Source organism: Chelonia mydas, chromosome 9 (assembly GCF_015237465.2).
Source record: "Chelonia mydas isolate rCheMyd1 chromosome 9, rCheMyd1.pri.v2, whole genome shotgun sequence".
NCBI lineage: Eukaryota > Metazoa > Chordata > Testudines > Cheloniidae > Chelonia > Chelonia mydas.
Genome location: NC_057855.1, coordinates 37,372,205 through 37,444,293, shown reverse-complemented (window position 1 = coordinate 37,444,293; position 72,089 = coordinate 37,372,205). Strand labels below are relative to the sequence as shown.

Here is a 72,089-nt window from a genome sequence, read left to right as displayed (position 1 = left end):
GCATTCTGGGGTGTTTTGGACCTTCCATTTCTGGTTCCAGATGGAATTAGGAAATACCTTGCTCTCAGAGGCAATAAATACATAAATAAATAAATAGAAACCAACCAACAATCCAAAAAAACCACAAAAATCAACAAACCAAATGAAAAACAAATACCCCACAACCTCTGTTTCAAAGTTACTTGAATGTGAAACACCATAAAAGATTTGCTTTGAGTTTTCAGGTCAATTTTCATTTTATCCAGATGGATTTGCTTAGCTGTAGCGTTTGTAAAACCTGGCTTTTCCTACCAAGAATTTCAGAGGAAGTATTTGGGTGACAATTCTTTTCATAGTCACTTTTTCCATTGCTCACATTATCCACTGTTTGCTTCATCTACCTTGTCCATTTTCTAATTTGACATGGAATACATAGCAATTTAAACAAGCACAGGGCAACACGGTGAGGTGTTACAGGTTAAACGCTGCAGGCAATAGTAATTTTCAGGTTCAGTAATTCAATCATTTTCAAGATATCTTCAGAAGTTACTTTCTTAGAATGGTCACCCAAAGGCAATCTTAAATAGCTTCATCTGCATCTGTGACTAACACAAGCTCTACTGGCATTGCTGAAATAGTATGATTTGTGAATACCTACATTCACCCTGTAGGACAAACAGCTAAATGTGGCAATATCCCATGACAGCATCCAGATATGAGGTCAATATTTCTGATAGACTATCTGCAGCCCTGTTTACAGCTTTAAAAGATTTGGCCAACATATTCAAACTTACGTGTCTCAAGTTAGGCTATGAAACCCATATTTGGGCATCCACATAAAAGTGGTCTGTGTTTCAGGGAAGAAGAGCACTCTAAAAATTCTATCAGCACCAATAGGAGCTGCAGCTGATCAGCATCTCTAAAGACCAGACCCCTTTCATTCATGTGTCCAGGTATGGACTGAAAATGCCCAAGTTCAAAAGTGGCTGCAGGGAATTCCAAAGGGATGACCACAAAGGGTGCGTGAAGGATTTCATGCTGACAGGGCAGGAAACAAAATTTATTCTGTTTTGAGCTAAGAGGAGCAATTGTGTGCTGCACCTGTTGGAGGTGGAAGTGGGGCTATAGTTGCTTTAAGCCATCTTCATACCTTTCTGATACTGGCTGTTCTGGGCACCAGTGTGGCCCCAGAACAACTCAGTCCATTTATGGATGTCTATGGGCAGCAGCACTACCCAGAATCTCAGCAATGCTATGCGCTGTGGCCTGCCCCACTCAACTCCAACAAGCACTTTCTACCCCAACCCTATCTCCTAGCATGCCCTCTCTACCTAGGGTTGAGAAACATCCTGTGCAAGACCTCTACAATATCCTTCCACGGTGCCTTCATTGGGGGAATTGCTAAGGGTATTTCCCAGTCCCTTTACACTGCCACAGCACTGTACAGGGGATGGGCTGTGGGGAGAGAATCCTTGCCAATATCTCCATGTGTTGTGTAACATTGTCCAATGCATAACCACTAGATCAGATAAGCAATGAATAATGCATACTGCCAGCTTTCATAATGGAGCAGCATGATGTTATTCAGCACAGGTAGGGCTCTGATTGATGCTCACTTTGTTTGCTTTTGTGACAACCTGGAAATATTTATGAGAGAAAATCTTCAGTGTAGTGAGTGGGGCTTCTGCTGTGCAACTTCCATTAACAGTTACCAGTCACCTGGCTAAATTCCTTCATCATACATTGAAGAGGCACACCCTGGTGTTCAATGGCACTCAACCCCAAACTGTCATCTGGGTGATGTGTTAGTATTGGGCTAGCACATCTTGCTGTGTACTATAGACCATATCTAGTAATAGAGAATGAGATCTGCACATATTTGCTTAGGTGTATTTCTTTGTACATTTATTATATCAGGAGTGGATATGACAAGGGCTGCGCTGTGTGCTCACATCATAATCAAACAAGGTTTACAAGTAAGGGAAAGATTGTGGACCTGCCTTTATGACACAGAGCAGAGTGCAAGACTAATGGAGTTAAATTGAAGCAGAGGGAGAAATAATCTGCTACCGGATACATCAACAACAGATTATTTCTCCACTTAGAGCAAGAGCAAGGAATTCTATGGGTTAAATCCTAGCTCCATTGACATCAACGGCATAAGAATATAAGAACGGCCGTACTGGGTCAGACCAATGGTCCATCTAGCCCACTATTCTGACTTCTGTCAGTGGCCAGTGTCAGATGCTTCAGTGGGAAAGAACAGGACAGGCCAATTTCAAATGATCCATCCCTCATCGTCCAGTTCCAATGTCTGGGCGTTGGAGCTTTAGGGACATCCAGCGCATGGGGTTTCATCCTTGACCATCTTCGCTCCTTGTCATTGATGACCCTATGACCCATCAATGACAAAACTCCCACTGATTTCACCCTATAAATCTTAATTCCCTCTCTGGTCTGCTCATGGGACAGCTCAGCTATATGTTGCCCCTTACTAAAAGGGGGCTGGAAAATACAATCAAGCCCTACATTTTGATCTTTCTTAAAGGGTAGGAGTACTCACTTTCTCTCCCTTTCTATGTTTGCACAGGTATTAGATTTGTGTACACTTTAGCAGCTAATTAAGATGTCAGATCACCCACTAAACATGGAGGTTTTATTTCAGCAAGTAGTATTTTCATACATTTCTAGATGAACGTTTGCATTTTTCATAATAACCAAAATATATTTTATTACATTTAAAGCTCTTTCATTGTCTTTACTTCCTGAATGCCGTCTCCTTAATTGAGATGCAGAAAGATTGCATGAAATCGTTACTAAACCTTCTAAGGAGAATACTACATATGTATTAAATGCATCTCTTTGTTACAAGAGGATAATAATAAAAAAAATCATCATAATACAAGTCACAACATGGTGATCTCCACTTACTGTAATTTCTTTGTAAAACTAAACAAAGTTAAATAAGTTGGATTCTAGTAAGACAAATGAAGCACCGAGCTCTAAACTGGGATGCACTGCATCACCTAAACCCACCTGAGATCTGATATACTATTTCTTTTCATAGATGAGTTGTGAAGTATCACTGAGTGATGTCGTGCACAATACTCCCTAATGATTCAAACAGACTTTGGTAGGTTTCATCCTAATTATGTTAATCAATTATACTGTTTACCTGATCAGATGACTCTGGGCATGATTTATACTGGCATGAAAATCAGAACTTTGGAAAGGTACAGCAATGAGCAAAAAGATGTAATCACAGGAAAACAAACTTTTCAGAACAGATTTTCTTTCTTCGTCTTGATATTTGTTCCCCAAAATAAAGGCTGTTTCTACTTGGAAGAGATGGGAATATGGATATGACCCTAAAGAACAAGGATGCCTCAGTGGGATAGTCCCCGAAAATAAAGATTTATGGTCAGATCCTCAGCTGGTGTAAATCAGCAGAATTTCAGTGAGGTCTGACTGATTTCTCTTCGACTATGCTCATTCTATTTGGGGGGGTGGAATATTTTCATAATTATGAACTCGGATCATTTTTTCCCCTTTATATATCTTATCTAGGCATGAAACCAATGAATGCTTCCTCTGAAGTTTCTGAGAATACAATGTGACTAAGGTGAGCATGAGTGGACCATGATAGACAACTTGTCCATGGTTATTATGTCATCCATATCTTTGTGCATGCTATCTGTATGTTGACCCTTATTTTTAAAAAGCACCTCGATGCAGCCTCTGTTTTTGCACCTTCATTTTTGCACCCACAAGTAGTAGTGAGAGAACTATAAAATAAGCCCACAAAATTGCCAAGACATCATATTATCCAATTTGTGAGAAGAATTACCCCAGAGAGTGGTAGGTAGGTAGATATCTAAGTGTTGTGAGACATGCCGGCAATTATTTCTGGGCACAAAATCATATGCACTAATTTGGAGACAACTTTTCCAAATCAAGCCCTTTATATTTCATATTACTAATATTGTACTAAATTATTTTTTTGGATGCATATAGCTGTCACCCAATAGCATAAATAATTCAATTGTGGATACCACCTGACGCTGCTTTAAAAACTGATTCATTCGATTCCAATATTGATTGCCCAGGGACTCTCACTAATGAGGAGGAATGGGGGAAACTTAAGCCCTTGCTAGTAAACCCAAAAGCTTTAAAGATTGTTTTAGTATGTTACCAACTTCTTAGTGTAATTTAATTCAAGTACATGTAACTCTTAAAAATCTGATTTTCTTAATAACCAGAGCTGGTTTATATACTTGACATTGCTTGATACTGTTGATATTGTGCATAAGGGCACCTATTAGTACCATCCTCTTAATATATATGAGACATTTCACTCACTCACTCGCTCAGTAAAAGCTTTTTGTTCTTTTATAAAGGCAATTTAATGTAAATTGTAGATATCAATGACTGGGGACATCTTTCTTCAGTCTGACCCACATCCTAAGCTGTTGCCAAGGAGCTCAGGATGGAGAAGATTGTAAAGGGTGGGTAAGCAGGCCGCTCTAATTTGCACTGGTAACTATCACAGTTCAGGGCAACTATGCCTGTATTCCCTCTCCATGGTCCAGCAAGGACATCCACTCTCAGGTTTCTGGTTCTCCAGTCATTACCTCTCTTGGGAAGACACACACACACACACACACACACACATCTGTCTCTCCTGACTGGGATATTTCCAGGCACCACAGTTCCCTGCCTACCTATGAATTCCCCAGCAAAGTCAGACTGCCTCAACAGGCCTGCTCTACTTTTCACTTCAGAGGCTATAAACAGCACAATTGCCTATAGGTATAAGTTACCACAGAGCCCTTGCTAAGCAAGCACGTTTATTTTTAAGGTAAAAGCATTGCAGAGAAAACACATTAAAAGCACTAAAAGAACCCTTCCCTAAGGACTGGGAATTCCCCTGGGAGGGACAGAAGGTCCTGTCCATTTGCTGGGTCAGAAAGCAGGCTCTGAGTCAGTTTAAACTCAGGACTTTTGGATAAATAACCTTTCTTTGTTTGCTGGTCTCTAGAAAGTCCAGTTTGAATCAGTTTATGCAAGTCTCACAAGGTGATAGCACCTCTTGGATTCATTTGCCTAATGAGTTTAACCTGAGTTCATTTGCCTAATTATCCCCCACCCCCACTGCTCTTAGTTCCTGGAGGGCTGTGGTCCCCCTCCCTTATGGAATTACATATAATCCCTGGTTTGTCAGGCATTAGCAACTCTTAGAGAGAGGACCAGAAAGATCATTAATCTTTTCTTATATGAAGATTTCTATGCTGAATGGAACATTGAAAAAAACATCCATTTGTGGAGGGCTGCTACTAGGCCTCTGTGCCACTTATGCCTTCAAAATCAGCGTTCAACAGAAGTTAAGTGATGCTTAGGGCTCGTGCTGGCAGCTCTAAACAAGGATGTATATGTTCCATGCCTATCTCCAATGCACTATTTTGAATATGGGCACCATGAAGTATGGAAGAGTCAAAATATTTGGACCAGACTGTGATCCAGACCAAACTATTGCATTGTCAGAAATAAATCTACATAATAAGTCTTGTGAATTAACTGGGGTGATGTTTTCTACTAGTCAGGTACTGAATGAACTTGATAACTTTGGCCCCAGTTCAGCGAGATACATAAGGACATGTAGAACTAAGCATGAGTGGTCTCAGTGATTTCAATGGGACTGCTCACATGCTTAAAAGTTAAGTACATGCTTAAGTGTTTTATAGAATCAGGTCCTTAATGCATGAGACTTTTCATCTGTTCTAACTTGATCTACCTCTTCAGCTCTTCTTTAATTGGGTGACTATTCTTTGGTTTTTTAATCAATTTTTAATGTAACTCGATATGTGCCATTTAATGATCTCATATTTCCTTATGTGAAACAAACCACGCTCCTTCTCTTGTAGTTTCTTTTAGTAGATTTCTCTCTTATTTGCTTAAGGTAATAGATGTGGTTAGTTCAGTATGTGTGGTATTATCTTGCATTTACTACAGGAAAGAGCTAACATATTGCATAGTGGGCCTGATCCAATACCCACTGAAGTCAGTGGAAGACTTTGCATTGATTTGAATGGGTGCTGGATCCAGCCAATACTGAGCTTAGCTAAAGCAAATCTTAATTATTTAATGCAGCTAGTAAGCTCTAAAGCACCATTGTTGTATCTTTTGTTATACATATCACAGAAGTGATGACAGCAGCCCTCATTGATTCATACATCAACTTGTGATATTTGGCTCAGTCCACAAAGCTGCAGAAAAGGTATGGGAAGCCACAGAATTATGAAGTATGGCACGATTCATGATGGTGTGCACTTTATATACTACTATTCACTTCAGTGTTATTCTCACACTGATGTCAAGGTTAGGTTTTGGGGAGTTGTTTTGCATGCATGTGAAAGGAAAATCCTGGGTTGTGTCCAGCAGGGTATTTGTCTAGTCTGGATTCAATCTGAAACCAAAACCACCTCCTTATTGTGTCTTTTTTTCATTTTGACATACTACCTTTTCTTTTAGAGGCAGAATTACGATTTCTACCCCATCTCCTCTACCCCTCCAAACTCAGCATGGGAGGAATTCAGCCTGGGCAGAAGGCCAATGCAAAATGATCATTTATGAGAACTATGGGCAATGGACCAGATCCTCAGCTGGTGTAAAGCAGCATAGCTCCACTGAAGTAATTGATTTACACCCAGTGAGCCTCTAGCTCCATAACGTTAGAGCGAACTGATCTTAAATTCCCAATAATCATGCAAAACATTTAAGAGTAAAACAAATTGACTCGTACTTCAGTATTTTATCTGTAGCCATGTTTTATTTTCTGTATGTTCTTAGATTGTTTAAATAGCTATGGAACCATATTAACATATCGAACTGCAATTTTGTTTTATTCATGTCAGTGTACTTTATCAGTTGAAGCTGACAGCTGTGGCTTTTGAGCATGATGGTAATGCAGTAATTAAATGTATATGAGAGCAAACGCAAAGTCTAAAAATGTATAACTATCTTCAGAGGTAATGTATATATTTCCAGAATAAATCAATTAGTGTTTATTTATGAATGATATGTCTTGAAGCTACAAGTTTATAATATTCCTGACTGGTTGCAATGAAAGTTATTTAGTATTAGCCAGACAAGAACAAGCTACTTTGTCTGCCCAAGTGTTTATCACATAAAACCTAATCTGAAATAGCACCTGAATATAAAGAATATAAATCTACCAGATAGATATAAACAGTGTGTCCCAAAAGGCAAAACAACTTGTGCAATTGTCAGTCCAGACAAGAAAAGCTGTTCCAAGATTTGTTTTTCAGCACCATATTATATAGCATGTCCAAACAGAACAAATGAAAGTATGCTGCATCTAAATTAGACCTCTTCCAATGGCAAGATTACTTTACATCAACAGAAACATTGATCGGCGTTAACAGCATCAACTAAATGTGACAGCAGAACCTGCTGGAGAATTTAGAAAGCCATTCATATAGCTAACCCCGTCCCCCACAAATCCTTGAGGTAAAAACATGTGACTGATGGGTATTGAGTTAGAAGGACAATGACAAATCTCACTGCTCCTGTAAGGTTAATCTGTTAAGAAATTCATAATGATATCTGGTAACTATGTTCAGATGTTATGAAAAGTAGCCTATTACAGTCTACAGCTCAGTTCATCTGTTCTTGACAAGCCATTACTGTAGCTACTATTTTTATTATAGCATTTATTTACTGTATACTTCAACAGAACCTTATGATCTAAAAACATCCATAAACTTTCAGTTTAGTAAATCCTAACATACAAAGGTTGATTCACTGCTTATTGATTTATTGTCCATTAAAAGTGATCAACAAAGGGAAATATTAAAAAAGGGATGTGTTCAATTGTGCTTATTTTACTATGTACAAAGAAGGCCCAAAAGGTTTAAGTATGCCTGTTTTTTTAATCATAGAATACATTGTCTTGTCTTTGGTTTACCTGGAGGTCTCCTTGTAGGAGCAAAGAAACACAATGAGCGCTTTTCAGCCTTTAGCTGAAGGGTGCAGAGTGGGTGATTTGAATCTTTACAAATGAGATCTTTGTTTTTCAGGCACTTGAGTTAAAGGCATTAAATTAAAAACCTCTACCTCTCTCAATTGCTCAGATTTATGTTCCTTGTTAGATGCAATTTCATAAAGTTCCTAGTTCTCCAGTCGTCCATTGAGACTCCAAGGGAGACATGGGTAGGCAATTCCTGAACTTCTAAGGGAAAGGAACAAGCAGGAAAAAATGAAGAAGAAGAAGAAAATACTTAATAATGAGCTCCCCATGCTTCATCTTTTCAAGACTTCTTTATAATTCATAAAGAGAAGCAGGAGAGGGCAAGGTTTCATCCCTCCAGGATATTGCAGGTCACTTTTAAGGATGTGCTCCTGAGGGATGTTATGCATTTGCAACTTTGATTTTACTGGGAGTTTGAGTTGGTGAGCACCAGGATCAGGCTGTGACACTATACCCCATATTCATCCTAGTAATATTATTATGTGATATGATTATGGCATAATTATGATGCATTTTGTATAGGATGGGTCATGTAAGGTGTCTGTGGAAAAGTTATGATTTACTGAATGTGATTATCCTATTTGTATGCATGTATCATTTTTGTATCTCAAGTTATGAATATTGACTATGTATCTGTATTTCAAATGTAGTTGCATCTGGGCGACACCCACTAGGCAAGATGCTTCTAGTCTAGATATTCAAGGGCCTATTCAAGGTAATGGGCCATTAGGAAAAACAATAGGCCTTAGGAGAAGCTTGTCCCCCACCTGGTGAGCCTTCCTGAGAATGCCCAGACAGCCTGTAAGTAATGGCTGCTATGATTCAGCAGAGCATGCAAGGGCATATGACCAGACCACGTGACAATGATCTCCATTTTGGGTACCTGTATTCTTCCAAAACTGGGCTGGGAACTGATTTTGAAACAAAGGGTTTCCGCTCTATGTTAAAGTTATATAAGGTGAGGCGTAACTGTGACATCATCAAGGGCCTCAGTTTCCATACAAGAGATCTCCTGGACTGGGGGAAGTGCTGGTCCCAGGCTAAAAGGGTTTCTAGCCTGTGTATGGAAACCTTGTGAACTGCTTATATCAGCAGCCAGAGTAAGAGACTGCTAATTCATATCCAATCTATCTAGCATTTCAGGCTTAATGTGTGGTTTTGTTTATTTGCTAGGTAATCTGCTTTGGTCTGTTTGCTATCATTTGTAATCACTTAAAATCTATCTTTTTGTAGTTAATAAACTTGTTTTACATTTTAAGCTAAACCAGTGTGCCTTTGACTGAAGTGTCTGGGGAAAATCTCACCTTGGTTTAACACACGCTTATTGTGCATATTCCTCCCCACATTAAGGGGAGGTGAACTGGGTAATAAATTCATACTGGTCTGGGTTTTGATCAGGGCAGGACAGTACAGCTCTGGGGTCCCGGGCTGGGAGTTATTTTGGCTGTAGCCTCTCTATTGTTGGTTCATGTAGTGCCCGGTCAGCCTGCATGTAAGTGCAGCTGGGTGTCTCCCTGCCTGTGTGAATGCCGGTGGAAGTGTAGGACCAGGAGCAGTCCATAGCTTGTCACAGCAGCCCAGTGCTGAGAGGGAGCCCAGACTGGTGAGTCAGAGGGCTCAGTGATACCCCAGTTCCAGGTGCCACCCCGGGGGGACCCCATCACACAGACCTTCGATGCATCCTGTAGGAAAAGTGTAGTACATTTTTGGGGCCTACTGTGAAACTGTCTTTTAATCTTGCAAATGTCAGAATGTCAGGGTTTCTTAAATGCACATTGAAATCCAGACTCTTGGTACTTTCCCCCAGTTTAATTATGTTTCAGTTCTGATCAATAACTTTGCAATCAATACCATTAAAAATGAAATAAGATAGGGGCGGGGGGAGATTTTAAACAATCATGGCCAATCCCTCAGCTGGTGTAAATCAACATCGTTCAGTTGAAGACAATGTTGCTATGCCAATTTACACCAGGTGGCCCGAGGTAGCTAATGAACAAATTTGAATCCATGGTAAATTTGCATATGCTTTTGATTTTAAGTGATATTTGCCCTTCATTTCACCCCCCCACACACACTTTTCCAGATATATCAATTAATTAAAAATAGACAAAAAACTAAATGTAAAAACGGCCTATGTGCTATGTTCTAGGTAAACAACAGTTGATCACCTTACTATAGCTGTCCAGTCAGAAATAACATCACGCTGGTACTAGCAAAACCAGGCCCTCATTCTCCACATTGTCAAATCTGAGTCAATCTTTAAGCAGAAGGGAACATTTGAAATTTGCAGAAAGACTTGACACAGGTCATGAGACTGCTCCAAGTGCACACAGTGATATGGGACTGGAAATACGTTTGAAATCCTCTATATTCTGGAGTAAAATCAGGATAGTCTTCCTAGTAGCCAAAGAATCTCAGAACCATTTTCAGAGGCTCACGCCTCTTCTGCTCTCAATCAGATGAAAAGGGGAGGGTGGTGGGAGGAAAGTAGTGATAAGACCCAAGACAGTAAATCACTGCTTTTAATGAAAAAAGTAGATAGGTCCCATTTGGGTGACTGACACGGAGCCCACAGAGATACCAGTTCTCGATGCTTATTTTATTTGGGTATTGTAACCTTGTTGAAAAAACTCTCCTGTACTTGATTGTGTTCCTGAATGACTAATCACTCTGAAATCACTACAGTGAGCCTCAGAGACATTAGATACTGCAGTTGGAAAGATTAATCTTGAACTGTCTTCCCTCTGCATTGAGACGTTCTTCAGGAAAGTACAAAATCTACACAGAGCATACAATCCAAGGCTATTCTATGCCTTAAATTAGTAAGCATGCCAGCAATCATTGAAAATACATTCTTCTTTGGGTAATGGACACACCACATATAGGAAGTTTTTGTTCGCTTTTTTGGAACAGTGCCAGGGGTGCATTGTATTAAATGGAATTATGTCCCATCAGGCACGATATGAGAGTAAGTGACACAATATAACCCAATATAAAAAGAGGAAATGTGTAGATGTTTTCTTTTAAATAGATGTAATTTTTGTTACATAGTTCCTATTCTACCTACCAGTCTTCTATAAGTGTCATAGATAAGAGGATGTGAAATGCACAAAAAGAACTGCTAATTATTATTAAATATTTATATTTCAGTAATGCCTAGAAGACTTTGATCTGGTCAGGGCCCCATTGTACTAGGTGTTGTACAAACATGTAGTAAAAGCTCATCCCTGCCCCATTTTTAAAGTAAAAATGCAAAAATGGGAGAAAAACAAATGGACAAGGGGAAAGGAGGACAGGGTAACATTAGAAAGTATTTTTGCATAGATTAGCTACGTGTACATTTACAGCTCACTCAGTGCTGTAAAATAGATCCTAGAGAGAAAATACTAAAGCAGGTTGAAAAATGAAAACAAAAATAACTCAAAAATGTGTGAAAAATTTCAACGGTGCTCCAATTTCTCAGGGTTTGAAATTGAACCATTTGTCTTTTTTTGTGTGTGTGAGAGATTTTTTTTTTTATTTATTGAAAGAGTTAAAATTTTCATTGTTTACTGAAAACTCATTTTCAATCAGTTTACCAAAAAAGCTGGGTTTTGGTAAATGAAAAATGTACACCATTTCAGGACCAGGTTTGATATTGTTTTTAATAAAAACTTAGATAAACCTCACAACAAATCTTAGGAAAAACAACACATTTTCTAAAAGCCAATAGGATTTTTTTTAATTTTCTGTTTTAAAAAAAGGCCATTTCTTAACTAACCCATACCCCCTCTTTTTGGTCAAAGTATTTCAACCTATTCTAGAGAAATATGTGGTCTAGGAGCAGCAGCATCTGACAGAAGGTAATAGGCCCAGCAGAAAATCTAAATAGAACTAATCTGTCTAGCTATAAATGCATATTTCCTTCTAATCATCAATTTAGCTGTTTAACTGGGACCACCACAGTATCAGTTCATAAAAAATGAAGAGCAGTATTGTGTGAAAAGAGAAAAGACAGCCATGATATTGGCAGAAGAACTCAACCAGTCTTATGATTTAAGCTTTCTGGAGCAGGGACTGTCTTTTTGTTCTGTATTCGTATAGCACCTAGCTCACTGGGGTCCTGGTCTATGACTAGGGCTCCTATGATAATGCGAATCAACAACAGTAACAATGATTTATCATTATCTAGAACCCCTGTCACGAGAAAAGATCTGTAAAATTCCTACTAACACCTACAAGCAAGAAAAGAAAGATAATTCTTCACTAAGATACATTGAAATGGACAACAAAGGATGTTGTAAAGTTTTGGGCCCAATTAATCAAAGTCTGAAATGGTTGGTACAAAAAAGAAAATCAGGTGAAAAGATAGGCCTGGTAAAAACACTGAAGAATTAAGATGGTTCATTGGGGGTTGTATTTCTGTAAATGTTCTTGGAAAAAGCAAGAGCAAATTAAAGTATACTGAATCAGAAGGTGCAACCTTGTGTATTATGGGGAGTGGGGGGCTGCTTCTGGAAAATAGGTGCTGCATCATAGGTTGATTTATCAAGAGGAGAATGACACCAAACATTCTTCTGCACTGTCTACAAGGATATTTAACAAAAAAGAGTAATCTGAAGAACTCATTAGGATAAAGTGTGGCCCCTTCAGAGTCCTGACCTCTACCCCACTGAGAAAAGAAGGGGTAAAGACAAGTCTTATACAACCACTAAAGGTAGTCTGTGGTATGAAGCATTGTATGCCACCTGTCAGTCATGGAAACCCACCCTAAGGAGTTTCTGCATACATGTATGGCCTTTTTGATGTCATTCCCAAAGAGGCAAAGTCAGATCAACTGGCAGGAAGGCAGTATCAAGCAGCTATGTAGCTTACCTTCTGGATTCCAGATGTGCTCCTTGGCCATGAAACCAGATTGGTCCACAGAGCTTCAGCTGGCTTTCTGCATTGTGGGGCTAGGATGTGTCCCATATAACTGCCACATGGGGAATGATTTGAATGGGTAGGTTTGGTAAGTACTAATGTTGTTAACTAATCAATGTATCCATTTTAGGGGGCTCTACAGGGCTCACCACCCTAATATCCAATGATGCTTAAAGATAAAATCAACTATGTAGTAGTAACCGGAAGAAAAATACAAATTATTTTGTAAAGTGTGAATGTACCTTAATTTCTTAAACTCTACAGACAGACAGCTGCTCTAAACTAATGGATGTTATTTATAATGTAAGATTGGTTGAAAATATAACAGATCATATAACAGCAAATGAACTAATACATTTTCATCAACTTTTGAAATGAGTCATTTATCTTCTGGGCTATGTACCGAATCATGACACCAAACGATAAGTTTTCTCTCTTTTACTGTCAAACTAAATCTCAGTCAAGCCCCACTTTACTGGGAATCCAAGTGAGGAGTGTGTTTTACTCCTGAGTGAAAATGTAAGGGAGGCTGGCTTGCTGGCTTTGCCCTAATTGGTTTTAATCTTTTGGAGGCACGGCTTAAATGAAAACGTATGGCAGTGTCATCTTAGAACAGTAAAGCACAGACCCGTAAACAATTGACTCAGATACCATTGACTCAGAGTGTTACCAGTAAACTGGGAGTGTTCTGCTTGTGATGACTTTATTTACCCACTTTACCTCTCCACATAAAACATTAACATTCTCTGGGCATCTTTAGCCCTCTGGGCCATTTTAGTTAAGTGTATGCATTTCTTTTTATTATCCTCTTCTAAGTACAATCAACCTTCCCTCACAACACACAATGAAAACCCAGGCCTGTGTTAACCCTTAGTAAACCATATCTAACCTCCAGGTGCAAGCTGGCCTGACTAATAGATGAGACCTATTGGGGAATGGGAGGCAGTGCCTTGGAATGTGGGGCTTTCTGGCTTCTATAAGGGAGATTCTTGCCTGGAAAGAGTTCCTCCCATCCATCCTTTCCGTAGACGTGCACTCTTCATGTTATACTCACACTGTGTCCTATGTTCCCGTCATCTGTTTTTGACCCCTCCCACCAGGGACCCGACTACCATTCCCACCTTATTCTCTATGACCTGTCAGGACAAACAAACAGAGTACCAATCCATCTTTTCAGTTCCAGCCAGCCTAGCAGCTGTTGTGGAATGTGGGCCAGACTGGGCTTGCTGATAGCCTGCCCTTCTAATGCATCTGTGTTAAAATCCATGGTTGTATTTATATGTGAGGCTTCTGATTGATTTTTCAAAACAAAGACATCCATGTTTATATCAAGAGTGAAAGAATATCATCTACCGAACACATGGTGAGCAACCTTACAACAACAAACTGGTTTGTGCTTATTTTGAGGGGGGGAAATGAACTTAATGAAACAGATTTAAATTCCCATTTCAAGCATCCAAGGGCTGTTAGGTTATAGATATTCACGCCTGTCTGTAAAGGCCTATACTCTAAGAATTTAGGTGTATTCTTATCACTGAGCTAGTTATAGAGGTATAAAAGAAAGAATCAAAATCACTGTCTGCCGGTGTAAGGTCCTTCTCTTACCGTGACAGTCTGAGGCCCTGTGCTTAGGCTAAGATCTTTGGCTAAGCAGCAGAGGCAGCCATAAGCTGGGAAGCGAAGGGTCACATCCTCACATTCCAAACTAGTCACATTGAAAGAAGGTGCTATTGGGCTGTTAGGAATACAATCCTGTCCTGATAATGCCTATCGCCTCCAGAGAAAGGGAAGTGCCTAGAAGATGTAAAAGAAAACTTAGTTTGATAGCATCCTGTCTGGCAAGAACTCACTTATCAATAGCTGGGATGTGAAATCCTCATTTCTGTGTTTGTTCTATCACTGTAGTCCCCATTTCCCTATTGTTTGTCTGCATAATCTCTGTCTGGTTCTGTGATTGTTTCTGTCTGCTGTATAATTAATTTTGCTGGGTGTAAACTAATTAAGGTGGTGGGATATAATTGGTTACATAATCATGTTACAATATGTTAGGATTGGTTAGTTAAATTTCAGTAAAATGATTGGTTAAGGTATAGCTAAGCAGAACTCAAGTTTTACTATATAGTCTGCAGTCAATCAGGAAGTGTGTGTGGGGGAAATGGGAACCGGGAATGGGGGTGAGGAAATTGGAATCATGTTTAGCTAAGGGCAGGAATGGGAACAGGGACACAGGTAAGGCTCTGTGGTGTCCGAGCTGGGAAGGGGGACACTAAGGAAGGAAACTGGAATCATGCTTGCTGGAAGTTCACCCCAATAAACATTGAATTGTTTGCACCTTTGGACTTCGGGTATTGTTGCTCTCTGTTCACGCGAAAAGGACCAGGGAAGTAAGTGGGTGAAGGAATAAGCCCCCTAACAAAGGGCTTATACAGTTAGGTAAGACTCAATGACTTTTAAAGAGATGAAAAATATCATTAAGTTTATGGTCCTTGACCAATGTTTAGCAGCAAGGCAATACGTATCAAAGTAATATTTCTATAATTAAACTATTGTTCCAACCATTTGTGTAGCTGGTACATGACCAGATCTGGCAAATATTTGTACACACATACCAGGAAAGTACTAAAGTGCTCCTTACGGTCTGTAAAATAATCTAAGTATTCTAATGCAGGGACAGATTTTCCAAAGAGCTCAGAGCCAGACTGTGGGGGACTCAGTCCTTATGAAAATCTGGCCTGCCATAATATTCATTACTGTGTTAAGTGAGCACCATCATATATTGCCACTGGTCAAGCTGTTCACTCATCCTTCACGCAAGTGGCTTAGAAGTACATTATTTGGCCTCTGTTGATTCTTAAATGGCTAAATTACGTTAGGCTTGGTGTCACTTTTTTCCCCTACTGTATCACATTCCATTTTTAAATATTTTCTTGCTTTATTTTTTCTTAGCATAATAGTATTTACAAGTAATCATTTCAAGAGAGATTTTCTTACCATGGTGTAGTGTCCTTGTATGTACTAATCACTGTAAATTTGACTCCTTATTTTACGGTAATTTCTACCATCCTTACCCACACTAAGTAGTACCATTTCTTTGCAAGTAACCTCATTGAAACTGATGGGACTACTCATGGAGTAAGATACTCCACCCCATGAGAAGCAGTGGCAGAAACTGGCCATGAATATTTTATTTTGACATCCCTAATTTAAAAGCATGCAGATTACATTTGTTTATTCATCTAATTGCTATAGAGGTGTATGGGCATGTGTGACAGGGTCTAGAGACCAAAATACTTTATGGTGATAGTTTTAATTTGTGTACATAGTACTTATTTCTAAAGTGATAACAAGTAAACCACCTACTTGATCCTTCTTCTGCCAGTGACAGCAGATGTGAAGCGCATTCTCTTGTTAATTTATTTCTTTTTCATCTCCTCTAGCTTCAGCAGAAACCAATGTCACCTGTGATCTATCTCTGTTATAAGCTCTTATGGCAGCCTGTTTTGCATTATCCTTACATATAAGATGAATCAATCATGAATGATAGCAGTGTCGCTGTCCCTGCATTTCACAATGTCCAATTCAACATCAAGAACATTAGTTTTTTTTTAAAAAAAATCTATACACTTAAAAGAGTGGCAAAGCAATTTCAAGCTTCTTAGCTAACTCTACCTTTGATTACTGTGTAAGCATTTGGGGCAAGATCCTGCTCTCATAGAAGTCATAGGCATCTGTCCTGGATGATTTAGACACAGCAAATCCTGCACCTTGGCAGGGGATTAGACTAGATGACCCTTGTGGTCCCTTCTAACCTTATGATTCTAAATCAATGTCAAAGTTCCTGTTGACTAAAATGGAAGCAGGATTGGGTCCTTTGTTATTTACAAGAAACAAGAATTCATATCTAAGGCATATCTATGGATTACAGTGATTGATTATACAAACTATTTGATCAAGGCTTTGCAATGAAATAACTGAGACCCAGCTTGGTATAGAAAGCAAGAACACCTCACAGACTACTAGCAAGCCAACACCTTGACAGTTATGCATTTAGTCTGAGATTATGTAAAGTAGCTTTAAGTAGTGACCTCAGTATAAAAGAGGCCAAATACCCTGTAATTTTCAATTTTACCTGCAACTCTGCAAGTGCTGCTTCATACAGAGCAGGCGGAAAAAAAGCTATTTCAAGCCTTACTGTGGTGGTGGGGGGGGGGGCGGGGGGGAGCATATCTGAAATAAATTGGCTAGATAGCTGCCTCTGCTGCTTGGCTAGATTCTGTCTGGTGTAGAACAACAATAGGTCAGATTCCGTACTCAGTGCAATTCTGTTGGCTCTGTGGGCCTGATTCTGGTAATACTTATATCCGTTCTATAGTCATGCAATATCACAGGATGGACTCTCCCAGGCTCATGAGTAGAGCGCTGTGCAGATACACAATTTGTATCCGCATTCAATCCGCAAACATGGTCCACGGATATCTGCATCCACTGATGTGGATATCCACAGGTTTGCAGGGCTCTCCTCATGAGTTCTCCTTCCTAGCCTCAAAAGAAAAGATCATCTCATTCTGATCACCTCCCAAGGTGAGAAGAACAGCCTCTTCCCCACTCAAGTTCAGGGTTGCCTCCTCCTCCTACCTGCTATATAATGTACTTTTCTAATGAGCTCCAGCTGACTAGACTCCTAGGCCCTTAAGCCTTTCCTGCCTGATCCCTAAATCCTGCAATAAGGAAAGAGGAGAGAGAGATTCTGCACCCTTCTCATGTGGCATCAGGCCCACTGTCCAGAGGTCTCGAGACCTAGGTGGGAACATACCCTGTTACAGATGGATTTTCTAATCAGTATTCACACAATTGTGAGCTTAATTTCAGCATGCAGTTACCTTACTGCACATTCTAACCCGGTGAGGGAGCACCAAAAAAGCCATCTAACACCCATTGGATGCTGAAATTAGGCACAGTTACAGTAATGACATATGCACATTAGATCCACAACTGTGTGTGCATTTCCGTATGGGAAATTTAGAAAAATCAGGCCCTGAGTGTTTTCCGTAAGGTCATGGCTGTTGTAAAGTGGGCTCAGAATAATAAAGCTTCAAAGGTTCTCATAACAAGTCAAAAGGATAAACAGTGGAACTTGTCCTGCCCTAAGAAAAATGAAAGAATAATGATTAATATATTGTAATGGACCCTTTCATCCTTATCTCTTCCAAACTGTGGAATGTTATTTCTGGCATAGATATTCTTGGTCAAGTATGAAGAATCATTGATTGGGTAAAGTGCTTGATTTAGCCCATTTTTATACTATTATAGAATGACAGAGAGAGGTTTTAGACAAGAATAAAATCAATATGGGGAAAAAGTAGAACTTGGCAGAGTGGCTATAACTCTGAATGAAAATGATATATTGGTGGGGTTGAATTTTGAGGTGAGAATTAATAAAAAAGGGAAGACAGACTACAAGGAGCTTATAAAGCTTTTGGGATTCACAGCCTGAAATCTTCATAATTAAATAATTATAAATAATGATATCTTAGATTTAAAAAGCACCCTTCAACCGGAAGAATCCCTGGGTTTCTTTACATGCACTAACAGAGAGAATTCGATATAGCCCCACAGGTATGCTTTGTGACATGAGGTAAACCTGAGTATGTGAGTCCTTGCGTGGAGGTGCAAAAATGGGGAGAGCCATCTCTGCTGTGTGCTCCCCTCTACAAGAGCTCAGACTCCTTGAGATATGAGGGGTGCGAAGCCTGGCAGGTCTCCATTAGATCCCTCCCCTCCAAAATCAGTGGGCTGTTTCCCCCCATCCCCATGCTTTGGAAGAGTCATGGGCTTGGGGAATCCCAACAGCAGAGCTGCTACAGAAGTGGTGGGGAAGAGGAAATTATAGCACATTAGGAGCTTGCCTTTATCCACACAAAGCTAATAGAGTCTGTTAGATGCCATAAATCGTAAGGAAAGGTTTATAGCAGATGCATCTGACTGGCTCAGGCCAGACTCCTGGCCACAAACCTAGGGTGAAAATGATCCCTCCTACTTCTATAGCTATTATTTATTTATGTTGTACAGTATCCAAAAACTCCAGTCACGATCAGGGCTCCATTATGCTATTCTCTGTACATACCCAGAGGTAGACATGTTCCCTGCCCCACACACTGTTTACCGTCTAATTTGCAATGAAATGATCCTAACAAATAGTAGTATCAGAGTGGGAATGGAGAGTGAGGGAAGCAACAACAACACAGCCAATTGCTTAGGCTACTGATTGGGTCATCAGTCATTGGAGAGTTTTTGTTGAATAAACAATGTCGGCTACCCTGACTGCCGATCAACCTAAACATGGTGAGTTGATGGATTTCTCTTAGGCATCAGCCTGCATGTTTCTTGAGGCAGGATTTGGAGGAGGAGAGGACAATGACCTTACAGATCAGCTAAGACAGGGCATTCTGTATGGAAGGATCAGAGTGCCAGAAAGCAGCTTAACGCCATGCCCCTTCCACTGAGGTTTAATGGGAAGATTAGAAGTTAAATACGACATTTAGCATTTAGCTCCTGGTTTTCTGGAAAGCAATTTGTCTACATGGGGAAAAGGAATATTTGTTTCTCATGTTTCTGTTGATGAAAATTATCACAGAGTTATGCTGTGCAAGTGCGTGCTGTGGTTGGGATGGAGCACATTGGTACTCATGGTGTGCCGGGTGGGGGTGTGGGTCATACTGCATCCTCCTATCTAATTTGCACCCCACTGGGGCGGGAAGCAGAATCACACCATTCACATGCTCCAGATCACAGGGAATATGATTCTCAGCAGCCCTTGTTCTGCAGCATAGATAGGGGGAGGTTTCTTGCACTCACCCTCCCCTCTCCTTTGTGCAGCCAAGCAAGGCAATCACAACTTGGCCCAGAACTTTGCCAAATGTCAAGTTCATCAGAAAGAGTCAACAATGACTTATTCTTCCTGTGATCAAAACTTCCAGAGGAAGATGGATAAGGAAAGCTGAGTGTTATTGTTAACTATAGCAGATTAATCTCCTGTTTATTCCAGGATAACTGATAGCCTGAGTCAAGTTAGAGATAGATAAATGAGTTTTCTATCTTTGCTTAATATTGCATTAAGTTTCTTCTTCATCAAAACAGGACTGCAGCTCAAAGGGGAACGAAACCTAAATCTTAACTCAGAGAAGGGAAAAAATAACAAGTAGTAATATTACAGGAAAGGGTGGGGAACCCAAATTTCCCATGCAAGTTGAAGAGTCAGGGAATGTTTTGGGTAAACACCCAGATATGCAGAAAATCCCTCCATACTAGTGTTAAAATAGATTCATGGAGCCAGAGATTTTTAAGTCCAGAGAGACCATTATATCATCTAGTCTGATTTCCTGTGTAATACGGTACATAGAATTTCACATCTAGTCACTCCTGCACGAGCCCAATAACTTGTGTTTGACTAAAGCATATCTTCCAGAAGAGCATCCAATTTTGTTACTGGTTGTTAACTAAAGCAGAGATAGGTGGAGATTCTGACACTTGCTCTAGCTCCTGTATCTTTCTCCTGTAATGGACAGAGACCATAAACAGCCTTCTAGAAGATGGAGAATTTCCCAGGGGCAGGCACTGCTTTGGATAATCATGGGTAGACCTACACTGGCCACCCTGCAAGTCCAATTTAAGATACATGCTTTTAGCTCATGCTGCTTTGGTCTTTCTGGCTTGCACTGCAGGCCTCTCAGGCAGCTGCAGCAAGGCTGCAATAACTTAGGCAACCCTGGAGGCTGCTCTAAGTTATGTCAGAAGCTGAAATGGTCCATAACCAGCAGGACACAAAGGTGGCTTTGCTCCTTCCTTCTGGGCTGCACCTCGTGTACTGCACCTCAAAGAGGTGAACATGCCCCATTTCATTTGCACTCATTCTTCCATCTGAAACCTTCATAGACTGAAAGACATTGTTTTCATCACTAAAAATCAGTCTACATTGTGTCATGTAGGCACAGCCTTGCACCGTGGGAGGGATAGAAATGCAGTAGTTCAGCTGGAGCCTGTATCTCAAGATAGGTCTATGCTGTAATTAGAAACCTGTAGCTGGGCCATGCCAGCTGATTCAGGCTAACGGGCTCAGGCTAAGGAGCCGACATTCACTCTCCTGCCTTGCAAGGTCCTAGAGCCTGGGGTCCAGCCAAAGCCTGAAATTCTACACCACAAACAGCCCATAAGCTCGAGCCCCAAGAGCCCAAGTCAGCACTGTAGACATACCCTCAACCCCTTCACTCTCCTCTGTTAGCAGTCCCTGACACAACCACGCTGCTCCACAAACAGTTTACAGCGAGATGTCACAGCTCAACCATCTATCCAAATGATTTGGATGGGATCATCCCACCTTCTCCCTTCCCCTATCAGCCCTATTTGGATTGGTCTCCCCACTTTGGGATGACAAGAGAGCATTCATTGCCCTTCCCCAGGAGGAGGGACCACAAATGTCCCTCCCCCCGACCTTTTTTTTTTTTTTTTTTTTTTTTTTTTAAATCAGGGCAGGCAGGGGTCAGTTGCATGTGCCCTGCCCACTGCGCACCCATACAAAGGCTAAGGATGATCCGCCTCTTTGTGACAGAGACAAACGGGGCAAGTCGAGCTCCCATTGAAGTCAGTGAGCAGGATCAAGCCACTAATCTGGGTAAACAAAATGCAAAAAAATGACATTGATTGTGGATTGGCTTTAACAATGAATAATTACTCTGATGTGCACATAAATGTGATAAAAATCAAGGCAATACATTCAAAACAAAATAAAAGAGAAAATTCAAAGGCTCCATTACCATCTATTCTAAGCAGATTAAACAGTAATTGCTGTGTCAAGAAAAAAATGTCTTGGGCTTTGCAGAATGAAAGATCACTGTAGGCTCCCATTTTATTACATGGCCTGATACTGGCTGGATAGCAGTGATGGGATTTTTCCACCACGACACATTCAATTATTTTTCAGTATCAAAAACTTTTTCCTGGAAATATTCTTCTGAATGATGATATCAGGCTCTCTCTCTACATTTTCTGAAGTTAGCTTTAGTTAGTCTTTCCATGTTTTTTTTCATTTTCATTTTAAAATATAAATATCTTGAAATAAGGATTGATTCTCTGCAAACTTCCGACCTCTATATTCTCTCAGGTTTTAATGTCTGAGTGTATGTAGTTTTCTAATATGCTTTAACATACAATACTTTCTATTATCCATGAACATTGGGCTCTGGTATAGCATAATATAGAGTAAGTTCCTCAAGTTGTTAGAAATTATATTGCCTATACGTTTATTTTGCCTAGGATTTCTAGAGGCCTAAAGGAGTTAGGCACACAAATCCCACTGGAATTCAATGGAAGGTGAGAAATTAAATTCTTTAGGCACCTTTGGCAATCACTGCCTTAATACTTTACTTGACTGATATACTGAATACAAGACTGATAAAGGACAACAGCTGAGTTTAGTGACCAGCACTTGATACATTTTCTATAAGAAAAAGATGTTGGATGCAGTTATTATAGCATTACATTTTATGGAAATAATAAAAAGAATTTCTATAATCTACAATTAAACTGTATACCATGTGAAAAGGACTGACTTATTTCCTTTCTTGATCTTTGTTGCTGCAAGAGAAAAAAACCTCAAAATCTCACAACCTTCTAAGACACCTATCTTGAGAACTGCCCTCCAAATAAATGCCTGCTGCTAAGAAGTAGTGAGATGACTCACCTGAGTAAAGTAAACAGAGTATGGAAGTGATGGAGTAAACCCTCTGCCACAGAGTGGCAGACACTAGAACCCTGCATAAGGATGCAAGGCTCATCTTTGGAGTCACTCTGATACTAGGTGTACTTGACCCCGGATGAAGATACGGTGTAAATACTGTAAAGTCGTTTTTCTGGGCAGATGGAAGTAGGGTCTGGAACAGAGAGGTCCTGCGGATAAACCTTAGGAAGAGCCAAGCTTGGAGAGAGAAGTTAAACTTGTATTTATGTTTGGTCCTTATTATTTGAATTACCAGTAAAATCAAACCTCAGGAACTATAATGACCCAGATCCTCAGCTGGCATAGATCAGTATAGCTCCATTGACTTCAATGGATCTGTGCTGATTTACAGTAGCTCAGGATCTGACCCAGTATATGTATATTCTGTTCAGAGCAAGATGAAAACTATGCACGCTTAAAACCGTCCTCTTCCACATACCTTTAAAAAAGCATGAATTATAACAAATGTAGAGATATGCTTTGTACTTGTCTACTAGGGGTTATTTTGCAGGGATTGAAAAGGAGCAGCAGAGGTCAGGCTAAAGATTCAAGTTTATTGAGGTATTACAAATAGCAATATAAAAGTCTAGCAAAGAAAAATGCATTGCTGCAAATCAATTTTGAGATAGCTATTTCATGAACAAAAAGTCGTGGGTAAACGTTAAAGAAGAGAGAGCACTGAAAGCAATATACCTGATGTTGGGACTGTTTGTACATAAAGGGTGGTTAAATATACAGCAAACTGCCACCATCAAGAATAAGGGAGCTCAGGAGGGTTGTTTTTTTGGGGGGGTGGGGGGAATCTGGGGAACGGGGAGAGATGAATAGAATAAGAGGCAAAAGATGGTTAGGATGATTGTGTGCCACAGATGAAGTGTAGTTCCTTGGTCATGCTGAACATTCTTGGTTGCTAATATGTTCTTCCCTAAGACATTTATGTGTTCTTTTATTTTTGTGTGCTTGTAACTACAGTTAGATATCTATTTTAGTATATACATATTAAAGTGCAGTGGAATACAGTTACAGGCTCCTAGGCACTATAGTAACCCAAACAACAGCAAACGATTTTCATATATTTATATTCGTTTGTTTATTTTATGATATCATTTCTACCAACAGAAGTAGAGATGGATCCAAACATTTAACCCAGATCCAAACTTCCTCAAACTTTGGGAAAACTAAGTCTGGATACAAAATTCACAGACTAAATCCATTCCTAAATATTAGATTTTGTAAGCCTTTACCCATCCCTCCCCAGCTGAGTCTACATTTCTTGTTTAAACACTGAAGTGCAATGATCACTACTTAAAATGTTGCATGTTAGAAGTTATATATAAGCACAGTTATGGAGAGGGTACAGTTTGTCCATAATAAATTGTCAGTTTATTAGTAAGTAGCAGCACTAAACCAAGCAAAAAAAAAAAAAAAAGGGGAGGGGGAATTCACATACTCAGGGGAGAGGGGGTGAATTTCCCTGTGCACTAACCATGGAGACACCAGGGAACTACTTATAGTGGGCTTCATGCTGAGAGATGATGAGCACTTACAACTCCGTGGAACTTGATGATGCCTGGCAAGTCTCAGGACCAAGTCTATTGTCTCTCTCTAGTCCAGTTATTGACTCCAATTCAGCAAAGTGCCTAACCACATGTATAGTTTTAACCAGATGGGTTCAATGAGACCATTCATCTGCTCTAAATTAAGCATGTGCTTAGGTGGTGTGTTGAATTGAAGTTTGTGTGTCTGGGCAGAGATATTCCAAACTACCTGGAGGCCCAATATGTATTCATTCTGAAAATCTCAGCCACTGACTTGACTGTTTAAAATCCTTCCCTCCTTGTGGAGCTGCTACCTTTAGAAAAAAATATTTTAAAATTTCTCTCTTGGGTTGTTTAAATCCGTTTTCCTAATGAGGCTGCTCTGACTGTTCTGGAGTCAATCACTGTAACACCTCTATACTTGATTAATTAATTACCCCAGTAAATGGTAATCAGGAAAGCATGCAACTCCCCCTTCCCTGTTTGAAAATTGCAGTTCAGTGCTGGATGACTGCAGAGCCAGGTTGAACAATGACACTTTAAAGTCTATATCTCTCTGTGTTCTGTTCAGGGAGAGAAGCAAAAAATAATAATGCCGTTCCTAAAAGCTCTATTTTATCTTAAAGGCACTTGAAAGCACATAGCACTGCGAGAAAAGAAAGTGTTACTGCTCTATCCTTGCCAGTAGCTGCCATTCAGTGTCCTGTTAAAATTAAGTTCCTGTTACAAAGGAGATGTTTATGATAGGATTCACTGGCAACCACAATAGTTTTATATAATAGGTAACTGACTTCATAAGCCTTTCCTATAAAATTTAGCATAACTGGAAGTGATATGAACAATAGTAAATCTTGGGTTCCAGGAGTTTGTGGTATCTCAGTAAGAGGATGAATAATATTTTTCCCCTCTGAAAAACAACTAAAGGCTGATCAGAGACGGACTATAAAACACAAACCCATTTTATTTCCATCATTTAAAAAATCACTTTTTTTAGGTTATATTAACCACTAGCTAAAGTAATAATGATTGCTAATGAAATTCAAAAGATACAGATTATTCAGTGCTCAGACAGATCTCTTGTGAGAAGTGTAAATGAATTACCTTGAGTTTGATGGCAGCAAAAGAAGAGACCCCAAGACACTAGAAGGTGGTGACAGGGCTGTCAAAGAGGAGTAGATCACAGAGTGACAGACAGCCGCAGATGAAAAAAGGAATTTTGGAGTTAGTGAATAACTCAGAGGAATTTTATAGAAATCAGAACCCATTTTAGAAAACTACTGCAAAGGTGCCTCTTTTGTTCTAGTTTGTGAACACTGAGAAAGCTAGTCAGAGAATTTTATGTGGCATGGAGATCCACATCTAGTCCGGCGAGGATTTATTCCCTGTGTCTTATATAAAGTGAATCAGACAGTGATGTTAACACTTCGTCCCCTTCTCCCCACTTTTTTTTTTTAGTGTTATGATACCTATGGTCTGGTCATCTGAGAAGACAGAGTCTGGCACCTCAGATCTAAAAGCATGATCCTCTGCTGCTTGAGCTAAAATACCAGGGCCCAGATCCTCAAGGTATTTAGGTTACCCAAAAATTTCAGGGGGAGTTAGGAGCCCAACTACCTTTAAGGATCTGGGCCCAGGTCCATTACCCTGGAGACAGTGGAAGGTTCATCGACCTCCTACATGGTCCAGCCACTGGGTGAGGAGGAAAAAAGACACACTGGATTTATATGGGTTACATTAACAATGGTGATCTATTGTCTGATGTTATAAAGATTAGTATTCTGGAGTGCCTAAGGATTTTGTTTTTTTAAATGTCAGGGCATATTTTCCAAAACTGCTGGGAAAAGTGGTCTAGTTTGTAATGGTTCTGTGGCAAAAACTAATAAATATGTCTAGTAGTATCACAATGGGTGAGGTAATATCTTTTCTTGGACCAACTTCTGTTGATGAGAGACAAGCTTTTGAGCCACACATAGCTCTTCTTCAGGTCTGGGAAAGGTATTCCCAATCACAGCAAAATGCAAGGTGGAACAGATTGTTTAGAATAAGTAGTTAGCACATATTCCAAGGGACCATTCAAGGTAGAGTGGCCCATTAACACCTCTGCAGTGAAAGGACAAAAAGATGGGGTTAGACCCACAGGGCTACAACTACATTATTGCAGGATCACTTCACTCTTAGAGCATGTCTACGCTACAAAATTATGTCAACATAATAGTTACCTAAGCATCGAGCAGCCACAGGCATGAAATAGTTTTTACATGCCCACACTATGCTACTTGTGTCAGCGGTACAATTCCTCACCACGAGCGCTTTCACCAACAGTACCGTCAGTGCGGGGCACTGCAGGATGGCTTCTGAAAGCCAGTCACACACTGTCTACATTGACACTGCGGTGACCTAACTACATCGACATTGACTCTTGTTGAGGTGGAGTTAAGGGCAGTTATGTTGGCGAGAGTAAAATTTTCATGTGGACACTTAAATAGGTCAATGTAAGCTGCATTGCATCGACCTAACTCTGTAGTGCAGCAGACCAGGCCTCCTCAGACAAACTATCCCAAGTATGACAATGGCAAACCCATAGATAAGAAAAGGTATCGGAATCAGTATAAATCCACGGTATAGCAAAAGTAGTTGAGATAGGGAACAGCCAAGCATTTCTGTCCTAATAGGTCCTTTCTGGAAGGAGATAGGGTGCAAGGCGACACATGTATATGTGAAGCAAAGGGGGAGTTTAATTAACTAAATTTCAGGTTAGCATTAGTTAGGCAGATGTCACATTTTGACAGGGTCAGTTCAGCATTTCATCTTTCCATGGAAAATAAATTGAGTACCATGCAGTTTATTGAATGTGGATCTTTTAGATTAGACCTTTAGAAACCAGGAAGAATCCTGTAGGCTCTGCATAAAATTCAACATCTCATGGTACTTTTGATTAGAAAAGAAATTTACATTAATATTCTGGGCCAATAACTTCTCCTCCTCCAAAAATTGTGTGTATTTACCTCTTTGCTCCACCCCAAAGGCCAGTGCTTTTGAGCAATATGTACTGTGTATAGTTGTTAAATGCTTTATGAAGAGTAGGGATGAACAATTATATTGATATAAGATTTTATTACATATGTGCCTCAGTCCAAGCTTATTTTTGAGTCATAGAATTCCCTCTGAGCAGCTGTGACCATTAGGTGACCATTAAGTGGAGCTCATTAGCTCTGTACCAATGTTCAAAGAGCAAGTGAAAAAGCTTCAAATAGATGTAACCTTTCTTAAAAGTTATTGCTCCCCATTCCATTTTTTTAAAATTCAGTATATCCCACAGCAGTGGCAGTTGCACGCTTGTTAGAAAGGTCATAAGGACTGTGCTTAGTGCCTTCTATTCAAATTCATAGGTCAGGACTTCTCAGCTAATGGTGTGATCGATTCTGCTGAACTTCCTGGAGCATTTTATAATGCTTTAATATAAGGTAATCAAATGGTACTGAATCCCTTGCAGTGATGAGAGAGCTCATTACATAGGGCTCTAAGCTGGACTCTTTAATATTTTGTCCAGGCATCACTAGACTTGTATGATACTGGCATTTCATTTGTCTGTGAGAATGAGCTAGTATTGTCATATCCTCTATTTGTGTGCTATCAGCTAAGCATTAGTTTGTGCCCCATTTTGGCATGACAGTGGACGAACAGAATACTTATTCTCCACGCTATGCGTCCTAGTGGAGGAACACGGTGAGATTTCACTCCTTGTTAAAGACCAGGGATTCTAACAGAAGGAAGGGGTAGAGCAAAGGAAGGAGCATAAGTTCAGCCCCTGTGAGGCTGGGCCAGTGCAACAGATACACCCCTCAGAAGATGCACTATGCATGATTGGAAGAAGCATTATGTTGACTCAGGTACAGTGCCTCTAAGAGCTGCGGCTAAGGCAATGTACCTCCACACTCCTCCCCCTATGGGCTGTGGTTCAAAACTGATATCCAGCCTTCCTTCCCAGCATGCTGCAATAGCATGCCTGGTAGTGTCCTCTTTTGAGGACACTAATGTTGGAGTTTATGCTGAGAAACACAAGCAGGTGGTTTAGGTGATCTGAATACCCACCAAGTCATTGAAGTCCCACATCGAGTTTCTACTCACTGAGAATGGAGATTTACCATCATTTTACTTGGCCAATAAAAATGACCAATATTTTTAATAGTACAAATGCGAACATCTACTTATCCTTTTCCATCTGTTATTTAAGGAATGGAGATAGCATCAGCCTTCCTGAGATATGAGGAGTGGTGTACAGGGATTCACATAGGTTTTCCTATGCGAAAGACAACTCCTTCTAATGGGCTCAGACATGAGCCACATAACGCAACCACACAGTGGTCCAGGGGATATAAGGTATCCACTATCCCCTATGTGGGCAGTACACTAGTTACTATGCAGGGTGGAAAATAGTCACCAGAGGGCTACTTCCCTTGGCAGCTGAATCAGCACACAAGGGAAAAATCAACTGCTGCAGAAAAAAAAAAAAAAAAAAAAAAAAAGAGCTAACACCTTAGCTCACCTCACCTCAGGGACAATCCAAGTCCTTGCTCTGCTTCCAAGGCAGAGGAACTATGCTGCCCCTTCTCAGGCAGTATTGCAACATGGCACTCCAGCCTAAGAGAAGAAGTGAATCAGCCAGGGTGCACAGCTGAGTTGTTTGGAAGTTGCTGTTGTGACAAGAAATTAAAGCGCTGGTGTTGTTTGGTGGAATCATTACCCAAACTGCACTCTTGATTATTTTTTTTAAATGTCAAGCTTCAAAATAATACAAAAGGAGCTTTACTTTAAGAGTCCCATTGTAGGTCATTAAAAATCACGAACAGGAGCTATGTGTGCATCTAAAACAGAACCGGGATCTTCGTGGCCCCAGAAGATTGAAATCAATGGGAGCCCTCCGAAGAGAGAATTTTTAAAATATATAATTTCTGTAATGCTACACCTCATTACTACAACAAATACAATACAAAATAATCATTAAATAGAAAAGAGACAAAGCGAAACTCCAGATAAGATCTATGTAAGATAGGCACAAGTAGGGTGACCATACACCTGGTTTTGGCTGGTACAGTCCCTTTTTTAAGCCCTCTCCTGGCCGTCCCGACTTTTTTGGCAAAAGTGGGCTTTATCCCATTTGCTTTTGCCGACTTGATCAGTTAGCAAAAGCAAACGGGACAAATGCCCACTTTTGTTAAAAAAGTGGGGTGCAATGCGGAGGAACATGCCAGATGAGGCAGATGCCAGATGCCAGCCCCTTGTGGGGGGAGGCAGGGCTTGTGTGGATGGCAGGCAGGGTTCTAGCGACCCCAGCCTCGGGGGTCAGGGGAGGCAGGGTTCCAACGACCAGCAGGCAGGGTTCCAACAACCTCAGCATGGTGGTGGGGTGGGGAATGAGATGGGAATATCCATGGAGAGAATTTGGCCCTTTATGGGCATGGGATGTTGAAATCAATAAGAACCACATGTGAGTGCCAATGACAGAGTTTGGGAATGGGAATGGAATTGGGAAATTGAAGTTAATTGACAGGTTTCAGAGTAGCAGCCGTGTTAATCTGTATCCGCAAAAAGAAAAGGAGTACTTGTGGCACCTTAGAGACTAACAAATTTATTGGAGCATAAGCTTTGAAGTGAGTAGCTCACGAAAGCTTATGCTCAAATAAATTTGTTAGTCTCTAAGGTGCCACAAGTATCCTTTTCTTTTTGAAGTTAATTGGAATCATATAAGCACATTCATGGATGCAACTGGGGTTTTTACGGTAACGTGATATTGAAGTCAGTGGGAACTTTATGTGTACATCTAAAATTGAAATATAATCCTGTATGGCAGTAGGATCCTGAAGTCAAAGGGAGACCAATCCATACAACCAAGGGCATTATTTGGACCATGCTGCTTTCACAAGAGTAACTATAAAACATTCAACTATTAAACATGAATTTTCTATGCAAACCTTAAATGTTACATGGTAAAAATGTTTTCACAGAATATCGATGTTAAAAACAACCCTCTATTGTTTTTAATAAGTGAGAAGTTTAAAAAAAATTCTTCTGACTTCAACAAGTTCTGAAATAGTATATATCAAAAAGGTATTCCTGCGGAGGGAACATTAATTTAACAGTGCGGGGAAGGAAGCCAACTACTCAGGGTCTGATTTACATATTCAAACATAGTCTGCTAAAGTACTCTATTTTCCCTATCAAAAGTACATGAGGTTCTGTGCTAGCAGAAACTAATTCCCGTTTTCTTTTTGAAAGGAGAAAATCATGATTACCCTTGGAATTTATTTCTAAATAAAAATGAGTTGATAGAGTCACAGGCTTCTATAATAACCCACATTTCAGAAAAGAATTCAAAGCACTTTGTTTTCATTACCTTTATGTTAAATTTACTATTTAGCTTAGGCTGACAAATTATTTCCCAAGACAAGGCTGGAATACAACCTAAAGGCAGCTCTGAACGTTGCTGAGCACCTCCTGAGCAGTGCTAAGCACCTTTCACTTTCATTGAGCCAGAGTCTGCTCTCATTGACTTCAATGGAGGTCCTCAGTACTTTGCAGGATTGAGCCCTAATAAATATAGCATAGTGTTGTCTTACATAAATTATAAAAATTGGAATAATTTTGAGAGACTCTAGGACCAATTTTTACAGGAGTCCCAACTCAACCTCCTTTTTGGGGGTTCACTCAGGTGCTTAGACGTCTGAATGGCAGGGTTTTTGCACCCACAGATTAATTGCACTGGAGAATCTTGTACCATATATTTTAACATTGCAGAAATGAATCTTTAAAATGTTCTGTTTCATATGAATAAAATATGTAATCATCTGTCAATGGCCTGTGAGGTGTCTTCTTTTTAAAATATGCATTTGCATTGTTTAATTAACTTTCTTCTGTATACATTACATTCTCCATCCTGGCTGGTAAATCACTACAAGATGGCAGTTCTTTGTCTCTTCTGGAAAGGCAAATTGCTTCTTTCAGTTACACATTTTCTTCCTCACTGGACCAATACACACAACCAAGAATTATCTTATTGCAGATGTAAACATCTTTGTACATCCCCAGTGTGCTTCCTGGCCAAGTGCTGATAGTCCCTACATTTTGTTTTGGGTTTTTGTCACCACCCAGATAATGAAAGAGGCATTCATTGTCTCTCACCATTTAATCAAGGTAATAATTACAGGGACTGGATCTGAGACTAAAGAACAGGAAGAAGGCTTTTCAATCACTGCCCCTGCATTTCAATAGAAGCCCTATGCTGTAGAACAAGGTGTAAATCAGTTTAAGAACACAGTTCTGCATTCAATGCACTGTGGTTTACAGCTCCCAAATGACCTTCATCTATCTTCCTTAGCTGTAGAGGTGTATAATTGAACTAAAGAGAGGCTTGAATAATGAGGTTGAGAGCAGCAGCTCCACTGCTGTTGCTTAATAGTACAACAGCCTTTCACTTCCCCTCCCCCCCCGAAATGTAACAAACTACTCTAGTGGGTCCAATTCTTCAGGATGACACTTGCTGATAACCCATATTTTAAAACAGAACGAAGCAGGTTGTTGCAAGCAAAACAATATATACACTCTTTTACTGAAAATGTAAAAAAATACAATTATGTGAGCCATTTTCCATCTGATATCTGCTCACGAAAGCTTGGAGACGAATGGAAATTATCTATACTTCTTTCAGCCATGGAATTTTTTTTTTAAAGACAATCTTTGTCATGAAAGCGAGAGTTTTTCCTTTCCTTTCCTCTCAGAGGAGTTTAAGGTGACAGAGGCTCAAGGCTGCCTTCTGTGGTGGGAGGTTGCCAGGACCTGGTGAAAACTGAGATGCTGATGCAGAAAGCAGCCCTTTGAAAGACAGAACCTGTTGCCAAACAGTGTTTTACTACAGTTATACTTGTGGCACCTTAGAGACTAACCAATTTATTTGAGCATAAGCTTTCGTGAGCTACAGCAGTATGCATCCGATGAAGTGAGCTGTAGCTCACGAAAGCTTATGCTCAAATAAATTGGTTAGTCTCTAAGGTGCCACAAGTACTCCTTTTCTTTTTGAGAATACAGACTAACACGGCTGCTACTCTGAAACCTGTTACTACAGTTATGTGTTTTATGTTGCTAAGTAATAAATTGCCCAGTTCATGACATTTAGATGGGCTTTCCGCAGTCTTCTCACCTACCCTAAGTCCACTTTGTCACAAGTGGCAGCCAATTAGAGGTTTATTCCCCTCCTAGGTTCAGCCTGATGCAGCCTAGTAGTGCTCAGTGGAGCGGTATGTATGTAGAGGGCTCTAATAGTGTCCTGTGATTAGGTGATCAGGCTCAAGTGTTTTCTTAAAGTGGCAGGGGAAGAATAGAGAACACGCTTGCCTTTTAGAGTATACCTAAATGCACCTGGGAACGTGTCCCAGCACGGGTAGACATGCACTAGCTCTCCTCGAACTAGAGCAATAAAATTAGCAGAGTGCTGTGGCAGCATGGGTTGCAGCTCCAGCCCCACAGCAGGGAGTCAGGTGGGTTTGTACTCAGGGGCTAGCCCGAGTCTTAGGGCTTGTCTACACTATTGCGCGGGGTCGATCTAAGATACACAACTTCAGCTACTTGAATAGTGTAGCTGAAGTCGATGTACTTAGATCTACTTACCGCAGTGTCTTCACTGCAGTAAGTCGACAGCTAATGCTCTCTCATTCACTCCACTTGTGCGTCTTGTTCTGGTGGAGTACCAGAGTTGACGGGAGAGCGCTCAGCGGTTGATTTATCTCATCTATACTAGATACTAGATGCGATAAGTCGACTCCCGCTGGATACTAGACACGATAAATCGACTCCTACTGGATCGATCACTGCCCGCCAACCCAGCAGGTAGTGTAGACAAGCCCACAGTCAGACTATTACTCTTAGCACGCGAGCTTGGTCAGAGTTAGTGTGTGTCTGTCTACCTGCACTGGGAAGGACACTCAGAGGCTGTGTACACATGCCACTAGTGGTGAGATGTTTCATTCAGAAAGAGTGATGCTGATTGCAGGTTAAGCTAAACAAGTAGAACTTTATTAAATCCTGTGCACTGCCTTGTCCATGTGGCAGAATTGCTTCCATCCAACCTAACTTCCTGGCATGCCCTGTTTCCCTGCTGTCTCCTGAATAACTGTGCCTCCAGGCAACATAGACCCTCTAATTCCAGTTCCACAGATCACGATACACTGGAGGCCAGCCCAATAAATAGCAAACTATGGCTGCTGCTGCTGACAGACAGACATGATGGTTGTTGTCAGCTAATCACACATATGAACCATGGGGAATTAAACTGCTACTGCCGGACTGACTGTACTCTAGAGCTAGGTCAAAAATGTTTTATTCTAAATGTATTTGTTGAAAAATGATCACTTTTCAAAATGATTTTTCCCAAAATAGCTTCAATGAAAAAATTAAACACACATGTTTGGGTTTTCAGGGTGTTTTTTGTTTGTTTTGTGGGGAAGTTTTTCCTCTCTCCCTTTTTCCTTTTCTTTCATTTTGTTACTGAAAAAGTGGGGAGAAAAGAGAGAATAAGGAAAAAACCTGAAAACTGGAAAAGTTTGTTTTTTGTTTTTTTGTTGAAAAAAAAAATCTATTTGAAAATTTCCAAGTTAAAAAAATTGCAAAATTTATTTCAGCCAGATGGACTCTACCTCAGTGCTTAATTTACTCAACCACTGGAGGAATGCTATGAAAAACTGCACTGGTCTGACATCTAGTCCAGTAAAAATGCACATTAATCAGTTCATTACATATGCCTAACATTAAAAAGAAAAATGGGCTGGAGCTCAATGGAGAGGAAATCCAATCCAATACTCCTGATCCAGCCTCGGGTGCCTCTTCATAGTCAGGTGACTATTAGAATGAGAATCTAATGCTCACCGAACTATTGCATTTCTAGATTGTATAGGAAGCAGAAGTCTCTTTGTTTAGGAGCTGTAGTCTTAGACCAGGACCCCATTATGCTGCACAAACACATACACAAAGAAATGGTCCCTGATTTAAAGCCATTTGAAGGCATAGAGACACAGTTTAATGTAAAAGGCCAATGACTGGCAACAGACACTGACTCAGAGACAAAAGGGGCTCCACCAGCACTTAGCATCCCCCGCTCTGCTAATGGAACTGGTATGGTTCTGCTGAGCAAAAAGAACAGGATTTGGGAAAACCATGAAGGGTTAAGCATACCCCTTGTGCAATAGAGTTCAGTGCTCAGGGGGTGAGTAGAACAGATAGGGGCAAGCTGGGAGGACTGGGACAGAGAATCTGCTCCCAGCATCCTCCAACTGAGGGGGATGGAGCCATACTGCCATGAATCTCTCCAGCATCTAGCCTAGCTACTCCAGCTGATTCTGGGTGCTGGATTTGGAGCTTGTTGTGCTTTATATACTGATTGGGGAAGCACCTGACTCACGGAGAGATAGGTATCCTCTTTGCATGGGGAAGTTGTCAATTTAAACTCTGTTGTAAATCTGGGGTGGAGGGGGGGATCTGAATTCTCATCTTTGAAGTAGAGAGAATGCACCAAAATGTTCCCCCCTAGAATTTGATTCCTTCAGCTTTAGGCAGCAGGTAACAGAAGAGAGAAAGAGTAGGACTAGGGAACAGGGGATCCAGATGAATAGGATGAAGTAAGAGACAAAAGGCTGCTTTGCACGGTTTCAAATATTGCAGTGTCTTTCTGGGGATAGAGACGGAGATAGACGTACACCATGTAATAGCTTAGCAAGATGCAAGGAAACAAACTATAGAGCACTCTCTCTTGGTTGATATTTTACTGTGCAAAATCCGCGTTTTCACAACACAAGCAGATTAAAACCCACTGTATATAAGGAATGGTAGCGACTTTTAGTAGGCAGCAGTCTGTCAAGTTAGACGTTTTGCCCAGGCTCAAGTTAGCCCCTTGAATTCTGGGAATGTACTATGTCAATACTAAGTTTTAAGTACGTTAAAAGAAGCTGAATACAGAACAGCTAGAGTCACCGCCTCTTCTCCACATCAAGCCATGCTCATTGGGGCAGTAACAGCAGGTACCAATCTGTGATATGGAATGTGGCTTTGCCACACATCTGAAAATCTCATTAGAGAAAAAGTAATAATGGTGCTAACGCTCCCACTTGGGACTTTCAGCCTTTAAGTAAGTCCAAGAAACCTGTCTGGGAAGAATAAGACATTTGTGACTTTTCCAGTTTCACACTTCCACTACACCTGCCTACATTTGTTAAAAAGAATATTGCACTTTGAGGCTGATGATCTCCTTGCATTTGCTCTGACACGTGGCTGTCTCTTATAAAGAAAGCATTGCTGGGTATTTCTTTTCAGCTCCCAGCCACTGACACACCTGGTGCACATGCCTAGAGGTAACAGAGAAATCAGGCAGCAAACTGTCACTGTCTTCCTACTGTCTAGCTTTACGTTGCTATAAAGAAGTAAAGAGTAACTCAGTTTACCTTTTAGATGTGCAGTCTGTGCTTTTGTGAGCCAAATTCTGTTTTCAGATATGTCAGTGTAAACCTGCATTGACTCCATTCAATGGAGTTACACCAGTGTAACTCAAAGCAGGATTTAGCCTTACTTCTTTCCTGTCAGATTACACTGTATTGTAGGACATTAAAAAGAACAAGTTTTAAAATTCCATTACCATCAATGAAAAGCACAACCAAACATGTAGTAAGTACAGCAAGTTATAGGAATATAGACAGGTTACATATAGAAACTCTTGATAACAATATGAAAACGTTAGGAAATGATGGACAAGGCTGTGAGAACATGCAGGGAAATAAACTCCTTTTTACAGAAGAATTTCTTGCACACCAAAATGGGGTCCTGTGTTCACATTTAATGTTTGGGTTCTGGGATAGGGTCAGAATAGGATTGTGTGTAGGTGTCCCACAATCCCTGTCTGAGCTCACTGAATGCTTCACCACAGTGGGGCCTCTGATGTGCTGAAATGGACTGTTTAGGTTATTTTGAGGGAATTTCATTGTCTGTGAGGAGGTTACTGATGCAACACATAAATCGGGGAGCACATAAGATTTTGGGACAGACCTCTAGCTTAAAAAGAGATATTGATTGCAAAGGAGATATGACAACTTAGAGGATTTGGCCCCTTATTTTTATGAGAAAGCATGGAGCGACCACCTGCATAATGAAGTGAGAACATATCTCTCTCAGCAGGGAAAAGGACTTATATTATTGATCCACTTTGGGAGACTAATGTAATCTGATTAGTTTCAGATAGCTTTGAGGAAGAGTGCTGCCCAGCCAACAGACCACTCTATCAATGGCTTGGAAATAATCTTTTGTCCATGACCATCTATATAGCATCTCCAAGTTTCCTCTCTCTCTCAGCGTCATCTGCACAGGTCACTTCAGACTTATCTACATCATCTACCATGTCTACACTGGCACTTTCGTCATTAAAACACACCTCTGAATGACAAAAGTTTTAACGACGAAAAGCACTGGTGTGGACAGCACTTTACTGGTGGGAGTTGATCTCCTGTCGATGAAGTTAATGCCCCTCATTGTGGGTAGTGTTATTTTGTCGTCGGGAGAGCTCTCTCACGACAAAAAAGAGCGGCCACACAGTGCACTTAACAACGGCGCGGCTGCGGTTGTAAGGTGTGCTGTGTAGACATAGCCTAAGACAGACAAAGCAGGAGGGAAGGTGGCTGGGTTGCTGGCAGCCAAAGTCTGACCAATTGCATCAAAGAGATGCAACTGTGCGAAAAGCAGACATTTGTGTCTGCAAAACCCCAGTCTGGGTGGTATACAGTTTAGTCAGTCACAAATACTTAGTCTCTGTTTCATCACAGTCAATGTGAGGATTTTTCACTTTACAAGTGGCTCCAAGAGACATGTGAAAGTTTCAAAGCCTTACACACATACACACACACACACAGAGCATGAGAGAGAGAGAGAGAGAGAGAGAGAGAGAGAGAGAGAGAGTTTAGGGAACAGCCAGGCAGGGAGTAAAGGAAGTAGGAGTTTTAATTTTGTTTCACCTTTGGCCGTCTGAAGGCACATAGGTCACACTCTGTCCAGACAGTCACCACACACAAGTATAAGTATATAAAAAACCCCAACCATTGATCCGTGCAGCAGCTTCTCCTCTCACACACTTTCTTCAGACAACTCAACTTTCTCGGTTTTCACCCTTTGTGTTGCCCTTCACCTTAAGGCACAGACAGATTGTATTTAACAATTACATTGATTTTACTTAAACATTACTAACACAACCAGAGCTGGTGCTGAAGTCCACAATAGAGGGTGACTTTGGCCTCTGCATCTATATCCCACGTCCTTACATAACACACACACACTTTCCACATTTCTCCCCCTCCCCTGGCTCACATCCTTCTCCCTTCCTGACATTGCCCAGCATTCCTCTACTGCATTTCCTTCTTGCACTGAATGGTACACAAAGCCAGCAGCCTCACCTGCACCAGCCAGGCCCACTTTCCCCTCTGCAAATGGCTGGTGCTGTGCCATGCAGCACTCTGCTCTATCCCAATGGATGGAGTTAAGTGCTCACTCTCAAAGTACATCTGAATCTGTCTGCTACTCTTAGGACAATGGTGGCTTAAAAGCCATAGGTTGGCCCTTTGCATTTTCATTCACTTCAATATATCAAACCCAGATTTAAAAAATGCAGAGATGAGCTGCCAACATTTCAACAAGGGGCTCTCACAAAAATCTTTTGGCCTTAGCCTATGATAAATCCTGGGAGTAGCAGGAAGTGTGCTTGCAGCCTGGAGGAGGCAAGGAACCGAGCAATCTAGTCATTTGGATCCTCTCCTCACCTCCACCCCCAGTTAAATAAGAACTGCCTTTGCAATCACAGCCAATTAAGGAAGCAAACCCACATGACAAACTCAATCAGATCAAGCTGCACTTGGCTAAACATGATTACACTTTGTTCCTGAGAAATATACTAGGTATTTTTATTATGTGAGTAACAAATACAAAGGACGAAGATATTGTAGGTGAATTGGTGTATCCTTCTCAAGGAAAGCTTTGGAAAATATATGCCAGTTGGGTCACGGCAAACAAGCTGTTCTTCAGAAGTATAAGTCCCAGGGACACATCAGTTTTTAGCAGGAATGAGTTAGCAGATTCCAAGGAAGGCATGAACTTCCCTGGATACAGGAAAAGCATGCTAGCCTGCCCCTTCTCTTTGGAGGCAGTAATATATCAGTGACTTCCTGCGAGCAACGGAGACACCACCATCACCCAACACAGTGGCAAGATGATAATCAGTAAAAGGCCTGACTTCAATGGAGATTTACACCAGAGGTCGATCTGCCCAGAGCATATCAAATCAAACCATACAAGTAAGAGTAGCTGTAACTACTCTTCAAAATCAGAGATAAAACTGAACTGCAAAGACTGGTTCTGAATCCAAACTTCCCTGAAGTTCAGGACTGTTGGACTCCAGAACTGTTGGACTCCAGAGTTTTGGCAACAGTTCATTCCTATTAAAAAAAAATCCACAGGAACCAATCCGTTGCCTCCAAGTTTCTCACAGCTCTGCCTTGGAGAAGGTTTAGCATGCAGACTTGTGTGCCCATCCAAACATGCCACTCCACCATGCCACCTCCTGTGGTGTCCTAAATTTGACATCAGAGTCTGTGTGATCTTCTTAGGCAGTGCTGGCTCTACAAGTAAAAGTTGCTCTAAGCACTTGGCAACGTCTTTAAGTTGTGCACTTAATTATAGAAGGGAGAAAAAAATGACTGCATAATGCAGGCAAAAGAGTCCCACAGCTCTACTTTTTCATTCTAATTGTGTGAGAATCTGTAATATGCATAGCTTAAATCTGGGTAGAATGGAGCCCTAATTGTATATTAGCTGGTTCTGGACTACTGCAATGCTGAATCAGCAATCACAAGGTCCTGTTCTCCCCACCCCCCTTCTCTCTTCTCCTCTAATCTGAAGTCATTGCTGAAACATTAGGTGGTGGTGCATTTTCCCCAAATGTCTATTCAAATCCCAGAGGAAGAAGAGCAGGGAGCATATTATGCACTTAAATATCATTTCTCAAGAGGTGGGAGATTGCAGAGTGATCTAAAGGATGTTAACTCTAACTTATTACACTTTAAATAGGCTCTGATAATCACTGACTGATTTTTTTAAAAAATGGCAAACATTCAAAGGGTGAAGAAAAAAAATTAACTAGCTAAGCTTTTCCCTTATCTTTTTATTTTATTAGCAAATGGAGTGTTTATGCAATCTGTTGGACTCTCAGCCCTGGAGACTGAAATCTTCTGCTTAACCACAAATACGGCACATCACAGACAGTGGCAATGCAATATTCCCACCAAGACAATGTGCCTCAACCTTGACCCTGGAGGCACCAGTTTTAGAAAGGAGAGAATAGTTCAGTCTGCAGACTCATTCAACTCTGTGACCTAATTCTGATCTCACTGGTACTAGTGTAAATCAGGAGTATCTCCATTGAAGTCAGTGATGCAAAACTGGAATAAATGAAGGGCAATCAGGGCCCAGGACTCTATGAAAAGATTTTTATTAATGCTTAGTATTTGTATTGCAGGAGTGAGGAGGACCCAGCTGAGTTTGGGCCCCATTGTTCTATGTGTTGCATAAATGCATAGTAAGAGGCAGCCCCTGACACAATTAGCTTAAAATCTAAACTAACAAGAAGAAAAGGAGTACTTGTGGCACCTTAGAGACTAACGAATTTATTTGAGCATAAGCTTTCATGAGCTACAGCTCACTTCATCTGATGTGAGCTGTAGCTCACGAAAGCTTATGCTCAAATAAATTGGTTAGTCTCTAAGGTGCCACAAGTACTCCTTTTCTTTTTGCAAATAGAGACTAACACGGCTGCTACTCTGAAACCTAAACTAACAAGACAGACAAAAGGTAAGAGGGGGGACAGAGGCACAGTGCACTCAGACAGCAGGTCAGCAGGTCAGCACTCAGGTCTATTGAATGCTAGGCAGTGACCACACTATCTCCATTAACAATTATCACCAAGAATACCAGTTTATTATACTATTACTTCTTCACACTTTTACGAGGCACCCATCATGATTCCTGAGCATGTCATTTTCAATTTATCTCTATTAACATTCTCAAATAAAAAGAGAAAATACAATGCAACCCCATAGCTTTAGAGGACAGAATCCTGAGCTAAGCATCCAGGATTCCTGCACTCACATTTAGTGGGAAGCTTGGAGGAGGAGGTGCATCTTATAATGTAATCTGAACTCAGCCAAATTCATGCAAAGGCAATTTCCACCAGGAGCGAATTCCAATGCTACCAAGGCTGTTCCGCCTTCAGTGTCCACAAGTTTCAGCTTTAGCAGTGGCATATTTTTGTCCCCCCTTCATAGAATCATAGAATATCAGGGTTGGAAGGGACCTCAGGAGGTCATCTAGTCCAACCCCCTGCTCAAAGCAGGACCGATCCCCAATTAAATCTTCCCAGCCAGGGCTTTGTCAAGCCTGACCTTAAAAACTTCTAAGGAAGGAGATTCCACCACCTCCCTAGGTAACGCATTCCAGTATTTCACCACCCTCCTAGTGAAAAAGTTTTTCCTAATATCCAACCTAAACCTCCCCCACTGCACCTTGAGACCATTGCTCCTTGTTCTGTCATCAGCTACCACTGAGAACAGTCTAGAGCCATCCTCTTTGGAACCCCCTTTCAGGTAGTTGAAAGCAGCTATCAAATCCCCCCTCATTCTTCTCTTCCGTAGACTAAACATCCCCAGTTCCCTCAGCCTCTCCTCATAACTCATGTGTTCCAGTCCCCTAATCATTTTTGTGGCCCTCTGCTGCACTCTTTCCAATTTTTCCACATCCTTCTTGTAGTGTGGGGCCCCAAACTGGACACAGTACTCCAGATGAGGCCTCACCAATGTCGAATAGAGGGACACGATCACGTCCCTTGATCTGCTGGCAATGCCCCTACTTATACATCCCAAAATGTCATTGGCCTTCTTGGCAACAAGGGCACACTGTTGACTCATATCCAGCTTCTCGTCCACTGTAACCCCTAGATCCTTTTCTGCAGAACTGCTGCCGAGCCATTCGGTCCCTAGTCTGTAGCGGTGCATGGGATTCTTCCGTCCTAAGAGCAGCACTCTGCACTTGTCCTTGTTGAACCTCATCAGATTTCTTTTGGCCCAATCCTCCAATTTGTCTAGGGCCCTCTGTATCCTATCCCTACCCTCCAGCGTATCTACCTCTCCTCCCAGTTTAGTGTCATCTGCAAACTTGCTGAGGGTGCAATCCACACCATCCTCCAGATCATTGATGAAGATATTGAACAAAACCGGCCCCAGGACCGACCCTTGGGGTGCTCCACTTGTTACCAGCTGCCAACTAGACATGGAGCCATTGATCACTACCCTTTGAGCCTGACAATCTAGCCAGCTTTCTATCCACCTTATAGTCCATTCATCCAGCCCATACTTCTTTAACTTGCTGGCAAGAATACTGTGGGAGACTGTGTCAAAAGCTTTGCTAAAGTCAAGGAACAACACATCCACTGCTTTCCCTTCATCCACAGAGCCAGTTATCTCATCATAGAAGGCAATTAGATTAGTCAGGCATGACTTGCCCTTGGTGAATCCATGCTGACTGTTCCTGATCACTGTCCTCTCCTCTAAGTGCTTCAGAATTGATTCCTTGAGGACCCGCTCCATGATTTTTCCAGGGACTGAGGTGAGGCTGACTGGCCTGTAGTTCCCAGGATCCTCCTTCTTCCCCTCTTTTTTTTTTAGAGGTGGACATATTTGTCCTTTAGGAACTGAATTGTAATGACCAACTCATTCCATACAAAGGAAATAAAATGCTGTTAGATGGTAACTAGATAGGAAAACTCATTTGGCCTAATTGCAAACACTCACTACCATGGTGGGTTGGAAAGTCTGGCTCTAACATTACTGGGTTTGCATTCTGCACTGGGGAGACTGCCAAACAGAAAGAGCAGGAAAGAGAGAGAAAAAATCAGAAGAAAAGGGTGGCAAATCAAACAGAGAGAAGACAGAGTGAAAAGAATGAAGCACCTGTGGAAGTCTCTTGACAGACTCTTGAAGCCAATGGGATGTGGATTAGGCCCAAACAGAGAAAAAGAAGAACAAATTCTAATGACAAAAATGAATCACGCAGCACCACCTATATTATTCGGGTTGCCTGATGTTTCCTGTTACAAGACCCTGTGTTCAGGTGCTTATAACTTTGCCAGCCTAACCATTTGGGTTGAAACTTTCCATGTTGGGTGTCTGCTTCCGGCTAATTTTTTTTTTTTTTTGGGGGGGGGGGGGGGGGCGGACATTTCAGCACAAACAGTTGAGCCATTTCCAAGAACGGGTTAGGGGAAAATAGGCTGTTTTTCCCCATGTCAAAAAATTCTGGTGACCTTTTATTCAAAAAGCTCTAAGGCCCTCATGCATTGGAATGGGGACTTGAAATTTGGCAAGGTGTGGCCTTTGCGTCAGGGATGTGCCATTTTTTGTCCCTGTGAAAGTCAACCCACATTTGGCCAAGTTATAACCCTTTGGGTGGGCTAGGGAGAAGAATCAGTTTCCATTTGCTCAGAGACTTCTTAAATTTTAGCAGCTAAATTCCCTGAAGATTCCATATGCATGGGCAAGCTCCAGCCCAGGGCTGAGCAGGACTTTCCCTGCAAATTGCAGCTCTAGAAAAAGGGGTAAACAGTGAGGTAGCTAAGTTTGCAGATGATATAAAATAACTCAGGATAACTAAATCCAAAGCAGACTGTGAAGAGTTACAAAGGGATCTCACAAAACTGAGTGACTGAGCAACAAAATAGCAGATGTAATTCAGAGTTGATAAATGTAAGGTAATAATGCACATTGGAAAACAATCCTAATTATATATACAAAACAATGGGGTCTAAATTAGCTGTTACCACTCAGGAAAGAGATCTTGGGGTCATTGTAGATAGTTCCCCGACAACATCTGCTCAATATGCAGCAGCCGTCAAAAAAGTTAACAGAATGTTAGGAAACATTAGGAACATAAAAAGAAAAGGAGTACTAGTGGCACCTTAGAGACTAACCAATTTATTTGAGCATAAGCTTTCGTGAGCTACAGCTCACTTCATCGGATGCATTCAGTATTTTCCACTGAATGCATCTGATGAAGTGAGCTGTAGCTCACGAAAGCTTATGCTCAAATAAATTGGTTAGTCTCTAAGGTGCCACAAGTACTCCTTTTCTTTTTGTGAATACAGACTAACATGGCTGCTACTCTGAAACCTGTCATTAGGAACATAATTGCACAGAAAATATCATACCACTATATAAATCCATGGTACTCCCACACCTGGAATACTGTGTGAATGCAGTTCTGGTGACCCATCTGTAAAAAGGTATATTAGAATTGGAAAAGGTACAGAGGAAGGCAACAAAAATTATTAGTGTTATGGAATGACTTCCATATGAGGAGAGATTAGACAGACTAGGCCTGTTCAGTTTAGAAAAGAGATGACTAAGGGGAGATATGATAAAGGTCTATAAAATCATGCATGGTGTGGAGAAAGTGAATAAAGAAGTATTATATACCCCATCACATAACACAGGAACCAGGGGTCATCCAGTGAAATTAATAGGCAGCAGGTTTAAAACAAACAAAAGTGAGTACTTCTTCACACAGCACACAGTCAACTGGTGGAACTTATTGCCAGGAATGTTGTGAAGGCCAAAACTATAACGGGGTTCAAATAAGAATTAGATAAATTCATGGGCAATAGGTCCATCAATGGCTGTTAGCCAAGACGATCAGGGATGCAATCCCATGCTCTGGGTGTCCCTACGCCTGTAACTGCCAAATGCTGGGGCTGGACGACACAGGATGGATCACTGAATAATTGCTCTGTTCTGTTCATTCCCTCTGAAGCTTCTGGGGTTGGCCACTGTCAGAAGACAGGATACTAGGCTAGATGGACCATTGGTCTGACACACTATGACTATTCTTATGTTCTTATGATACAATGCATATCTGTTTATACAATTCTAGGAGATATTAAGAGGAAACAGATACTAATATAATAATAACATTACAGTATTAGTACTTATAATAGTATTATTATGGGAAGCCACAAAGGAACATTTCTAACACAGTATGAACAAATCTTTTATGGAATATGATCCAGAGATATTGGTGCTTTCCATACCGCTTGTTAGGCACGGGTAATATTTTAGAGGTGGTGCTTAGTATACAATAAAGGGATTGAAAATGACTGATCTGAACTTATTGCTCTGTGGAGACTGGGCAAACTCTGTAAGCACTAGACTACCAATACCAAAGATAAAATATGCAAACATTGTATTCTGTAGACTGGTTGTGAAGAGGCTGCCACAAACATTTGCCAATTGTTAAAATTTCTCAGTAATAGTTCTGCCTCTCTCTATTAAGTTAATATTTTTCCGGAGTAGAGACTGTGAAAGACCATAATGACCAGAGCATCCTTTAGATCTTCTGAGTAAACCAAAAATCTTGCCAGGCAGTTGACATAAACCCATTTACTAAATGCTCTTCAGCCTACAACCAATAAATGATTAACAAGGAACTTCTCAGTCACTTTCCAGATGCTGTTTGTTGAGACATCCTTGTACTACAATGACAAATGGGGCAGAATTAAATGAATGGCTGGAGATTTGACAATAATGTAGTGATGCTCAGCTTGGCAGGATCCTGCCATTCAGCAGAATGCCCCCAAGGCTGAATAGTGTGGGCAAACACCACTATACAAAGGTTAACTCTATTTTTATTTAGAGTAACAGCCGTGTTAGTCTGTATTCGCAAAAGGAAAAGGAGTACTTGTGGCACCTTAGAGACTAACCAATTTATTTGAGCATAAGCTTTCATGAGCTACAGCTCACTTCATCGGATGCATCCGATGAAGTGAGCTGTAGCTCACTTAAGCTTATGCTCAAATAAATTGGTTAGTCTCTAAGGTGCCACAAGTACTCCTTTTCTATTTTTATTTATATAAACTGCACTTCTGCCCCACCTGGAGTTCACTAGAGTTGAAGAACAAAAACCTCATTTTCTCAAACAGGTAATAACACACAATTATACAGCAAAGGTTAGCAAATTAATAGCTCTTATTCTGTCTGATGTCCCTAATTGCTTATTGTCTTTTTATGGTAAAAAAAAAAAAAAAGTTTTAGAATAGTTGGAAAGTTAGATCTAATCACATTAACAACCAAAATAGGGTCTTATTCTCCATTGGCTTGCACTTCGAGGAGTCATATATAGCTGGGTGTAAAATGCTGCCACTCTGAGGCCTGGTTTACACATAAAACGTTTGACCAGCATAACTACGTTGGTAAGGGATATGATGTTTTACCAACATAGTTACACTGGTAAAAGCTGAAGAGTACAGGCATTTATACTGGTAGAAGACCCTTTTTATTCTGCATAGCATATTTTGCTGAACTGAATTACTCTAGACCTGCAAAAGCACGTTTATACTAGTATCACTGGTATAATTGCATCTGCAGTAGAAGGGGTTGCCACATTACCTACAACAGCATAGTTAAAGCATTAAAACTTTAGTGAAGACAAGTCCTGATCTGGTAGCATTCTACACCCATGTTGCACTGGTGTAATGGACTACATAAGGCACAAGGGAAACAGGTCCTGAATCTAAAAACTTCTTTAGTGATGCAAATCTGACCAATATAAATTAGATTCTTCAAACTGTACAGATGGTAGAGAATTTTATAAACAACCATATATCTGCAGACCACATTAATAGATACTAGAGATGGAACTAAGAAGGTGGTGTTTAGAACTGGATATAGAAAAGCTTTTGGCTACATAGTTCAGCATTTTGGTTTGAGGGCATAATTAGAGTAAGGCTGAGTTCAGATAGGAGGATGCTGAAATCTCATGAGCTGTTCTTGTGATATTTCAGTTCCAAATGCTGAAACCTTGCAAAATCTGTGTATTTCCACATTCTTGGGTTGAAATCTGCAATTATTCAGCCACATCTGAATGGCAACCAGAAGAAGAAAATAAGACTTTTCCAGCTTGAGATTGGGTTCAAAACTGGGCTCTGGGTTTCCATTGGAACCTTGAGGCACCCCCATAATATAAATAAATAACAATAAAGATAATTTCTGGAAAAAAAGAGTATAGGACTAGGGAAAGAATATTCTAACTCTGTTAATGTGAATGACTTAAGAACCAAATTACAAATGGAAGGTCAAATTGCTCTTTCCTAACCAGTTCACAAAATAGTGATGAGAAAAAAAACACTGAATTTTATCTTTGTGATAAATATTTATGCTTGTTGTGAACCCTGTCTTGTTCCCACAGTCACAATTTATCATATCAATATTATGTACAGATTTTAAACACATAGGATTCTATTCTCCACAGCAATTGGCTTCCAGAATCTTCTGTAACTCTGCACCAGTTAAACTCCAAATTTTTCTTTCCATGTTACTCCCTTTTTCTTCTCATAGGGAATCTCAAGCCATGAACGAAAAAAATGGCCAACTGTGATCTACCTAAATGAGAAACAACTCTCCAGAGATAATCAGCAACAAGCCACTTTAATCTTACTTTACATTACTATTTACGAAACATTCAGCGGGGTAAATCCTATTCCTGCTTCTTCTTCCTTTCTGGATGCAGTGGGCGCTGCCAACAACAGAACCAGAGCTCTTCAGGTTCATGGGCTAAAATGCCTGGAATCCATATAAAACAGACATGACCTGGGGATGGGAGTAGGCTGAGGGAGGGAAGGGGACAGTGTCAGTGGGTTCATCATTCATTCCCATCTGAACAGTGGAGACATAAGTACTCAAAGTACTTTGTGGCCCCAACCACTGCCTTACCATGGTCCCACAGGGGTAGATTTCTTCCTCCTCCTGTCTGCAAAATCCTTCAAAACATTAGATACTACTGTGCACTGGGAAAGGATTTGTCCTCAAAGTCTTATGAAAGTAGTAAGACAATGGAAAACCAGATAAAATAAATAAATATGCATTTAGTGTTATTAATCATAGAATCATAGGACTGGAAGGGACCTCAAGAGGTCATCTAGTCCAGTCCTCTGCACTCATGGCAGGACTAAGTATTATCTAGACCATCCCTGACAGGTGTTTGTCCAACCTGCTCTTAAAAATCCCCAATGACAGAGATTCCACAACCTCCCTGGGCAATTTATTCCAGTGCTTAACTGCCCTGACAGTTAGGAAGTTTTTCCTAATGTCCAACCTAACCCTCCCTTGCTGCAATTTAAGCCCATTGCTTCTTGTCCTATCCTCAGAGGTTAAGATGAACAATTCTTCTCCCTCCTCCTTGTAACAACCTTTTATGTACTTGAAAACTGTTAGGTCCCCTCTCGGTCTTCTCTTTTCCAGACTAAAGAAATGCAATTTTTTCAATCTTCCCTCATAGGTCATGTTTTCTAGACCTATCATTTTTGTTGCTCTTCTCTGGACTTTCTCCAATTTGTCCACATGTTTCCTGAAATGTGAAACCCAGAACTGGACACAATACTCCAGTTGAGGCCTAATCAGCACGGAGCAGAGCAGAAAAATTACTTCTCATGTCTTGTTTACAACACTCCTGCTAATACATCCCAGAATTATGTTTGCTTTTTTTGCAACAGTGTTACACTATTGACTCGTATTTAGCTTGTGATCCACTATGACCCACAGATCCTTTTCCGCAGTACTCCTTCCTAGGCAGTCATTTCCTATTTTGTATGCGTGCAACTGATTGTTCCTTTCTAAATGGAGTACTTTGCATTTGTCCTTATTGAATTTCTAATTAAACTTTTGTTTTGAAAATGTCATAAGAGGACATTTAGACTATTCTAAACCATTTTTGTCCATTTTTTTTCTCCCAGTCAGGAAATTCAACAAAACTGGCCCTTTCTGGCAAAGGGTTTCAATGAATCCGCATTTTCTGACAAAAATATGTCACTGGAAAATTCCCAGCTACCTCTAGTACTTACTTACTCACTCCCACAGCTGTTTAAAGGATTAATTAGGCAAAGTTTACACAGAGCTTTGGAAGTGAAGTGTTACATAAGTGCTAAGTTCTATGATTGTAAGTTACATACTCCTGTCTCCAGTAGAAAAGCCCTTTATTAATTTTAGCGTGCACTATTGCACTTTAACTCTCTATGCAAACATTCTATGAACTCCTGCCTCTGTCTAGTTATTTCCCTGGTGGTAGCATAGCTGTGCATACCCTGTATCCTTGCTTAGATTCTCAAAGAGCTGAGTAAACAGACTAGTGGTGGTTGCCACAGTACTACACCTGTAAGGTCAACAACGCACAAGTGGGTTGGCAACAGCACTTAGATTTGTTTTCCATAAGCACCCAAGAGAATAGATCAAATCAAAAGAGAGTAGAACCAAAAAAAATCCTTTAGTGCTTTTTTATTTCAAAAGTATCTGAGAGACTGAATAGAGGGAAGGGATCAAAAGCTCCCATACTGTACTTTTGTATTTGTGTTTTATTTGACTGTCAAGGACTGAGGCCCAAAGTGTCCACTCTTCAGTGCTTTTCTTCCACTGCAAATAGAGCCCAAGACAAAGAAAATGCGTGGAGAAGAGTAATTAGAAAAGGGTTTCAGGAGAGCTTCTCAGAGTTTATATTTCTTGATGTTGTCTGATGGAAGAGTGGGGTTGTAGAACTAGTTCTATTTTGGTGTGTTCTCAGAAATATTAATTATTAACAATAATCACTAATTAATCACCTTTGCACTTGCATAACCCCTTTCAGCCAAGAATATATCCATTTAGGCTCTTATATGTTTCCCATCACGGATAGCTTTGCATGCATTAACTAATTAATTCATTAAGCTTCACGATGTCCCTATGAGGTGGGGAGCTATTTTACACTCAGGCAAACTGAAGAAACCCAGAAGGGCCTAATGCTCATTACTCATGTTGAGTAGTACTTGACTCTGCAAGTAGTCCCATTAAAATCAATGTGAGTAAGGCTGGCAGAAGCTGGGGAGTTTTTGCCTGGCTCTAAAGGAAGTATGCAGTAGAGTGCCGGGGGGAGCAAAGAGCCTCCACCTGTTTGCTCAGTCCCTCTAAGAGCCAGGCAGCATTGCAGTCCCTAAGCTCAGAGCAGTACATAGCAAACGAAGAACACACAGGAGTATGAAAAGCAGGTGACCCAATTGCCCCACCCCTCCATGCATCAACCAACAGAGCTGAATGGCTGCGTGCAGAGGGGTGGGGGTGGAGAGGGTATCTGACTCCCTTGAAAGGTGCATAAAAGCGAATAGCCTCCCCTTCCACTCTGGAGATCTCTAGAAGCAGGTCTGCATCACCCTCAACGCAGGGCTATGTCACATCGCCCAGTGACCTTCCCAAGGTCACACACAGAGTCGGTGGGGCAATCAAGAATAGAACCCAAGAGCCTCTGCTTTTTAGGATAGGATTTTCAAAAGCACTTATCCTTGGCCACATTTTGCTTCCACTGAAGCCAATGGTAAATTGACTTAAATGGGAGCAGAATTAGGCCAAGCAGAGCACTGTTGAAAACTCCTACCTTTAATCTTTAATTTTTTTAGTCACTGAAGCTGATTAAGATTTTTTTTCAATTATTGCAGATGAGGTCAGTTAGGGATTGCTGCGCTAATATCTCAATCATTTTATTGCACTGATTTGAAGCTAGGTTTGTATTTTGCCATCCTAAACCTGGATACATATTTAGCTACAACACATGGACATCCATTGGAGACTCTTTCCTTTCTATTCTGTGTGTTAATACCCCTCCGCTCTCTCCCACAACTGCCAAAGAAAGCATTGACTACAAAACAGAACCTTGGAAATGCTAAAGCAAACAAACAATGAAAGGGACATTAGTAATGTACAGGATTCCATTTCAAATCCTCAGCGAAGTCCTAGAAGAGTATTACATTAAAAATTTAAATTCTTAACAATGAACCTGTGATCCTCCAAAACAACAATATCAATTCAGACGCAAGCATTTCCCCAAAAAGAAATATTATTTTTTCTGAAACATGCAACCTTCCTGGGAAAGTCCAAGGCAGACAGATTCATTTCAGTAAAAGATACTGAAATTCTGAAAAATAAGGATTTTGTTCCATCCTCCTCTGAGGATACATCCTGAGCATCCTTAGTCTGCTCCTATACACATTCAGTATAAATACAAGGATTTTTTCTCTTCCCATCACAATTATATATATCAGGGGGTAGCCGTTTTAGTCTGTATCCACAAAACAACAAGGAGTCCGGTGGCACTTTAAAGACTAACAGATTTATTTGGGCATAAGCTTTTGTGGGTAAAAAACCCACTTCTTCAGATGCATGGAGTGAAAATTACAAATACAGGCATAAATATACTGGCACATGAAGAGAAGGGAATTATTTTACAAGTGGAAAGTCAGTGTTGACAAGGCCAATTCAGTCAGGGTGGATGTCCAATTCAGTCAGGGTCCACTCCCAATAATTGATGAGGAGGTGTCAATACCAAGAGAGGGAAAATTGCTTTTGTAGTGAGCCAGCCACTCCCAGTCCCTACTCAAGCCCAAATTGATGGTGTTAAGTCTGCGTGGACTCCGCCTGATGGTCGAACTGACAGACTGGACTTCTACATAGAGTGCTTCCACAGATGTGCACAGGCTGAAATTGTGAACAAACAGCATCACTTGCCCCATAACCTCAGCTGTACAGAGTGCAAAGCCATCCTATAATCAATGGGGCTGACAAAGGAGGTGCTGTAGTCATCATGAACAAGTTGGATTATGAACAGGAGACTGCCAGGCAACTCTCCAACACCACATTCTACAGGCCACTATCCTCCGATCCCACTTAGGGGTACCAAAAGAAACTAAACCATCTGCTCAGGAAACTCCCTGCTACAGCATGGGAACAAATCTACGCAGACACGCCCCTAGAGCCCCGACCAGGGGTATTCTATCTGCTACCCAAGATCTATAAACCTGGAAATCCTGGATGCCCCATCGTCTCCGGCATTGGCACTCTTAAAGCAGGATTATCTGGCTATTTGGACTCTCTCCTCAGACCCTGTGCTACCAGCACTCTTAGCTATCTTTGAGACACCACCGACTTCCTGAGGAAACTACAATGCATTTGGTGATCTTCCTGAAAACACCAGCCTGGCCATCATGGACGTAGAAGTTCTTAACACCAATATTCCACATGAAGATGTACTACAAGCTGTCAGGAATAGTATCCCTGATCAGGCCATGGCACACCTGGTGGCTGAGCTTTGTGACTTTGTCCTCACCCACAACCATTTCAGATTTGGGGACAACTTATACCTTCAAGTCAGCAGCACTGCTATGAGTACCCGCATGGCCCCACAGTATGCCTACATTTTTATGGCTGACTTAGAACAATGCTTCTTCAGCTCTCATCCCCTAGCTCCCCTCCTCTACTTACGCTACATTGATCACATCTTCATCATATGGACCCATGGGATGGAGGCCCTTGAAGAATTTCACCTGGATTTCAACAATTTTCAACCCACCATCAACCTCAGCCTGGACCTGTCCACACAAGAGATCCACTTCCTGGACACTACAGTGCAAATAAGTGATGGTTACATAAGCACTACCACTACCTATACCAGAAACCTACTGACTGCTATACTTACCTACATGCCTCCAGCTTCCATCCAGGACACATCACATGATCCATTGTCTATAGCCAAGTCCTAAGATACAAACGCATTTGCTCCAGACCCTCAGACAGGGACAAACGCCTACAAGAGCTTTATCAAGCATTCTTAAAACTACAATACGCACCTGAGGAAGTGAGGAAACAAATTGACAGAGTGAGATAGGTACCCAGAAATTACCTACTAGAGGACAGGCCTAACAAGGAAAATAACAGAACACCACTGGCCGTCACATACAGCCCCCAGCTAAAAAATGTCCAGCGCATCATCAAAGATCTACAACCTATCCTGGAAAACTATCCCCCACTCTCACAGACCTTGGGAGGCAGGCCAATCCTCGCTTACAGACAGCCCCCCCAACCTGCAGCAAATACTCACCAGCAACTACACACCACACCACAGAAACACTAACCCAGGAACCAATCCCTGTTACAAATCTCATTGTCTACTCTGTCCCCATATCTACTCTAGCAACACCATTGGAGGACCCGCCACACCATCAGGGGCTCATTCACCTGCACATCTACTAATGTGATATATGTCATTATGTGCCAGCAACGCTGCTGTGCCATGTACATTGGCCAAACCGGACAGTCCCTGCGTAAAAGCATAAATGGACATAAATCAGACATCAATGGTAACATACAAAAACCAGTAGGAGAACACTTCAATCTCCCTGGACATTGAATAACAGATTTTAAAGTAGCCATTCTTCAACAAAAAAAAGCTTCAGAAACAGATTTCAAAGAGAAATTGCAGAGCTACAATTCAGTTGCAAACTTAACACCATCAGTTTGGGCTTGAATAGGGACTGGGAGTGGCTGGCTTACTACAAAAGCAATTTTTGGTATTGGCACCTCCCCATCAATTATGGGAGTGGACCACATCCACCCTGACTGAGTTGGCCTTCAGCACTGGTTCTCCACTTGTAAGGTAACTCCCTTCTTTTCATGTGCCAATATATACTTATGCCTGTATCTGTAATTTTCACTCCATGCATCTGAAGAAGTGGGTTTTTTACCCACAAAAGCTTATGCGCAAATAAATCTGTTAGTCTTAAAGGTGTCACTGGACTCCTCGTTTTTATCACAATCCTGGGGGGTGAAGTCCTGACCCTATTGAAGTCAATGGGAACTTTGCCATTTAGTTCATTGTAGTCAGGATTTGCCCAGAAGATGTAGGTCCTGATCCCACAAACTTCTATACACATGAAGATAATAGGATTACTCATGCAAGAAGAGTCATTCACATGAATGTTTGCTCAATCAGCCCCTATATCTTCTGCAGTTATAGCGATGATCCTTTTGTCTTCAATGAAACTGCTCCTGTGACCAAAGTTATTTGTGTTTGAAAGTATTTGCAGGATCAGGCCCATACGTAGTTTCCTATAATACAACTTGCCATGTACAGTATTAGGATAAAAGGCTGTGTGACCTGTGCTCCAATACATAAACACTTTGCTTTAAGTATATCCAATTTTCTATACTGTACTGACTTCACCCACACAAACATTTTCTGAAAACATGAAACAAGATACTGAAACCTATAACGTGTTTCTCAAAGTTTCCTCAGGTGATGCAAACTGTCCTAGCTGCACATAAGACAATGGTCCTTTTTGAGAACGAACCTTAAGAACGATTCAAACTTCATTTCCAGTTAGTTTCACTTTCCTTTAATTGCTTCAGTTTCAGTATTCCCTTCTGTAGTACCAATTAGTAGGCTGCTGCCCTTTACTGCTTCCTCATTGTCTCTTGTAATGTAAAGTAGTATTATCATCATTTACCGCTAAGAGGGATTTTTTTTCATTCATTTATGTACAATTATCCGTCACAGAATATGTTCATTTAAATATGTCTATCTGTACAATATCCATAAATACAAATGCCAGCCAGGGGCTGTTGCAATATATATTCCACCGCTATCCTCCCACAGGTCTCCTAGGGAGAAAGGAGACGGAATATAAAAGGTAACTTTAACATTGTCTGCTTCAGCTGATAAAGTGTCAGACTGAGAGTTCACACTTGAGGAATTTCCTTCAAGCTTTTCCATTTTGTCCCCCAATATCATCATCTGCAGAGTGCAGGCATCCAATTCAAGACTGAATCTCTCCATGGTGAACTTAATGGCATTTAATATTAAGCTCAGAAAGAAAAGGAGTACTTGTGGCACCTTAGAGACTAACCAATTTATTTGAGCATAAGCTTTCGTGAGCTACAGCATCGGATGAAGTGAGCTTATGCTCAAATAAATTGGTTAGTCTCTAAGGTGCCACAAGTACTCCTTTTCTTTTTGGGAATACAGACTAACACGGCTGTTACTCTGAAACCTGTCATTAAGCTCAGAGAAGCTTCTGAAGCTAGTTGCTCAATGGTAAGCCTGCCAGGGCAGGGCTTGTCTCTTTTATGTGTTTGTACCATGTGCAGCACAATGGGGCCACAATCCTGATTGTGCCACCCTGACAAATATTTACTCCTCCTCCTCACACCAGAGCCCCAGTGGGGAGTAGAACTGCAGTTCTCTTGGTAGAAAGTAAAGTCTTAGAATACAAGTATTATCCCTTTCCTGCCACATCCAAGCTTCACTGTAGGAATGATTCTATAGTCTTGTGGGGGGGGGGTGTGTTCCCAAACTGCAAAGGGGTATTAAAATAGATTCAGCTGATTCACTTTTAAAACCAACTGGAGCTCAGGCTCTGGCCCTCATTTTTATAACCAGTTACTTAAACTTCACTGAGGTTCTAAAACTTTTGGGGAAGTTTCACAGAGATCAAATGCTGCAGGTCTAGACCAAGCACAAGAGAGTCTCTGTGGTGGGAATCTCTACTCTGTAGCTGGGATGGTGCTTCCCAGCATGGGTAGACAGACGCACCTTCCTGAGTAGAGCTAGCATGCTAAAAACAGTGGCACAGCAAGGGATAGCACTGGTGGCGGCTCGAGTACGTAGCCAGGGCATCTCGACTGGTTTGTACTCAGCTAGAGGGGTAGCGCAAGCAGTAGTGTGGGCCTGCCTCCTGTGCTACCCCTGGCTATGCTGGATTTTAGCATGCTAGCTGGAACAGAGCTTAGGAAGCACACTCCCAGCTGCAGTGTAAGAGTAAGTACCAGCAGCACTAACTCTTAGCAATCATCTTTACTCAGCCCACCCCGCAATTTATAGTCAGTCATTTTTTAAGGTAACTTTAAAAAAGAACTTTTTTACATACACTGGCTGTAATAAATGCACACCGCATGCTCTAGCCTGATTGATTTTCACAACTATATGTATGTTAGGATTTAACACAGGTTCTTCCCATTCAGGTCGTTACACAGAAGGTTCTTGTTGATTGTGTAATTGATCTGATGAGATGATAGAAATGAGTACAAGCTTTACTTAACGTCCAAATAAGCCCATTCATTAACATATCCAAACAAAGCTACAAGGAGAGAGAGAGAGAGAGAGAGAGAGAGCAAGCACACGCTCTCAGGACTATAGGCACACTCACCTACTGCTAAGAGTTATGGGAAACAAAGACAGCAGGAATCAACCAGTGGAGCACATCAGAGAACAGGCCATTAATCAGTCGACACCATTGCAGGAGCCTGACATTCCCAGATTTAGGGAACAGAGACAAATCTTTTATATCTTTATTTTATGTAACTATTTGGCTACATGTCCCTATTTCCAGGGCCATAATAAACTTTATTCTTGCTCATTAGCCACATGTGCCCTTCGGATCACAGAAGGAAGCTATTTGTATCAATTCATTTTTTAATAACTGATAGGCATTAGTGCCGTTATCTCTAGAGTTACCATGTTGCAAAAGCCCCCCGCAAGTTCCCCTTATTTCAAAATTACTTGTGAAAGCTTGTGGTGTACCTGTTCTTCTGTGGTCAACCTGTTTGTTACACAGAAGAGAAGGCACAATTCATGACCTCAAATTAAATCCTTACATCTACTTTGGCTAACTAAAACCCAAGCCTGACACACTAGGCCTCACACACAATAAATGTTACCTTTCTATTATAAGAAAGCCTAACATCCCTATTATTTGTGTTCTCTTACTTGCCCCCAGCATGCTTCAATGTACTCAGCATTACAACTAATCAGTAATATAGCTATAGTGTTAGTACAAAAGCACAACAGGATCATAGGACAACAATGCACAGAGAAAGGAGACATAATGCAGGGTACTCAGTGCACAAATATATACATAGAAAGGGGGCACAGATAGGGGATAAACAATGTACAAATGAAGGGGAAAGAATACACAAATTCACTCTCAGATTACAAAGAAAGCATGGGATAGGGAACACAAAGCATAAATAAAAATAAAGCTACAAAAAGAGAACATGAGCATGTGGCTGATTGTGTCCTTTGGGACTAGATGCAAAGGAGACACCCCCCACAGATGGCCATCCCTCTCCTTATGTGGAAGGACTCAGCCATCTTCCAGGCAGAGTTCCCCTGTACCTCAGGCCTTGTAAAGAGCTCTCTGTGCATCTAGGGATCCATGTGAGGGGACCGGTCAGGTAGTGGGCAGGCTGATGGAGAAGGGGGCAAACTGGGGGTGGTAACTTTCCAGCCAACCACCCTCAAGGGATAAGAACCTACCTTCAGGGGAGATCCAGGGGAGTCCCTGAAGCTTTGCTGCCAGGGATCAGGGGCAAAACCAGAGGGGGCCAGACTTGGTCTGGAGGCAGAGTCTCCACGTACATGGCACCATGTTGTCCCCTGCAGATCCCTGGATGGAGAAGGAAGGAGGAGGAAAGGCCATAGCTCAGACCTATACCTCTGCACCAGCCCAAACGAACTGGTCAGACACAGAGATAGGAGCATGTGGCACCGCCCCCGCCAAAAATTGTGCCACATTAGTCTTCCCAGCAGGGTGGGGAATGTGTGAGAGGGATTGTGCTCTCAGCAGTACAATCCCTCTACAAGCTTTATCTTTAGCTGTGCATATCTCCATCACAACCAGTGCTAAATTCCTGTGGCCCAAAGATTTTAAAAGCTCTATGGCCAAATTCTCTGCAGGCCTACTTCCATTGACTTTGATGGAGTGGACCCAACAAAAAGTTTGGACATTAATTGTGAAGTTAGGACTTTTTCCTGACTATCTCAACCCAGTACAATGTAAATTGCATGGAAAGGAAGAAGCCAGTAATAACATAAAACATAGCAGTTAGTCAGCAGAACTAAGTCTAGGAAAGTCATGTATTACAAGGACTAAGCGAACAATTCACAATCAAATTTATATGGCATATTTAGCCTCCTTTTTCTGCTTGTAGAATATTCATTTAACAAAAGGATTCAAGTAATATTTTTGCAAACTGTATTAACTCAGTGGATTGATTGTAAACAGCTTTCTGCAAGTAGTCAGGCTGCTCAGGTTACAGATGACTGATCAGATAGGTGCTCTCTGGCACATCCAGTGTGAATAATCATACATGAGACTAAAATTCAATTTTTTCAAATCCTGATGTACATAAGTTTAAAAATGTGAGGATATATTTGTAGAAATTCAGTATTTTGTAGTATTAACTCAGCTGGGGATACTAATGTCATTTCCACCTAAACCTTGGAACAGCAGCATTCCCCCCCCCACACACACACACCAGTACAGAAAACGTTTGTGAAGTGGAGCTAGCTTCATGGGAGACGAAGGAATGGAACCAATGGACAGTCACTAAGATGCAGAATACTGGAGCATGAGACACAAATATGAGACACAAATACAAATTATGTGGTAGATATAACTGAAGATTGCAGACATTCTTTCATATTTCATTGATCAAATGACAAAGAAATGAACCTAACTGAGTTATAAAATGTATCATGAATTGGAAATGCTGCAGATAGAATAATTAAAACATATGCTATTCACTTAATTACATTTTTAGTGTTAATAGTGCCAGCTCTTCCTAGCTAGAGTTACATTTTAATAAAACTGTCCTTATTTGAATCAGTATGGACAAGCATTGAGTGGTCCTGTAGATTATTTCATATATGAATAAATACAAAATTCCAAGAAGTGCAAAACTGCAGTGTCTACAGACAGGGTAGAATAGAAGAATGCACTCATAAAAAAGTTCAGAACATGAAATATAAGCTGTATTTATATACTTATTCTTCCATTCCTGTCCTAAACCATTGGGTAGTGTCACTGTGCAATGATAAGCAGGTGCCACATTTAATCCCACATTTGGAATAGTTAGTCTGTGTAAGCCTCAACTCTCCAGACTGACTTGTTTAGTAGGCCGGGAAGCTCCTCTGTGTATGATGATACTATATGATGGGCAGGTTGTGGGACTCACTGTACCACTATCCTGTGGTAGTCCACTGACAGGGTGTTACTGGTCCACTCCTAGGCCCAGGTCAACTCTGCCCCACCTGTTCACTGCACCTTTAAGCAACGCTTAAGTTATGCTGAGGAGTGAAAAGGATGGAGTCGAGGAATAAGAGATTCTCATGCTCCAGCTGTGCCTGCCAGCTACTGAGCAGAGGGGATAGAGAATCACCACAATGAGGCTTGGAAACTTCTTTTATAATCTAGGAGACAGCATCTGTCACCCCTACTCAAACTGAATAGTACCTTACCCGACAAGTATCCTCACTGAAGTCATTAGTATCAGAGTTGCTAGGTGGCCAGCTGAGGCAGGAACAGATGCAGGATAGAGTAGGGGATGGCTAGTGCGAAAACAGGTATGAGCTAGAGCAGGAGCAAAGGCGGTCTCTTGAGACTACTGGCAATGGGAGTGTTCCCAGCCAGGTAGTGATGTTAAGTGACTGGAGAGACTGCTTCCCTTAAGAGCCTATATACCTGCTTTGGGATCACCTGGATGGGTCCTTGCCTGTGGATTGGCTGAACCCTGGCCACATGGCATGGGAATTATCACAAGACCAGCAGGCAATTGCCTCTGATGACAGATTATACTCTCTGGCTCAGAGATAACTCATCAGTTTTAAGCAGGCTTAGCACAGAGGTAACTCAGGCTTAGACAGGCGCAGCGGGATCACAGGACTACTCATGGAGCAAAGGTGGCAGAAGCTGGTGCACTCCTGCTCCCACTGAAGTCAACAGGAGTATTATTATTATTTATAGACCTAGCAATGAACCAGGACTCATTGTGCTAGGTTCTGTACAAACGCAGAACAGGAAGACAGTCTCTGTCCTGAGGAGCTTAAAAATCTAGCCATTGGCCTTGCTCCAATTGAAGTCAGAAATTTCTCATAGTTTTTCTCTTTTCAAGTATATTGTATGCAGCAAGTAACCCTAGTGAATTATCCTGTATTAGTCTTTTTAGTCTAAAAGTTTGTAGTATGACTGCCTTGTGAACAGTAAGTGCCATCATTTCAAAGCTCTTTGGCTTCATCATATTTCAGGAGCACATACTGTCATAGCACCTCTTGCAAGGCATAGTTATCATGAAAACCCATGTATAATGGGTAGATATAGCTGTTGTCAAGGGCAAGACAGACAGGCTCCTACCTAAAAGTGAACAGGACACTGGTTTCACTCCAACAGTGGGCAGGCAGTACCAGACTGTACAACATGGGTGTTCCTGCAAGTCTCAGCTCTAGTCCTGACCTTCAGCACGACTCCACTCCTGCTCCTTCTCCCATTGTCTTCACTCCTCCCAGTCATCCTGCTTAATGGTCCCTTACCATGCCCCCATCTCTTCTCATTGCATACTCCCTTTCATGCTCCTGACTCTGCTTAGAGCATCCTCCATCTCCTTGGACAACCATGACCTCCCTTATTTTGAACTCCTCCTTAAGGCAGACCAATGTTGCTATCATTATCTCCACCAGTGTATTCAAGCAGGAACTTCAACCTGTGCATCATGGCCAAGATTTTGAAGAGTGACCCATGATTTTGGAGGTCTCTATTTCTGGGGCACCTAGCCTGAGACACTTTTAAAAGGCCCCAATTTTTCAGAAAGTGCTGAGTACTCACCATCTGAAAATTGGGGACCTTTAGGGTGTTGTGTTAGGCTCACAACATTTGAGGGCCCAAAATCAGAAATCCATTTTGAAAATGATGGCCCATAGGGATGATCCAAGGTGGGATTTGGAAAATGTAAGGGAATTAGGAGCCCAACTCCCATAGGGAATGGGAGGTTGGCAAACTCTTACACTGGGATTTTCAAAAGGGACCTATGTCTAATATAGTAGATCACTTCCTTAAAATAGGGACTCTGTTCATCACCGTGCATACCAATCACACCCCACAGATGATATATTATGAACATTGTTGTCCAAACACTGCTCTTTGAATCACTGACTATGGATTTGCTTTTTGTAACATGTTTTGCACAGCTGCTGCAGCGAGTAGTGCAGACGTGTGCTGTGTGTTGATGCTGAGTGGTAGGAGACCTCAAAACTCAAAGCAATAAGAAAATCGTAATTGCACAGAGTCAGCAGCTTGGTTTGAATCTTTCCCTTACTAGGATTGTAGAACCACTTTCGCGCCTTGCTGCTGAGGTTGCACCAAGTGATTCAGCCTGTTGAATAAAGGGGAAGAACTTTCTAATTGTTTCCTGGAAAATACAATCAAGAGGGATCTGTTGCATGTTTTGTAATGTTCAGTGTTGGTGATGGTTGCTGATGACAGTTAATAAGGACAACTTTTGATAAAGGAAGGAAATGTGTATTCCAAATAAATGGAGACATTGAAATGTCAAATAATTTGAGAGAACCATTATAAACCACCTGAATTATCAGGAGACATACTATTCATTATGTCACTATTAATCCTAAGCAGGTTTTATACATAAAGAGATTTAAAGTTTTATGGACACAAATTCTGAAATTAAATGACTTCATATTTTGTAGCTTCAGTTTTTTTCTCTGAATTGCACAGTGCAGTTAAAACATATGTTACCAGCGTAACAATGCTCATGACTTATAGAAATGGAGCAACTGAGACTCTTTCTCTAGCAATGATACTCATTCCCTTCTTCCTCTTAGTTTTCTTTCCTTCTCCTGCCTGCCTTGTGTTTTTAAGGCAAAGTCCTTTGGAGATTGGGCAGAGATGCACCGTCCAATGGGAGCAGCAGAGGCATTGTGTGTCAGACATATTTGGAGCTTTCTGGGACACAAGAAAAGTGCACACTGCAACTTCCTTTTATAGGACAGAGCTTGCTCTGTTACTGTGCTAGTTACACAACGGGCTAGTGCAGAGATGGGACTAATCAGACTGAGTGCTACTTGGTGTGCGAAATGGTGGCATGACCAGGCTCTAACATGGGCGACCAGTGACCTGGCCATTGGGGGATGCTAGCCTCTGGCCTCGCCTCTCCACTCCCCTTTTGCCCACCCCCAACCCCAGAGCACCGGGCGGCTAAGCAACGTGGCCACAGTGCCTCCAGCCTTGGTGCACTGGGCAGCCAGCCCCAAAGCACTGAGCGGCTGGACGGCACGGTCCAAGCGGGCAGTGCAGCCCCAGTGCCAGCCACTCTGAGTCCCTGAGGTAGACAGGCCGGTCAGCGCCAAGGCAGAGCGCCGGGAACTGCAGGCTGGGGGTGGAGTGTGGGCAGGGCCACGCCAGGCTGTTTGGTGAGGCACAGCCTCTCCCAGCCTACATTTGCCCCTAAATATTTAAACAAATAATATTTGGAAATTTTGAAGAGGGGGATAAAACCAACATTTTTCTCTACGTTAAAACATCCACAAAGCAGGTAAGATGGCCAAGCTATTGAGTCAACCACAGGAAGCTGGTTTAACTTCCAATAAACACCGCCTTCACAAACCCCTTTGTAATTTCACAGGGTCACATGGTCTGTGGCATGCAAGGGAGCTAAAGAGAAGGGAAAAAAGGCATAAACAAACTGTAACCAGTGGAATGAAGAGTGGGGGCTAAGCAGCACCTTTCCACCCTCCCCATGAAATAGCAGAAGCCCCCTAATGGGGACAATGGATGAGAATCAGCATTTTGGGTGGGGTCTGATTACACTTTGCTAACAGGTGCTCGGCAAACAAATCAGCGTGGGAGCTGCTGCAATTTCAACTCAACAACATCCATATATCCTCTGCCCCTGCACTCCAAGAAAGGAGCCTACAGTTTTGCTGGGAAAGCCAAGGATGGCATGACTCCCAAATGAGTTATTTGGCTGTGGGAGGCGAAAGCTGAAGAGTAATACTGAGCAGGTAATGGGATGCACAGTGGCCCTGGAATCTAAAGGACCAGGATAGGCTTCATGCTGACTCCCCTACCTGCTTCAAGAGGTAGTGTTGCCTGCTCTCATCATTTCAATAGCTAGTCTTGCAGCTATTGATGTTTTTCTTAAAGCCACTGTTCCTACAGTCATGTGATTATGTGACAATCTCAGTTTTCATTTAAGAGAAAGTTTCTAGCCCTCATAATTGCAAAGAAAAGTTAAGAAATGTGAAACCAAAAGGCTCAAACCTGTAAATCAAATCCCCTCCTCCCCCTAATTGAAGAAACAACATGATTTTAAGCCATCTCATGAATTTTGGGTGCCTGGTTCACGATTTCTGGCATGCTTGGGATTGGCCATACTGATGACGACTCAAACCCCTGGTTTCTTGCAGAAAATTCATCACTAACTGCCAAGTTCAGAATTTTAGGAACACTTCCCCCCCTTGTTGTTGGTTCTTTCAGAAAAGAATTTGGCTCTTCACTTTCTAATCTGAATTAGCTATGGTTTTGAGTCAGAATGAATTCAGCAAATTGCAGCTAATTTACAGACAGCTGAGTGGGAAGACAGGTCAACACTCGGCTGAAGGAGCAGTGACAACAGATCTGTAAAGGACATCATCAAAGGATAGCATTTTCTGCCAATGGGGTGCAGGGACATTTGGAGATTTTCACAGGCTCCAACAGTCTGTCTGTAATAATCAGTTTCAAACCATTTCAGGTAAACAGTTATACTAATAAAACAGATGCTTTCCCATCTATGGCCATTTAAGGAGCCAGGTAAAATCCTTGCTCATTGAATAAGTACTGTAATCCCATTGACTTCAATGGAGCTACTTGCAGAGAAAGGTTCTGCTTATCATTAATAAGGTTGGCAAGACTGGGTTCTTAATGGGCCAGATCTATAAAGCTAAAGGCTAGGTGGTGCCCGGCCTTAAATCAGGCATGCAGAGGTGTAGGATTGAGTGGGAGCTCTCTCTTTCACAGCCTGTGCTAGGATTGGCTACAGTGGCTTGGGGCAGTGCAGGGGAGATTGTTTTGCCCAGTTGCAAAAGGATGAAAAGAGGACAGGCATCAGGCAGAGCCAGAGTCAACAATTAGCTATGGGGGAGTCTGAAATTTCAGTGCTACACTATTTAAGTGGGTGTAGTAAGTGAGTGACTGTCCTTCTTTATGCCACTGGGGATCCCTGAGAGATGTTGTGCTCTGAAACTCAAATGATTCCCCCAAGGTCTCTGTACTCTCTCTCACTATGGACTGCAGGCTAAAGCATGGTCTAACCCTAAACTAGGAAATATAAATCATCCTGTAGCTCGTCTTTTAAAACGCAAATTATAATCACATTTTCTGGTCTAGATTCACCTATGCTGCCCCTTCACCCGAGGGATTCAGCCTAAGGAAGAACAGGTGGGTTTTCATAGAATCATAGAATATCAGGGTTGGAAGGAACCTCAGGAGGTCATCTAGTCCAACCCCCTGCTCAAAGCAGGACCAATCCCCAATCAAATCATCCCAGCCAGGGCTTTGTCAAGCCTGACCTTAAAAACTTCCAAGGAAGGAGATTCTACCACCTCCCTAGGTAACGCATTCCAGTGTTTCACCACCCTCCTAGTGAAAAAGTTTTTCCTAATATCCAACCTAAACCGCCCCCACTGCAACTTGAGACCATTACTCCTTGTCCTGTTTTCTACCACCTCCCCTTGCTGTGTGGTCTTACTGGGAGGGTGCAGGGCCAGAGCAATTTTCTCTCGCAAACACATCTCCAAAGTAACATAATCGCTGGAGGCTTCACAGGTGACACCTTGAATTGGCGCATCTCCTGCTAGCGTGAGTCATTTCACTTCACTTTTGAAGCTGTGCTTAGCTGATGTGGTCCCTTCTTCGTTTAAGGGGGTTCGGGCGATATTTTCCACCACTGGTGAAAGACATCAGGAACCCTAGGGTAAATCTAACCTAATGGACCAAACTCAGATTCCAAATGTGGAGTTGCACCCTGTCATAAATATAAAGGGAAGGGTAAACCCCTGTAAAATCCCTCCTGGCCAGAGGAAATCTCCTCTCACCTGTAAAGGGTTAAGAAGCTAAAGGTAACCTCGCTGGCACCTGACCAAAATGACCAATGAGGAGACAAGATAATTTCAAAAGCTGGGAGGAGGGAGAGAAACAAAGGGTATGTGTGTCTGTCTATATTTTGTCTTTGCCGGGGATAGACCAGGAATGAAGCCTTAGAACTTTTAGTAAGTAATCTAGCTAGGTACGTGTTAGATTATGATTTCTTTAAATGGCTGAGAAAAGAATTGTGCTGAATAGAATAACTATTTCTGTCTGTGTATCTTTTTTGTAACTTAAGGTTTTGCCTAGAGGGGTTCTCTATGTTTTGAATCTAATTACCCTGTAAAGTATTTACCATCCTGATTTTACAGGGGGGATTTTTTTTTATTTCTATTTACTTCTATTTCTATTAAAAGTCTTCTTGTAAGAAAACTGAATGCTTTTTCATTGTTCTCAGATCCAAGGGTTTGGGTCTGTGGTCACCTATGCAAATTGGTGAGGCTTTTTATCCAACATTTCCCTGGAAAGGGGGGGTGCAAGTGTTGGGAGGATTGTTCATTGTTCTTAAGACCCAAGGGTCTGGGTCTGTAGTCACCTAGGCAAATTGGTGAGGCTTTTTACCAAACCTTGTCCAGGAAGTGGGGTGCAAGGTTTTGGGAAGTATTTTGGGGGGAAAGACGTGTCCAAACAGCTCTTCCCCAGTAACCAGTATTTGTTTGGTGGTGGTAGCGGCCAATCCAAGGACAAAGGGTGGAATATTTTGTACCTTGGGGAAGTTTTGACCTAAGCTGGTAAAGATAAGCTTAGGAGGTTTTTTTTTCATGCAGGTCCCCACATCTGTACCCTAGAGTTCAGAGTGGGGGAGGAACCTTGACATGGTGGCAGAGTGGTGGGATTAACCTGAAATCATTTTGAGATCCAGTTGAGATTTTTTTTTGAACTAGAAATACAGATTTTAAAAAAAAGGAGATTTTTTTTTTCTTTCCTTTGGAAAGGAAGTCCAGAAGCAGCTGAAACTGAAAGCAGCTTGTTTTTTTCTCTGCTTTGTGGCCAAGCAGAGACAAAAGGGGATTATCTTTGTGAATTGCAGGTTTTCTTTGCCTGGAGGCAGGGTACTTAACTCCTGCAGGGAAATTCACAGTCTTCCAACCCAGAGTTTTTTTTTTTTTCCCTAAAAGTAAATAGAAGGGGGGGTGTTCTACCCATTTGCCTGGAGACAAAAGTGGCAAGGGTTTTTTTTTTGGATTTTGATTTTTTACAAGGAGCACAAGTTTAAAAAGGAAACTTGGTTTTTCTTTGGGCTGGGTAAACAGGTTTCAAAGTAGCTGGAAGTTTTTGCTTTGATTTGGGCCCAGAGCAGAGACAAGAGAATTGTCTTTTTTTTTTTTTTTTTTTTTTTTTTTTTTTTTGTAGGCTGACAATCACTATCAGAGAATAGGTATTCTATTCCAGCACAGCAAAATTTTACAGCCAAGTTTTTTTTTTGTTTATTTCTAAACCTCGGGTGTAAAGTTAGTTAAAAACAGAGAGGTTAGAATGACAAAATCTGCGGCTCGACTACGGCTGGAATTAGCCAGATTTCAGGCTGAGGAAAGACAAAGGGAACATGAAAGACAGATAGAACTCATGCGGCTGAAGAAGGAGGAGAAGGAACAAGAAAGGGAGGCAGCGAAAGAGGCAGCGAAAGAGGCAGAACAACACCAAGCGGCTGCTCACAGGAGAGCTATGGAAGCAAGGGACAAAGAACTGGAGGAGAAGGAAAAAGAGAGGAAGTATGTGGAGGAGATAGAGAAGATAAAGGCTCAGGAGAATATCCCAACAAACCCTAGCTATCCTTCTCCAAGTACCACTTCCCATCCCAGAAAGTTCCCCACCTACAAAGCAGGCGATGATACTGAGGCCTTCCTAGAAAACTTCGAAAGGGCCTGCCTTGGGTACAACATCTCTACTGACCAATACATGGTAGAGCTGAGGCCGCAGCTCAGTGGACCCTTAGCTGAGGTGGCAGCTGAAATGCCTAAAGAACACATGAACAAGTATGAACTGTTTAAATCCAAGGCGAGAGTCAGAATGGGGATAACACCCGAGCAGTCTCGTCGGAGGTTCAGAGCCCTAAGGTGGAAACCAGATGTGTCATTTACCCGACATGCCTACCACATTGTGAAGCATTGGGAGGCCTGGATATCCGGAGCAAGTGTTGAATCTCCAGTAAATTTGCCCTTCCTAATGCAAATGGAACAATTCTTAGAGGGTGTTCCTGAGGAAATAGAAAGATACATCCTAGATGGGAAGCCCAAAACTGTAATCGAGGCAGGAGAGATTGGAGCCAGATGGGTGGAGGTGGCAGAGAAGAAGAAAACTGGTCGCAGTTGGAGCGGAGACCAGAAGGGACAACCCCAGACCACACCCTATTACCGGGGGCCGCCCAAAGCCCCACCTACCTCCCAAAGAACCCTCCAGACCCCTTATCGTCCCTCCACCCCGTTCTCCAGCAACCCTCCTCGCCCCAGTGACCAGTCAGCTGGACGATGTTTTAAATGTAACGAGCTGGGGCATGTAAAGGCCAACTGCCCCAAGAACCCCAACAGATTACAGTTCATTGCACCGGAATCACACCAGAGGTCCACAGGCCCAGATACCTCCCAGATACCCTTGGAGCGGAGGGAAACTGTGAGTGTGGGCGGGAAGAAGGTCACCGCGTGGAGGGACACCGGAGCACAAGTGTCAGCTATCCATGCTTCCTTAGTGGACCCCAATTTAATCAACCCAGAGATCCAAGTGACGATTCAACCCTTCAAGTCCAACTCTTTCGATTTGCCTACAGCCAAGTTGCCTGTCCAGTACAAGGGCTGGTCCGGAACGTGGACTTTTGCAGTCTATGATGATTATCCCATCCCCATGCTGTTGGGGGAAGACTTGGCCAATCATGTGAAGCAGGCCAAGAGGGTGGGAACGGTCACCCGCAGCCAGGCTAACCAAGCCGTGAGGCCTAGCTCTGTTCCGGAAACTTCTATCAGGACCCGGTCAGAGGTGATGGATCCGGACCCCAGACCAATGTCTGCAACAGCAGTAGTGGATCCAGTCCCAGAGACCCAGACGGAACCAGTCCCAGAACCGGAACCAGCCGAACAACCAACACCAGACCCATTGCCAGCACTGAATCCAGTACTTGCAACCTCAACACCAGAGGGCCCCACCGACCCTGAACCGACAGCAGCCGATAACCCGACACAAGAGGCTCAGCCGGAGCCTGAATCCCAACATAGTTCACCAGCGGAGAGCGGTTCACAGTCAACAGAAACAGCCCCATCCCCTATATCGCTTCCAGAGGGACCAAGCCTAGGTCCACAATCCAATAAGGAACTGATGTCTCCAGCATCAAGGGAACAGTTCCAGACCGAACAGGAAGCAGATGAAAGCCTCCAGAGAGCTTGGACGGCGGCACGGAGCCACCCACCGCCTCTCAGCTCTTCTAATCGATCCAGGTTTGTTGTAGAAAGAGGACTTTTATACAAGGAAACTCTTTCTGGTGGACACCAGGAAGACTGGCATCCTCAGAGACAGTTGGTAGTTCCATCTAAATACCGGGCCAAGCTCTTGAGCTTAGCCCATGATCACCCTAGTGGCCATGCTGGGGTGAACAGGACCAAAGACCGTTTGGGGGGGTCATTCCACTGGGAGGGAATGGGCAAGGATGTTTCTACCTATGTCCAGTCTTGTGAGGTGTGCCAAAGAGTGGGAAAGCCCCAAGACCAGGTCAAAGCCCCTCTCCAGCCACTCCCCATCATTGAAGTTCCATTTCAGCAAGTAGCTGTGGATATTCTGGGTCCTTTTCCGAAAAAGACACCCAGAGGAAAGCAGTACATACTGACTTTCATGGATTTTGCCACCCGATGGCCGGAAGCAGTAGCTCTAAGCAACACCAGGGCTAAAAGTGTGTGCCAGGCACTAGCAGACATTTTTGCCAGGGTAGGTTGGCCCTCCGACATCCTCACAGATGCAGGGACTAATTTCCTGGCAGGAACTATGAAAAACCTTTGGGAAGCTCATGGGGTAAATCACTTGGTTGCCACTCCTTACCACCATCAAACAAATGGCATGGTGGAGAAGTTTAATGGAACTTTGGGGGCCATGATACGTAAATTCGTAAATGAGCACTCCAATGATTGGGACCTAGTGTTGCAGCAGTTGCTCTTTGCCTACAGAGCTGTACCACACCCCAGTTTAGGGTTTTCCCCATTTGAACTTGTATATGGCCGTGAGGTTAAGGGGCCATTGCAGTTGGTGAAGCAGCAATGGGAGGGATTTACACCTTCTCCAGGAACTAACATTCTGGACTTTGTAACCAACCTACAAAACACCCTCCGAACCTCTTTAACCCTTGCTAAAGAAAACTTACAGGATACTCAAAAAGAACAAAAAGCCTGGTATGATAAACATGCCAGAGAGCGTTCCTTCAAAGTAGGGGACCAGGTCATGGTCTTAAAGGCGCTCCAGGCCCATAAAATGGAAGCATCGTGGGAAGGGCCATTCACGGTCCAGGAGCGCCTGGGAGCTGTTAATTATCTCATAGCATTCCCCACCTCCAACCGAAAGCCTAAGGTGTACCATATTAATTCTCTAAAGCCCTTTTATTCCAGAGAATTAAAGGTTTGTCAGTTTACAGCCCAGGGAGGAGACGACGCTGAGTGGCCTGAAGGTGTCTACTACGAAGGGAAATGTGCTGGTGGTGTGGAAGAGGTGAACCTCTCCATGACCCTTGGGCGTATGCAGCGACAGCAGATCCAGGAGCTGTGCACTAGCTACGCGCCAACGTTCTCATCCACCCCAGGACTGACTGAACGGGCATACCACTCCATTGACACAGGTAATGCTCGCCCAATTAGAGTCCAACCTTACCGGGTGTCTCCTCAAGCTAAAACTGCTATAGAACGGGAGATCCGGGATATGTTACAGATGGGTGTAATCCGCCCCTCTGAAAGTGCATGGGCATCTCCAGTGGTTCTAGTTCCCAAACCAGATGGGGAAATACGTTTTTGCGTGGACTACCGTAAGCTAAATGCTGTAACTCGCCCAGACAACTATCCAATGCCACGCACAGATGAACTATTAGAGAAACTGGGACGGGCCCAGTTCATCTCTACCTTGGACTTAACCAAGGGGTACTGGCAGGTACCGCTAGATGAATCTGCCAAGGAAAGGTCAGCCTTCACCACACATCTCGGGCTGTATGAATTTAATGTACTCCCTTTCGGGCTGCGAAATGCACCCGCCACCTTCCAAAGACTTGTAGATGGTCTCCTAGCAGGATTAGGAGAATATGCAGTCGCCTACCTTGACGATGTGGCCATATTTTCGGATTCCTGGGCAGACCACCTGGAACATCTACAAAAAGTCCTTGAGCGCATAAGGGAGGCAGGACTAACTGTTAAGGCTAAGAAGTGTCAAATAGGCCTAAACAGAGTGACTTACCTTGGACACCAGGTGGGTCAAGGAACTATCAGCCCCCTACAGGCCAAAGTGGATGCTATCCAAAAGTGGCCTGTCCCAAAGTCAAAGAAACAGGTTCAATCCTTCTTAGGCTTGGCCGGTTATTACAGACGATTTGTACCGCACTACAGCCAAATCGCCGCCCCACTGACAGACCTAACCAAAAAGAAACAGCCAAATGCGGTTCAGTGGACCGAAAAGTGTCAGAAGGCCTTTACCAAGCTTAAAGCGACACTCATGTCTGACCCTGTACTAAGGGCCCCAGACTTTGACAAACCGTTCCTAGTAACCACAGATGCGTCCGAGCGTGGTGTGGGAGCAGTTTTAATGCAGAAAGGACCTGATCAAGAATTCCACCCTGTAGTGTTTCGCAGCAAAAAACTGTCTGAGAGGGAAAGCCACTGGTCAGTCACTGAAAAAGAATGTTACGCCATTGTCTACGCTCTGGAAAAGCTACGCCCATATGTTTGGGGACGGCGTTTCCACCTGCAAACCGACCATGCTGCACTGAAGTGGCTTCACACGGTCAAAGAAAATAGCAAAAAAACTTCTTCGGTGGAGTTTAGCTCTCCAAGATTTTGATTTTGACATCCAACACATCTCAGGAGCTTCTAACAAAGTGGCTGATGCACTCTCCCGTGAAAGTTTCCCAGAATCAACTGGTTAAAATCGTCCTTGAGATGTAGAAAATATTGTTAGTCTTTATGTACTTGGTAGTATATTTAGAGATGCATGTGTCTTATTAACTCTGTTTTTCCTAGAGCTCCAGGAAGAAATCCCAGCCAGTGTTTCACCCTAGCTGAGATTTGGGGGGCGTGTCATAAATATAAAGGGAAGGGTAAACCCCTGTAAAATCCCTCCTGGCCAGAGGAAATCTCCTCTCACCTGTAAAGGGTTAAGAAGCTAAAGGTAACCTCGCTGGCACCTGACCAAAATGACCAATGAGGAGACAAGATAATTTCAAAAGCTGGGAGGAGGGAGAGAAACAAAGGGTATGTGTGTCTGTCTATATTTTGTCTTTGCCGGGGATAGACCAGGAATGAAGCCTTAGAACTTTTAGTAAGTAATCTAGCTAGGTACGTGTTAGATTATGATTTCTTTAAATGGCTGAGAAAAGAATTGTGCTGAATAGAATAACTATTTCTGTCTGTGTATCTTTTTTGTAACTTAAGGTTTTGCCTAGAGGGGTTCTCTATGTTTTGAATCTAATTACCCTGTAAAGTATTTACCATCCTGATTTTACAGGGGGGATTTTTTTTTATTTCTATTTACTTCTATTTCTATTAAAAGTCTTCTTGTAAGAAAACTGAATGCTTTTTCATTGTTCTCAGATCCAAGGGTTTGGGTCTGTGGTCACCTATGCAAATTGGTGAGGCTTTTTATCCAACATTTCCCTGGAAAGGGGGGGTGCAAGTGTTGGGAGGATTGTTCATTGTTCTTAAGACCCAAGGGTCTGGGTCTGTAGTCACCTAGGCAAATTGGTGAGGCTTTTTACCAAACCTTGTCCAGGAAGTGGGGTGCAAGGTTTTGGGAAGTATTTTGGGGGGAAAGACGTGTCCAAACAGCTCTTCCCCAGTAACCAGTATTTGTTTGGTGGTGGTAGCGGCCAATCCAAGGACAAAGGGTGGAATATTTTGTACCTTGGGGAAGTTTTGACCTAAGCTGGTAAAGATAAGCTTAGGAGGTTTTTTTTTCATGCAGGTCCCCACATCTGTACCCTAGAGTTCAGAGTGGGGGAGGAACCTTGACACACCCACTTCCACCATTTGGTTCATGGAGTTTAATTAACTGAACAAGTCAAAAGCTGCTCTTATTTACTCTCCTTAGCTGGCATCGCAAATGGTACAGTTGTTACTTGAACATACTTGGCCAGATTCAGCCCTGGGGTATGCTGGTGTAGTGATACCAGTGCCCACTGCATTGAGTCCTTCGTGCTGGATCCGTGACTAACAGGAACAACTAACCTTCTGGAATGTGGGTTTATTACAAGGGGTAGGGGAGGCGGTGGGAAGAATTCCTTTGACAGCTGTGCTCACTCCCATGCATTAACAAACTGCATGGGCAAGAAGTCTGTTATAATCACTGCTGCTGAGCTTTAGTAAACATTCTGTTCTGAATGATCTGTCTGAATGGCATGGCACACCCGCTGTAGGGAACGCTGAGCAGCCCTCATCCTGGATGCATACCCAGTTAGAATCCCTTTTCAGGGACGATAGAATTGAAAATACCTAAAATGTCTCAGTTGAGTTTTATAGGATTTACCCTAGTCTGCCCTCTCAGCCGGTAATAGTTTCCAAACCAGCTATTCACTAGGAGGACTGGTACCTGCCTTGCTAGATAAACATCTCATGAGTAGAGGTGAAGCACAGCTTTTATATATTCTCATCTTGTTGCTGCACAGTTTACGAGAGGTCAGAGGGCACCTGGTCTAAAGTCCAATTCTTGGGGTGTCAAATTTGAAACACAATAACTTCGTGTCAGAGCTCTGGT

General features: G+C 42.0%; 1 protein-coding gene and 1 long non-coding RNA gene across 2 annotated transcripts; one reads left to right on the top strand and one right to left on the bottom strand.

Moving 5' to 3' along the window:
* Positions 1-35,741: 35,741 nt before the first annotated feature.
* Positions 35,742-58,668, bottom strand: LOC122461659. Its single transcript, XR_006283742.1, has 3 exons — positions 58,496-58,668; positions 56,513-56,642; positions 35,742-35,866 (listed from the first exon to the last, which is right to left on the bottom strand). It is a non-coding gene; the product is annotated as an uncharacterized LOC122461659 (long non-coding RNA).
* A 5,513-nt stretch (positions 58,669-64,181) lies between these two features.
* LOC122461779 (mediator of DNA damage checkpoint protein 1-like) lies at positions 64,182-69,761 on the top strand. The gene is made up of 2 exons (XM_043522877.1): positions 64,182-67,594; positions 68,776-69,761. The coding sequence occupies exons 1-2, from the start codon at positions 65,646-65,648 to the stop codon at positions 68,795-68,797; spliced, it is 1,971 nt and encodes a 656-aa protein (XP_043378812.1). The 5' UTR covers positions 64,182-65,645; the 3' UTR covers positions 68,798-69,761.
* Positions 69,762-72,089: the final 2,328 nt, after the last annotated feature.

What these genes read in the sequence shown, in the direction of transcription:
- LOC122461779 (XM_043522877.1), top strand. Translation starts at nt 65,646, where the DNA reads ATGACAAAATCTGCGGCTCGACTACGGCTGGAATTAGCCAGATTTCAG. An exon ending in AGCTCTTCTAATCGATCCAG is followed by an intron (nt 67,595 to 68,775) that starts GTTTGTTGTAGA and finishes GTCAGTTTACAG; the next exon opens with CCCAGGGAGGAGACGACGCT.